Source organism: Esox lucius, chromosome 15 (assembly GCF_011004845.1).
Source record: "Esox lucius isolate fEsoLuc1 chromosome 15, fEsoLuc1.pri, whole genome shotgun sequence".
NCBI classification, from domain to species: Eukaryota; Metazoa; Chordata; class Actinopteri; order Esociformes; family Esocidae; genus Esox; species Esox lucius.
The window spans coordinates 22,373,071-22,445,159 of NC_047583.1; the positions used below are offsets into that span (position 1 = coordinate 22,373,071).

General features: G+C 40.6%; 1 protein-coding gene and 1 long non-coding RNA gene across 2 annotated transcripts; one reads left to right on the forward strand and one right to left on the reverse strand.

Annotated features, from left to right (window-relative positions):
- Window positions 1-16,130: 16,130 nt before the first annotated feature.
- On the reverse strand, window positions 16,131-25,487 carry LOC109616660. Its single transcript, XR_002197894.2, has 3 exons — window positions 25,403-25,487; window positions 19,976-20,103; window positions 16,131-16,209 (listed from the first exon to the last, which is right to left on the reverse strand). It is a non-coding gene; the product is annotated as an uncharacterized LOC109616660 (long non-coding RNA).
- Window positions 25,488-33,277: 7,790 nt separating this feature from the next.
- gsc (goosecoid) lies at window positions 33,278-42,252 on the forward strand. Its single transcript, XM_010878754.3, has 5 exons — window positions 33,278-33,321; window positions 37,497-37,621; window positions 39,840-40,440; window positions 40,911-41,170; window positions 41,488-42,252. Exons 3-5 carry the CDS (start codon window positions 40,125-40,127, stop codon window positions 41,635-41,637), a joined length of 726 nt encoding a protein of 241 aa, XP_010877056.1. The 5' UTR covers window positions 33,278-33,321; window positions 37,497-37,621; window positions 39,840-40,124; the 3' UTR covers window positions 41,638-42,252.
- Window positions 42,253-72,089: the final 29,837 nt, after the last annotated feature.

Consider the following 72,089-nt stretch of genomic DNA (forward strand, 5'->3'; position numbering starts at 1 on the left):
GTGTCTGTTTGTCAGCCAGACACAGATACACAGTGAAGTACCCTCAGCGGGAGAGCCTAACACGACATATGCATTATTTGAAAGAAAAATAAGCCTGTGTATAAAATTACAGTATTATTAGGTCCATTTTCCCTACTGTCGAGCGTTCAACGTTGGCTCACAACACACTAAAACATTGGATTGATTTGCTGTGGGTGGGTGGTTGCAGTTGCTGTATGAGGACTCGGACTGTTGCTATGCACTTCACATTATATCATCCCTAGGAATTTGTTCCGTTCTTTCTGCCCATTTGATGAATCAAGGTAGAGTGCAGAACTACTACATCCTCAGATGAGAAGAGCAGAAATGTTTAGGGACAATAATTATACAGAATGTTAGGGATTGAAAATCTCTGTGCTGAGTTTGAATTTGAAATAGATATTGTGCACTTCACAGAACTATAGCAAAAAGAAAAAACGGGATACATTTAGAATATTTCTTTTCTTAAGACCTTGCATTTTTTTTTGCCAAATTTAATGTTTCAATTCTCTGAGCATAAACCAGGTTTGGGTTTTTAAAACAGCTGGCCTCGGTTCGCCTTTTTGTTGTAGCTTTTTCCCACTCTGCACTTTTTCTTTTATGCGGGATATCAAGACAAATTGTGTCAGACAAAGTAATCCCTCTAAACTCCCAATTGGTTGTTTATACAATACTCCTAAACTGCATCAAAGCTTACTCGGCTGACCGCGGTTCTCCGACAACAGTGTAAGCTGAGACGGCACAGCCTGATCATCAGGCACAAACAGGCCAAATCAGACCCACTTTCAACGAATTCACTCACCCCTCTCCGCTCCAGGCTCTTGGGCCTCCTCTCCCCCGCCTGGCTCATGACTTCAACCGTTTAATGCCTCCTTGGAGCGGCCAGAGTGAAGTTGGTGTGGGGGGGGGGGGGGGGGGGTCAGCGGCGACATGGCTTATGGAGACCTTAATGAAGTGTTTTCAGATGGAGTGACTTTGCCGTCCTGAAACTTCACGGCTGCCCTACAACACTCTCAGTGAACACCCCTAACGCACTCCGCCTGTGTGACCCAAGTGATGCCCTGTGCCTGTCGTAGTACGCCACGTTCAACCAGGAAACCGCAGGGAATAGAAATCCATTTGGGAGGCACGACGACGCTAACGAAACCCCCACCTGGACTGCACTGCTGTTCCCCTATAGAAGAAGAGCGCTAACTAATCCCCGAGGCACAAACACACTTTCCTTCCTGCATCTGGATGTCTCATTGATTACTTTACAATGCCAAGGAGGACAAGTCTAGCGTACAGTTAATGTAGCAGACAGTGTTGTCCTCCGCCACGTTTTACCCAAATGATGCAGGGATATATTTATGACGGGCCTCATCCCAGGCTAATCTCACCCCTGATAATAGCTCCCGTGTGTTAAGCTCAGAAACTGTTTTGTTAAACATGCGAGAAACCCACAGGTCCCTGGCTCTGTACATACTACTGAGTAACCTAATTTGCACTTGCTGTATGTAATGTATACTTCTAAATGGAGGGGGGGGGGGGGTGTAGCTCTCTCAGGATTAGCATTGAGGTTCATGTTGTGTTGGGAGAGGTCACCGTACAGGAGATGGGTGTCCTGTGTTCGCGTCTTGGCATTTTAAGGGGAAGGGGTGGGGGTGGGGGGGGTTACCTGAGGTAGCCCAGAGGTGTTGCTGGAGTCAGCTTGTCGAATTACATCAGTGCTCTTGAGAGCCATCATAAACACAAATAAAACTGAACTTTTCTCCCGACTGTTGTGCTAGGGGAAAACAATAACTCATCGGAAGCCACATGAAACTGCATAAATAACGCTCTTTCTTACCCCCGCTGTAATGTACCATTGGCAGAGACATGGGAAATGTCAGCATTTTTATCATTGCCATGCAATCCCAAGTAGTTTAGCCGTTTTTGCCTTTTCATCCCAAACTAGTAATTGAACTACAACAACCTATGGTCTTTGTTGGAGTGTATAAAACACATTTGTATCTGAGTTGGGGACTCGAATGATGCTTTAGAAGGCTTGGTTCAAGCAAGAACGGGGTACTTACTGCCAATGGTGGACCTTTCACACCTGGGCTGTCACTAACGATTGAGGGAACATGAGAGGAGAGAGAAAGAGAGAGAGAGGGAGTGAAAGAGAGAAGGAGGGGGGCATACTCTGTTGGGAGTCCTGAGGCATGAGATTCTGCAGAAAAGGCTCTGTGAATTGTTGATGCCAGCTCAGGCACACTGTTTATTTTCACCATTTCACACAAGAATTTTAATTTATTTCTTCGTCCTTTCATTTTTCTGGGAGGCTTTAACTGTTGTTTAGGGATACCTGCTTCTTCCACCCGTGTGTATAGCCCGGGGCCAATTACCTTGTCAGGGAGCTAGAGCTTAAACATCTGTTGCTAGACGCTGAGCTGAGCCGAAGCACAGTGATTTAGCTCCATCTTGAAAGATTTTTGCTTTGAGAGAGTTGTGTGTGTCTGGCTCTGTGTCACCCGAGCAAGGTCATCTCTCATCATGTCAGGACAGGAACAGATAGGGGACACTTTGGGGATTTTTGTTATAACTTATTACTTATTTTTTTTTAAATGTTAATACCTATTGAATGAAGTTCATTCGTTGCTTTCTTATGTGGGTAGTTGTCATTAAATCAACTAACATGCTTTTGATTTTACTACACAAATGCTCTGCTCCAATTGCATTGTCAGGCAAGTCTTTTGTGTGCTTAAGATCAAAAGAAAAGTACCCATTTCATATTCAATGGCAAATAACATTCACATGTCAAAGGGAAACATCTCAAAAATCATATTCGTTCTTTTACACTTAGTTCTCAAAATCAAAACAGAAAATTTTTCATTAGCTTTTATCTTTTAAAAGCCCGTCTCTGAAAGTGTTCCACCAGGGATTGGGCCTGTTTAAGACCGTGGGACTGTGGGACTGTGTTAAGGATTAGGATTGTGAGCAGAGGAATACCTTTCTGTTGCTCTTACACAGTGACAATATCAGAGGCTATGCCTTTGGAGTATGTCTTTGTTTAAGCTGTGGGCCCTTTCCTATAAGTCCCGAGTTAGCTGAATGCGCATGGGCAGTGTCAGCTATAACTAACAGTGACAGGGGCATTTAGTGGTTGTAATTCAAATCTAATTCAGAACATCTTAACCCTGAAGTCTGTCAGGGCTCTGAAACAGACACCGTTGCTGGAATACTCATGGTCCCAATCAGGTCCTCACCGTGGCAGCACGCTGATGTGTCAACAAGCGTGGTTGCAAAAACAGCTCTACCTCATCCGGAGCAAACGGATTTTACAGCACATCGTCGGCCTGAGAGAGACTGAGAGACCGAGGAGTGACCGGACTGGGGATGCCAGGCGCAGCGCCGTTCCGTACCGGGGAATGCGCATGGAGCTTGTAATTGGTCTGATGCTGTTTAAAGTCACAAAGTAACATAACGTAAATAAGTGGAAATCTGCTTCACATTTTGCCCTTGCCACCATGATTACCTTTAATGTAGGATCCCCTCGTAGCTTTGTACTTGGCCGGGCCACCTTTTGAACTGCTTTCCAATAGAAATAACATCACCTAAAACTGTGGCTGTGCATGGCGAGGGGAAAGAAAACACACAGAGAGCAGTTCAACAAAGAGCCAAAGGTAAGCAGTGGCTGAGTTCCAAATTGCTTCATATCCCCCTATGTAGTTAATGACATTTTCCTTGGGCCCATATTGCTCTGGTCATAAGTAGTGCACTACTTAGGGAATATGGTGCAAGTTGGGACACTCAGATGGGACCACCATCGGCCCTTGTCTTGGGCATGGATGACAGCAGAGTTTAAACCTTGAACAGCTACAATTCTCATAATCCCTTGAACTGCGAACCATTTACTTTCACGCCTTTTCCCAGATATGTACTTTCCTTCTGAATATGATCAGCCTAGGGAATATCTGTGTTTAGAAATGGCTATTGAGGCAATGTCCTATTTTAGGAATACATCAAAATATGACTGATGACTGGCTTTAATTTTCAGAAGAATTGAATCTCAACCACTACGCTTCAGAAGTAGCCTGTTTTTTATTCATATCAATTTAATAAAAGATACAGGTCCTTTTTGAAGTGGCTAACAAAACTACCTGTCAGAAATCTGAACTTGAAACAAGTTACTTGTTTCAAGTTCTATAATGTTTGAATTGTTTTATTGAGATGAGTCAGTAAGAACCAATTAGCATTTCCAATAATGACCTGGCTAAAGGCATGCAGTTGTTGGAGGACAGGAACACAAACAGAACCACATCCATAATGCTATACTGTATATGTTACATTATATAAATTGCTTGAGAACACATTCTCATTTATAGCAATGACCTGGGGAATAGTTACAGGGGGAGATGGATGAGCCAACAGGAAGCTATGGATGATGAGGTAGCCATTATTGTATACAAATACAAAAGAGGCACTAGCTATGTACAAGGAAAATAACATAGATCAAATTACACTGAATACAGCACACACAGAGAGCAGGTGCTTTGGTCAGACAGGAACTTGGGTAGTTTTTGCTTATGAAATATTTTTGTTATCTCTATTCATCCTCACTACAGTAACAGTGTCAAGTTAAAATGTATATTTAAAGTGTACAACAAAATTAGAAGTATTGTTTGTTTAATCTAATCTGATTTATTTTGACAAGAGGGGTTGTGGGGAGTAAACTCAAGATGACTGCGTACCATTCTATTTTTACATTTAACCCACTGTGTCTGGAATTTTTCTTAAGGTATAGAAAGCTTTACCTTTTATTATTCATACTTTTTCTTTTACCATGACAGACACTTTACTTACTTTAATTTTTTTTTTAACCACTACGACACTCCTCTTGCCTAATCACGATCCGAGCTACAAGAACCACCATAAATCAGACTTTTTCCTCCTTTTGAAATGTCCTTTTCAATTACATCTGTCAGAGAACTAGCATAATAGCTGTTGTGCTTATATGCCAATAATATCCTTCATGTCTGTCTGGACAAATGATGTACCAGAAGACTACTTGTAATTGTCTTTACAGTGAAAACAGTAAGCTGGGATTCAAAGCCAGGGGAAACCAGCTGTCCAACTGCATCCATTTAAATGTGAGCGTATTTTCATTACTCACATAATATAACACTTCTGTTAAGTGACACATGATTGATGATGGGGAGTGGAGTGGCTTTTCTAACCCTGTAAGTGCACTGAAAACAAATTAAAGCTTTCATCATGGTAACATGTCTATTACAAGATGTGCTAATAGCCCCTCGTTGTATGAAATTATTTGTGTGTCTAAATAATTTTGAAAAATTAAACTATTAATCATTCGGGAGAGAGACTGACAAAAGATTGTGCGTTAAGGCTGTCGGAACGTGCTGGGGCTCGTTCACAATACACTTAGAGGTGCTTATAGCTTATTCTGTGAAATGGTCGTAATTGCTTAATTGCTGTTCTGCTAGCTGGTGGTTCTAGTGTTTCTAGGTGAAAAGTTATCCTGGACTTTGGTTACATCCAAATTATCAAAAGTATAACCAAATGTTCCCTTTTGGTATTATTATTGGTTAGTAATTAGCAAGCATTTAATACTTTCTTTTCCACAGTTGAAATGGGCTAAAAACAACTGAATAAAACATAGTGATGAAAAATAAACAAAAGCACAATCGCAAACTCTAAATTGAAATCATTTTTTATTTAAAAGAAGAAAGGTCAACAATTCTTCTAAGCAGATGCTAATGCTATGTGTGTTTTATGAAGCTCAGATGTTCAGTCTCTGGAACATGCTTTATCCAGGCAACTCCATATTATCATAAGGGAGGTTTTCACTGGTGCACACATCACACCCAGTGAAACGGCCGACCCGACTCGTGTTAAAACGGAAAAGAAAAGGAGTTCACACATGGCGCTAAGTGAAGGTGTCAGTGCACTGTGCTGTGGAGACTCTCTGAGTTGTTCATGGGTAGAGAGATCTCCCTCCCGCCCAGCCGCCCTCATGCCCAACCTGCTCTTTGTTATTAAGCAGGTCCAACTGAAACACAAAGGATACTGTGTTTTTTATATGAGTAATGCATTAACCTGCTGGGGAAAAGTTCATGTTAAAAGTATGGGCTCGGACAGCACAAGATTTATGGCGATGGCTTCAGAAATTATGCTTCTTTCCCCCATAGGCACTTTAATTATGTAATTACAGCCAGCTGCTTTTCATTTGCGGTCTTCTTTAATTAGGGACAGGGGTCTGCGGTTCAAGTGCTCGGACTCTGCTCTGTGATAAGTCGAGGATTGTCCGGGGGGCTGCAGCCGAGGCGGGCCGGGCCCAGCCGGGATGATTAGCCAAATCCAAGGCAAAACTCATTTGTTATTCAGGCTTTACCCAGGAGCCTCGCTCCAGCCTCCCACTGGGTCTAGGGGAATGAGGGTAAGAGCTGGGAGTGGAGGCACATTTCCTCCCCAGTGCTCCCCTTATCTCCCCTTCCTCATCAGCAGCAATTGTCCTTAAATAAGAAGCAGCGATATTTGTGTTTGCTTTCCCTATTAGGTCCAAATGCAAGGTAAACAGATAGGAGGAAAGGGCCCGAGCACCTGATAATCTAAATTAATCTCCTCATCTCAGGTAATGGAGAACTCCTTCCTCCGAACAGCAGGGGGACGAAGGGAAGGAGGGAGGGAGAAGGGATGGAGGGATTTAGGGGGACGGACAGAGGGAGGGCCCCCGAATGTGGATCTGCGTTCCCCTAATTGTTGGATTGATATTCAAGTCAAGGGTGCGGTGCTCTCTGCTGTCCAGCTCCAGACATGTTGGATGTCATTTTCGGGGTAATAGCGTCTACATGTCTGGGACGAAGCCACGCCATACTGTCACAACATAGGATGTTTGGAAAGCAAACCCTCCAAATCAATCAGAATAACGGATATCTTCTACAATTCCTGATAAAATCCTGGCTTGTGTGTCTGCGCACAGCTACGTAACCCAAAAGGTGTGTTAACTTGGACATCACACTAGATATGTCAGCAGACTGAGAGTGTCTGGGATAAGAACATCGCGTTATTTGTGTATTAGGCTTTGTCAGTCATTCCGGGCCTAGTCATTTGGTTTCTCTGCAATGCTTCTCGAGGATCACAAGCAGCAGAACTGCACGCATGCATCATGTCTGTCAACAAAGATTATGAATCCAGGGATGTTTTGGTCTGGTGGAAACAGACAAAACATCTGGAGAAAAAGATATTAAAAAAGAAACAATGCATTTCTATATATGAATAGCTGTCTTTTTTTCCTGTTGTTAAATAACTTGTCATCATATAAAGCTACCACAACTTCCTCCTAGATTCATCTGGTTATGGTCAACATGCTGGTTTAAATCCTTCTACACATACAAAGATTTATAGATTGTACACAGATATTGATTGTATTTAAAATGGTGCCTTATTCCCTATATGGAGACCAACTTGTGAGGTTCTTTGGATACACTTTTTCATTTGTTTGGCATAAAAAACTGGAAAAGTGTATTGTTTTTATTCTGTTGATAATGGAAATAACAGAATTTACAAATTATTCATGAATAGCTTATTCTCAGTGTTGCAGTTTGAGACTTTCAGGAATTATAATGATGTACTGATGGGGGCATTCATGTATTTCTGGCCCTTGTGTTTAACATATATTATTTTAATGGTTGTGACGCAGTCTTTACATAATAATAATAACACACCAAAAAATGAATGCTTACAGGAAACAAAAAAATAAATAATATAAGGAGATAAGAACTAATATCAGAGTCAGTCATTCAGCCTTTTCTTACCAAACGCTTTTGGATGAATGCCTAAATGTACCTATTCACTACTGCCTGCTCTCCTTTGAACCGGAGTTTAATAAGCCCTTGTTAGATGCTCTTCACTATGCAGAGAAGTAGGGCGACATTTAGAACACAGCCTTTACTACTCCGCCATCAGACACCTGTGAAGTGTGGCAACTGCAAACCAAATGACTTGCAGTGAATCTAAGAGCTGCCATTTCCCTTGTCGCCTCAGCTAGCCGGGGCGAGGTGAAATACACCTGGCACTGAGTGAAGACATGCCCACTGTGCATCCTACTGCTCACTTGATGTGTTGCAGATGTGAGTAGTAGAACGCTGTCTTTCTTCCCCCCTCGAGACCGACATCCTGTCCATGTTTGCAGCTAGGGGCTGCTGCGCTTACCAAAGGAAACTTCTAGAATACTTCGAAACATGGGCGACTCTCAGCGCATCCACCACGATTTATGTGTGTGTGTGTGAATGCCTACATAATATATGCTAGTGTGTGTGTGTGTTTGTGTGTATAGGTTGACAGGTCTGACAGGGGCTTGATATTTTTACTCATGGAAATTATCCCTTAGGTCCCCATCAGTGTCACACTATCTCCCCGTATGTCAGTCACAAACCCTGCTTTCACCAGCGTTTCCTGCTGAGAGGGGAAAAAACAGCATTTTGTGAAAGGGATGTTTTCAAGTTTTGAAGGGGCCAAGCGGTTGATTGGGCTGTCTGTCACCGAGGAGGTGCTAAGAGCCTAGATGTCAGGCTGGCCTGTGATTCCATTTGCATTAGAGACGATCATGAGGGCCTAGATGTCAGGCTGGCCTGTGATTCCATATGCATTAGAGATGATCATGAGGGCCTAGCTACATGCATTCTACTGGAGAATCACTGGGAAAGGTGCCACCACTGCTGTGTCAAACAAACGCCATCCAGCTCCACTGGCGTAAAATGTATTAAAGTGGGTGACACAGTGATGTTTACGCTCCGGTTAGGTGCTATTCATTTTTCTACGATGATTGGGTTAATGGTTGTAAACTGTAAACGGTGTCTAGTGCAATTAACCTTTCGCTAGACTATACCACTCATTAAAATCCATGCCCTCTAGCTTCTAGCTGACAAAGATAGGCATCCATCAAACACGTTGTTTTTGTTTTTACTGTACTGTAATTACTGGGTGACACAATGAACGTAGTGCAAGTCAGTGCAATACTGGTGGAGGTGTGGGAATCAGCTGTACGCAGGCGTTAGATGGATTCCTTCTCGTTGAGCTGTGGATCGACTCACCACTTATGCTCAGTCTCTGTAATATCGTTGATCGCAACTCAACACTTTTGGCACCCAGTTGCAAGTAAAAAAAAAAATTGATAATGAAAAGAACTGCAGGAGTCATGAAACAGTCCTGTGATGGAAAAACAGGTATTAAACCTTTGCATGAAAAATAACTAGAATGTCTGTTTTACAACTGTTATTGGATATCCCTCTCTGGGCTTTGTCTATCCACTTAACGGTAAAGCTTTACAACAAGCTAAAGCTATTGCTAATGGTCAGTATATCATACACATGTCTGAGTTCCAAATCACACCCTATTCCCTTTATAGTGTGTTACTTTTGATCCAAGGCCCTTTGGTCAAAAGAAGTGTACTAGGTAGAGGATAGGGTGTGCTTTGGGATGCATTCCATGCATTGTTGTTTGTTGAACCTGAGCTTTGGAGCGGAAAAATCATTAACCTCCTGCATTAATCAAATCAATGTTGACATGTTCTTGATGGCTGTTTCCAAATACCTCATCAAGATTCTTGGTTTCTAGAATAATTTTCACATGTGTTTTTCTAATTATTTTCATTGCAACTTGTGAGGTAAATTTTCCTCTAAATCCACTACTTTTGTCCCTTTTTGATACACTTAAAATAAGTAGTACTATATGTAAAATGAGCAATATGTCAGGTTAATGATTAAAAAAAAAACGGTTAAAGTGTGTGCGCTTGTGTGTTTGCACATATGTCCGTGCATATACGTGTGTGCATGTTATACTGCACTTTAGATAACATCTTCAACAATGGAAATGTGACCTCGGGACATTTCAGTGGTCCTCATGAGTAATTTCTTTTTTTTATTTAGTTGCTTTATTGCTACAATTGGGATTCTGATTGTATGTTGAGTTAGGTTTAGGGTTAAGGTTAAGTGGTTTGGTGGTTTGTGTATGTGTTTGTGTCTGTGTGAGAGAGTGTGAAGTCTGAATCACATTTTTTATTTTTACCCTATTTCTACTTGATTCCGTAAATCTTCCAAATGGGATATCTGAAAAACCTGGGAATTTGAGGAGATTTAGGCCCACTAGATTTTTAGAGCCCTGGACAGACCTGAGGCTGTAGTGTTTCTCATCAATATGTTTCTCTACCAGCCCCAGTGGTCAGGTCATCAGTGTATCCCTCTCAGAAAAATACTTAGTCATTCACTCACTTCCCTCCGCTCCCCTCCATGTGCTGAGCGAGCCTTGCCTTGCTCTGCCATCACTCACATGAAAAGTACCATTGTTGGAAATGTATGTTAAAAAAAGCATGAAAAAAAGAGAACGAAAAAGCTATAGTAGACGGTAACAACTTTTACATTTTTACAAAATCCAGGCCCCATAGCTGAAAGTTGGAGTTGGGAGAAATACCCTTGATACTTCATTTTATGAGGTTTCGAAGTCCCTTGCCGTATAATATATAATACCTGCCTCAGTCGTCTGCTCTGGAGCCGCGGCCATGACCCACGCAATTACAGACAGGCATCAGCAGAGCCTCCCTTTAAGTCGGGTCCTGTCTGAATTCCCCTGACAGAGCATATTACTCTGCTGTCAGGCCATAGCGACCACTGGTATGGGGGCCAAAGCCTATGACTTGCTAATGCTTGGCTCTTTCGGAAACTGCAGAACCTTATAAATCGAATCTGTAGAAACGCGGCTGCTATAAAATGGTGGCATGTCGCTTCACACACACAGCGTCACGTCACATACACATACTGGGCCGACGTTCATTTAAGACTGATTCAGGGGATGAGGTCAAAATGGCACCCCATTGGGATTTGGTCAAAAGTAGTGCACTATGTAGGGAATAGGTTATCATAGGGGAGACCAGCAAGATTAGGGCAGGAGGTAGAAACCAGGGGTGTCAACACTGGAAATGTGACTGAGGTCATTCAGTTTGTTTGTACTGTCTGCGTGTTTCTCGTTTAGTGTTTCAGTTAGTTAATTCAGCTAACACTCACACAAAGCATTCATTTTAATTGATTTTGTTTTACTGACAAAGGTGTTTGCCAAACTGGATGGTTTTAGTATTTGGGTCTGACTTTCAAAAAGTAGCTGGTTAAATCCTTTATATGTCATGTTTTCCAAATGGCACCTTATTCCCTAGTAGCAGTGCCCTAGTTATACAAGTGCACTAATAGGACCTGGTCCAAAGTAGTACACTACAGGGAGCAGGTTGTAATTTGGGGCAAAAACATATACTTACTCTCTGATGGAAACACTTATTTTCAGACCAGGGGTCAGGGGCCCTTCTGAGAAGCCACAGTCAGCTTCTCTGTGTGGTCAGTAGGCACTGTGTTCAAGTCTCTGCTCACCCACCGAATAACCAGAAAAGATGGAGGACACAGCCTATTCAATCTGACAGTAAATGTATGATCCCTTTTTTTTCTTCAACTCTAATCCTTTCAGATTTATCCGCGCCGTCTCCTTGTTCATCTGCTGGGTTGCTTCACTCCCATTCTCCTGTTGGTTCACCCTGACTGCGCAGGAACTCGTAACGGTTTTACGGCGGTTCAACAGCTGTTTATTGGCCTCAGCTGCCAGGCTCCGTATACTTTTATGACATAGTCAGGATCTTCATCCTCTCCTAGAACAGGTTCCTCACTGCAGCAGAAGTGCCTGAGTGTTTCCTAAATTGATCCCTACTCCCTTTATAATGTATTGCTTTAGACCATTGCCCTATGCGACCCGGTCAAAAGTAGTGGAATACAAAGGGAATAGGGTGTCATTTGGGAAACGGACCGGTCGCTGTCTGCTTTAGGTTATGTACGAGCTAAGGAGGGCACACTTATAAGACACTTGTCATGCTGTCTTTATTCAACCTCTGACCTGGAACACTGAAGCCGTCCACTGGAATATGATGAAGGGACCTAATGCAGGGGGCTTGTGAGGTGTGTCTTCTGTTGTGCTCCTCGGTCTGAAACATAGTTTTCACCTTTACATTTCAGTTATTTAGTGGAAACTCCTATCCAGTGCCACTTACAGGAGCATTTAGGGTTAAGTGCCTTGTTCAAGGGCACAACAACAGATGTTTTAGGTTGACAGCTTAGGGATTCAAACCAGTGGCTCAATGCTCTAACCTAGGATGTCTGTGCAGTGTAGGAATGAGTGGTACAGTTGTTATTGTAATTCAATCATAATAACTACAACCTCAAATGTGACCATGCAGAGATAACCCAAGTATATGCCTTATTTATGTATATTTACTTTCAAAGTGTGTTTTTAATAATCCATGATAAATAATGCTAAATAAATACAATACAGTGTAAAATATAACATCCAAATGTATCAATTAATATAAAGGTGATTTTTTTTCTGGCAATTTCTGCAGTATTTAACAGGAAAGTAGTGAGTGTTTCCTTTGTCTAAAAGAGCAGTTGGATTAAAACCCACACTGCAGCAGTGATTTACACAGCTTGACCACACTAGTCCGCCGGTATTAATCAAGTGAATTCATTTGTGTCATTTTATTATCCGCGGCTAGTTGTTCTTATTCGTGTTATGCAGCACATTCAGTCATTTGATTGTGTATTTATGTATCTCTGCATCCTGTGTATTACATCACACTGCAGCGTTCCCCACAAGAGCATTGACAGGGCCCTGGGCAGCCGGCCTGCAGTAATGACCTGTGAGAGCTAGGTCCTGCTTTATGACTCTGCGGCTCATGGCAAACCTAGTTTGACTTTGGGTGTCTGTTAGGGGGTGTCTGTGTTTACGCTGAACTCAAACAAGTGGTTCTGCTCCTGGAGTGAGTGCTCCGGTCTCCCAGTGACAGCACCGAGGTCATCACCTACACACTACCCTGGGCGGAGTGGGTAAGGAACTGCGTCTCAAATGACCACCTATTCCCTATGTAGCGCGCTACTTTTTGACTAGGGCCCCTTAATAGGAATCTGACTAGGGTATCACGTGGGATGCACTTGAATAGGGTGTTAATGTATTGCACGGAGTAGGTGAGACGGGAGTAGCCCGTACAGCAGAGCTATATGCATGTTTTTATTCCGAGCTTTAAACGTTTGGGTAATCGTGACCCTGTATCGATGATTAGGGGCAATTACGTCTACATCTTCAGTACACCAAGGCTAATGGCTAATGCTACATAGGGGTCTATTGAAAAGGAATGTCGATTATGCCAAACCACCAGTTTAGACCTCCACCTTCTAAATGCACTGCATCAACCCACCCCATCCTTCCCTCTGAAGTAATTCAAATCAAGTGCTCCATTTTCAGCCTTTATTCGTCCCCTCCCAATCCCATCCTACTGATTTGTAAGTAAATCATGGCTGTCAGTATAGTAGCAACCCTGATTAAAGTTCAGGGGTTTAATAGATCATTTTAAATAACCCCAAATTACTCCCCTCTCCCCGATCCACCTGGACCTCTGCCCTGGGTGCATGGCAGTTTTCAACCGACACAGGCCGAGCCAAGTCCAGGCTCGTGGTTCCTGTCTATTCCCAGAGGATGGCGCGCTGCGGGCCTAGACCAACATTCTCAGCTGTACTTAATCTGCTCTGAGACAAGCTGGCTATGAGAAAATGCAAAGGGAAAAGGCACACTCGCATATAAACACGCACCATCCACACACACATCCACACACACATATATATTTATATATTTACGTATATACAGGCGGATGGAGAAATGGAAAATCCTGGACAGTTGGTGTGCTTTGTTCACTTGGTCGTGGAGTTGGAGTGTGTCCAGAAAATGGGGCCCCCAGGTTCCCCTGGCGATAGGAGTCTGTTCCAATTAATCGTGTTTAACCATTCTAATCACACTTTAGCACATTAATCCTATTTTAAACCCAAAACACATCTGAGATGACCGGCATGTGGGCCCAGGATCTTTTCCTTTGTTTTTTTCTTTATTGCCACCGCAAATCAGATGAAACCCAGAGACTGTACTGGGCCCCCAGTTTAGCCTGCACTCTCACTGAACTTGGACTTCATTAAACACGGTCAACCCTTTACTTGCTTTTAACCTGCTACTCTCACTTTGTCGTTCATACATAGAATTTATAGCACAAAGCCAAAGCATTGTGTTTTTGTATTCTTTATTCTCCTCCTTCTGATGATGTTTCACTATTACATATTAAAGGGATATCTTTTCCATTTCACAGTGTCTTATCAGTTTGACATCCTAAGTCACCACGACAGCACCAGTCTGAGAGCTCAATTCATCTGTTACTGGAGTATTCCCGGAGGCAGGCCGTGATATCCATGTTCTCATAAGGTCTTGGAATCCATCTGAACTATATCCTCCATTTAACTACCCATTGTCCCAGGAGGAAGAGTTATCAAGGAAAGAGGGAGGTTGTCCTTCTCTGGAATTACATCTCCCCAGCACAGAAACCTAAAGACTCCCGTTTCTTGGGGAGTTGTGTGTTGGCTGGAGGGAAGTGTCAAAGCCCCCCAAGGCTTCTCTTGGAATACTCCAGAAAATTACAGCGCTAACCTCCAGGAGCTCTTAAAGTGCTCTCCTATAAAGTGTGCCGGTGTATTGTTAATTAAGGCTTTCCAAAGCAAACAGCATCCAAAACGCCTCTTTTACTGCCACTTAGCAGTCACTTTTAGAGGGAGCAATTCTCTCAATTCCAGAAAAATAAAAACGGCATTAAAAAACTAATTGAAAGTAAAGAGATGGAAAACAATAAGGAGAGTGATATTTGCAATTCGGCAAACAAACAAAATAATGACTCATAAGAAAACAAATCTGGGCAAGGCCAATTCTGTTTTTATCTTGCGGTTTAGTGAGAGGGGCAGGCCTTCTAATGACGTAATGTTTGGGAGTTGGAGTAGCAAGCCTGGCAGTGGCTTTTTCACCTCAAGCTAGCCCCTGGAACACGTTCAAGCAGCATTTCTTTAATTAATCATGTGTTCATTAGCTTGGAAAAACTTTAGCAGTTAACTAAGGCTATTAAGCGTATGAAAACAGTGATGCTGTTGTAACAGGGAGGGACAGGGCTGCTGTATGGGGTGGTACTTAGCATAATGGTGAGCAAACACACATTAATCCCTCCTTCAGTTAGTGGGAAGACGGACGGAGAGGGTGGAGCTCTTTGCATAATCTCCTTTGAGCTAGCACCGGCCCCCTCTTCAGTCAGTTCCTCTCCAGACCAACATAAACACACAGTACTTGAACTCTGAATCACAGGTCCTGGCCAGAGACTCTGTCTCTCTTGCGTAATATAGCTGTCGGCGAAGGCTATTTCGCTGTACAGTAGATATCAGAGAGAACGAGGTCAGCTCGGCTAATTTTCTCTGTCCATTTCTTTCCCACATTAGGACTGCTGAAAACTTTTTCTGGCACAACTCTGAACTCCTTGAATGTCCAAGTTAGCAGTCTATTCTCTACAGCTCTGGTCACAAGTAATGCTCTCTCAAGGGGGCCACATAGAGTGTCATTTAGGATGTAGCCTGCTAGATTTCCCCAGCTCAACTGTAGGGAAAAGAATGGGGCGGGACGACATCCCATCCCCGGAGCTGGAGTGGTTTTCTCTCTTCTTTTCCAGGGTGTTTCCTCTGGGAAAGTGCCAAGGTGTGTGGCAGCGGAGGAATGCTGTAGTGACCCGTCTCCACTTGAGCTTTGACATATTATGTGACATCAAACTAGGGACTTTGTTAGCCTGGAATTTGACATGTTCCAGCTGCTAGATGAGGAAGTCCTACCAAAAACACAGACACACAGATGTTTACTAAGACATCTAAATGGGGACACCAAAGTTGATTGCCCTTAAACAAAATAATATTTTTAATTTAATCATAATCATAATCCTTACCCTAACTTCAACCTCAGTAAGATAACTTTTATGCGTAATTTTAACCTTACCCTAAACTTAACCCGTAATGCCTACTCCAAATTGTAACTCAAACCCCAATTGTAACTTTTTTCTCTAAACCTAACATCTAAATAAAAGCGTATTTCAGGATGGAGACAAGAATAATAAGGTGTTTGGTAAAGCTACCAGTATAACTCCCTGATGTAAACTAAATGACATTCACATATGTCCAATTATAAACAGATCTGATTACCTTTATTTGGTCTTTCAAGGTTTGCCGAGAATCACTTAGGGGGATGATGGAAAGCCATAGCCTCTTTTATGAGTTGCTTGGACTAAGACCAATAAATACAATTCAAAACATTAAAAAATATAATATAAACAATGAATATATCCATATTTTACGATTGGTCTTTTCTATTTCAGATCAAAAAAAGTAATTTAGGTCTCGTATATTTTACTGAGAAATGACTGCTTACCTCAATGTCGTCAGATCTTTTTAAACCGATAATGTAGTGCGTAGTGCGTCTGCACTTTCTCAGTTCTGACCTAACGGAATATGTGTTAGCTGAAAGTATTCCTCCCCACTCTACCCCGTCCGGGACATTATGAAAAAATCTAGATTAACTTTACACATGGTTTGAGAATGACTCTTTGTTTCCCATTTTTTCCACATCCACCACTAAAAATGTGAAAAAATAAATATACTGGCAACAACGAAACATAGCAAGCAAGACGGAGCAAGAGAATGTGTGCTATGGATGCGAGCCATGGTTTGGTCGTCGATGTGTTTGTAAGTAGGCCACAAGTGTGAGCAATCACTGGAAATTATACGCTTTTTGAGGGATTTGATATAACGTATTAAGCTCGTCCGGGATGTTTGGCAGCTCAAATCACTGAGAATTACATTCAGGGACATGATGTGCACCACAAACGAAGCTTTTGACGGCTCCGTTGTATTGCATATTTTCCGACTTTTTGTAAGGAGTGTATGAACAGGATTCTGGTATATTGCTGTAATAGGATAAATACAGACATGGAGTGGGCTCTGGCCAGGCACCACATGGTAGGTGGGATGGAAACTCTATTCTTCAGGACAGCTCCCTGACTCTCTGTCTTTCTGTAGGTCAGCTGTCCCAGTTCCTCTGGTGAAGCTCTCAAGTTAGAATGCTAGTCAAGCAATGAGACAAGAGCCCTTTCTGAGAGAAATGGGGGTAGTTGGAGACCATAGACTGGCTGCATTCTAAATTGTACCCTATGTTCCTCTAAGAATATCCATTATAGAACAGGCCAGTTCAATATCCATTATAGGACAGACTTGGACAATATCTATCGTAAGACAGCTTAGGACAATACAAGTCAGTACAATATCTATTAGGACAGGCTTGGACAATATCTATCATAGGACAGCTTAGGACAATATCCATTATAGAACTGGCCAGTACAATATCTATCATAGGATAGGCCAGGAAAATATCAATTTTAAGACTGGCCAGGAAAATATCGATCATAGGACAGGCCAGGACAATATTCATTATAGGGCAGGGTTGGACAATATCCCTTATAGGACAGGCCAGGACAATATCTATTACAGGACAGGCGAGGACAATAAAGACCCCTTTAGTCTATAGCAGAGCTCTGCGCCCAAAATCATGCATCCCAAAATCAACATTATATGGTAGTAGAGCCCCTGATAAACACTGCAAAACAATCTTCCTAGTTAAAGAGTTAGAAGAAAAAAACCTGGATCAAGTAACAGATCTGCCAATGGGGTGGAAAATGTTGCTTGTAACCAGACAGAAAGTTGAAAACCACTTGATTCTTTGAATAAGACAATATGATTCCCAAGAGTCTAAAAACCAAATATCAGGCTTGTTCAGATTTGTCGTTGTGTCTAAACTGGATTATGTAGCACTTTATCAGGCTTTTCTATCTTTTTACAAACAACATTTTCTCCATTGTCTGCCATTTGGCAGATTTCTTTCCTTAATACAATATTTTTTCTTCTCCTTTTAATTTGACTTGTGAGGAAAGATGTTTTGCAATGTTGAACGCTTGATGATAATTTGACATGTTGAATCAGATGTGCTTAGCCGGGGGCTGCAGCATAAATGTGTTGGGTCTATTCAATGACTGAAGTTGGGAAACAAGGATGTTGGGTTCCTGATCGAAAATAGTACACTATGTACAAATAGTGTGCCTTTTGTGGCCTGTGGCGAGTAGATGAAGAATCTCAATGATGTATCCTGTGTTTAGCATGAGAGAGGGATGGTACCATTGGTTCAGTCTACCATCAACTCAACAGTGAGGAGAAATTGCAGCCATCGGGTACTCTGCCAGGCAATCAGGTCCGAATATCAAGCCTGGTTTGCACCAACGTCTGACAAAATTTGTCCAAGTACACAGAGATGGTAACAGATATGAAGACATTATGATGACGGAATTGCCTTTATCGGGTTGTATTGTGGCCCTGGTGGAATCCTGCTGATGAGAACAAGCATGTAGTTCATTACTTCTGAGGAGAGTCCTGTGTACACTTGCTAGGGGAGTAGGTTGCAATAAGGAACACAGTCCTGTAGTAAGGTGAGGTCATAGTTGTGATCTAGCTTTGGCTGGATTCAGAGGTGGAAATGGAGATGGTTAACCTGAGCTCGGAAATCTCATAGGCCCTTTTTCCATGGGTCTTGATTTCTACCACCCACTGACATATTTGGATTTATTAAACATATACCAATCAGCCTGTTGAGTCGGTCATCCTTAATTTCTCCTGTTCAGGTTTTCCCGAAACTAAAATCAAGCTATAGAGAATCACCATACAGTTGTCCACTATGTCACTTTAGTTTAAACAGTCTTATCTATTGTACTGTTCATAGTAATTATGTTGCACTTATTACAAATATTATAGTTCAGCATACAGTATCTACAGGGCCCAGCATACACTATATAGCATATTGTAGTAACTTTTTAGCGTGGAACTATTTTTAAACTGTTTCCTGTTCACTTACCAGTTGTTCTGTTTGATTTTAAGTATCTAGTGTCATTATTATGAAATGCTATGCACAAATTTCTTCAATCTCAAAATGAAATGATTCTTGACAAAACAGGGCCTAAAGCTTCATGGCATGCTTGTAGATTTCATTCTGGTCTAATAGAAGGTTCCGTGGCACAGAGTATTAACAGACAGTGCAAAAGCAGCTTAACCAAGAACACATGCAATGAATGAGTATGAAACAAATTAGGTTTTATGGCAGGAGGACCTAATGCAGTTTATATCTTCAATACATCTTCTCTTTCCTTTATCGATATAATCTAATCTGAGCCAGGCCAAGCCAAGAATAATATTCACAAATGAGAGAATTGCATGTTTCAACGGACAACCGTATTCACGAGGTACACAGAGAATGAATGAATTCATTTGGAAGGATTGTATTTTTTTTAATCACTGACAAGCGGTTATTAAATGAGTATGTTTGTAACGGGAGCCCATGACATGGGACAAAAGCTTCCATGGCATTTGTGTGTGGGATGCACAAGTGTTATGCTGCTCCTTCTTAAAACCCATACATATAACTGATACCTTGAACTTTCATTCATCTGTGGGAAAAAAAGGTTTTCCAAATATCCAAGGTGGATAATAAATTCTTTATTGCTTGGTTTAACATATAGATGTGTAAAAATTGCTTGCCATTTTGTCATTGCCCTTCTCTGTCTCGGTTTTTTACTATTAAAAACAATTACAGTCTGTTACTCCCATGCAGTTTGGATTGGGATGTAATTGTGAAATAAAAAACAATCTGGTTATTTAGCCAACTTTTGTATGTATTTTGTTTGTTAATGATTTAAACAATTTTTCATTACAAATGTAATATTCCCAGCCAATAACCAAGCCTGCTTTGTAAAGCAAGAATGTATAAAATCGCACTGACAATCCATTTCCTGAAACAAATCAAATGTTCCTTACACTAATCCAGAACATCTTGTCTTACGCATAAAAAGTGTTTTACATAATATCAAGCATAATCCATCCAACTTAGATAAAACAGAGTACGCTCAAAGGAAGGAAAAAATGAATATTAATATTTTCTATTGATTATGTATTACCACTTGTCCACGTTTCTCTCCTCATCAAAGTCAGACATGTCATTCTGCTCCCTTAATTACTTTCGTATGGACCAGGAGGGCTGTTGGTGGACAGGATTCGTCGATGAGGCTAGTCTGTCTGTCAGGCTCTGGAAGACAAATGGGGGTGTTGTTCATATTCATGTACATGTATGCCTGTGTCGTAGCAACACATGCATTAGGGCCACCTGGGTTCACTGCAAGGTGAACCTTAACTTCCTGCACCCCCAGATCACATTCACCTCTTTGATTTAGCATTGTAATGGAGTCAGCCATGTGGTGAAAAACGTGTCAAAACCATTTAGGGTTTAGGATTAAGTTATGCTGGTTTAGTTTGCTTTCAATAGCTTTTTAGTTAATTTCATTGCTTTGCCCTCCTACGTGCTCCGTATGAGATTTCATTTGTGCGGCGTGGGCAACTTGAAGACATATCTTCACCCTACATCCTGTGAAGAAAGTGAACGAGTCTTCCAATCAAGCAGAAAAGAGAAAACGCTTAGCTGGATTTTAAAGGGGGAAAATTCATAGTTCATAACCACACATATATTCCCTTTCCCGTTCAAAATAATTCCAAGCATTCTTCGGAGCAGCCTACAGTTGATACCCCCAAACTGTGTGGAGAAGATATCCAGATCTGCGAGCCTGAGGTAAAAGAGTGGAGAGCAGAGACCACCCGTTAAGATCAGATAAGAGTAGAGTGTGTGGCAAGCCTGGCCCGAATCAGCATGGCACTAGAAATTACACTGATGTTTGCAGCAGGAGAGAAGAGAGGGGGTAGAATATAACGTTCCTTTTGCTCTCCTCTCTCTCCCTACCATAACCACACTGTTCCCAGTAATAGATTTCAGCAGTTTTTTTGGCTCTCGTCGGCGCTTGTTTATTATTGTTCCAAATGACAGAGTGCAGAGATGGAGGGGGGGCAGTGGGGGTGGGGGGGCATTGAAAACAATCATCGTCAAAATCAAGTACGCTGACTGTCACTCTGTGGAGGAGCCTGCCCGGGGAGTGGCGGAGCAGCTCCTGAGATTTACGGTGTCTTAAAAGCCACATTTCCCAAAGCCGCCAGTCGACCGCCATCCGCCATCCGTTCGTCTGTCTTCAGCCCTGTTGCCATGGCGCGGTATCCTGAGTGCAGTTTTAAAACATCTTCCTTGGTTCAAACACAGCCAGGATGTTAAGAGTAGGTTTGCTTATTTGTGACAAGCGGTGAGAGAGGTCTATGTATGTCCAACGATTATGGTCGAAGGGCGGATGGCAAAAGGCCCGACCACAAATCTTTGCCCTCACTCTTTCTGCCTCGCTCCTTACGTTACACTGTCATCACACCCTCAGGACCCGCTCTCTTCATCCACGATCGGCATGTTTTTCATTACGAATCCGAATCAGCTTCACTCTGGAGGTATTTTTACAGACACGGTTATTCCAAATGTTAGAAGGTGGAATGACGCTGGTGCTAGTAGACAACATACACAGAGAGAATGCACAAAATCTAAGACGACAAACAGATACACAAAAAGGTTGGTGCGCATATAAGATAACAGCACAAGATGATCACTGAATATGTATACAACGCATAATACGAATATGTTTCTACATATTCACGGTATCAGTACAGTAGATCCAGATGCAGTGACATGAGCAGAATGTAGGTGCAAGATTAATTAATTAATACATACATCAATTCAAGTTAAAATATGCCATTGTTTTGTGATCTTGCATAGACCATTTTATATTTTGACAGATTTGTAGGAACCATGTATCTTCCCAGAAAAAAAAAATCTAGAAAATTATTTGTATGACAAAAAAGTACATTCAGTGATATTGTTCATAAAAGCAGATTGTTTTTGTTTTCTATAAATTCTGGGGAAAAAGCGAACATTTTGTTTAACTATATACTGCTCTGCCTGTTGTGCTTCCAAAAGATGGAAAAATAAGTCATTTGTATTTTATTTTATTGGTTTGGGGGAAAGTATTTGGTCATGATTCACTTGTAATCAATGCCTGGCCTAATTTTAGGAAAAGTGGGTGACCGGTCTGGGAGGGGTCAGTGATGATCTAAATTGCACGCTAGAGTTATGGAGGACCTTGGTGAAGGTGGATAAACCTTTCTTTAGAATACAGTGTGCATCAGTTTTTCTTCCTATGGGCAGAGAATGCCCCAAACCAGATGGTGAGTGGTACTCAAGTGACTTGTAAGTCTGTATGAGGATTAAATGTGATATACAGATATATTTTAAGCTGTGCCTTCTTGTCGATTAGAGTGATGTTGACCTTTGACCAGATGTTGTGGAGTTAATGTCCACCAATAATTGTAATGATTCAGCTAAACTAACTGCTGAATCCTCAATCTCAAGGGGAGACTGTTTCCTGAAGTCAACCACCACATCTGCAATTATCTCTTAAAGGGGCCATATCTAGTCTAAGTACTGTATTAACATAAATACAAGCATAAATTACCAAAAGACAGCAGTTCATGTATATAGGTTTTAAGTTTCTAATATTGTTTTGAGTGGATGAGATATTCTCCATTTGAACTTTCTTGCCGGTCTGTCAGTTTTCAGTACAGTACCCCGACCCTAACCCACCCTGGACTGGTTTTTACTATTCCACTGTCATTCTGGCAAAGGAAAGGGAGGAGGAGAAAAATGGTGTCATTGTTTAAAATGCAGTTTTGTAAACGTTAGAGGCGGGATTCTACACAGCACTCTTTTAAGTCCCAGGTTATTTTGGACTGCACCAGACCACCAGCTGGTCAATCTCTCATGGTACATGGACTCATCGTTATGTAATGACACTAACCAGTGAGGTGTCATCTACAAACTTGAGTTGCTTGACAGAAGCATTATTAGAGGTATAATCCTTGGCATAGCAGAGCCCCCCTATCCATTACCCTGGTACCTGTTAATATTTATTATTATTGTTGTTACTATTGTGACAAACAACAGATGTATTAGTTTACCAGGAAACAAACAGCAGCCAATCAGAGACAGCTAACAATTTACATTCAGACAAAACAACTGTGCCATTCCAGACAAAATTAACCTCTTTCGTGTTCCATGTTTTGTGCTTTCACATTTTCTTTAATTCATAGACTTATTAAAGATGATTGATGTTAATGTTTAATGAAGACTTTAACAAGACCGATTTATAACGCTGCAGAGAAAAGTTGCAGCGGTGTCTCAGCTGAGATCAGGCCGACTGTTGATCAGCTTGTCAGTGGCAGGTGTCTGATTGTAGAATATTGTTTATGTTTTATTCTATAGGCTAATTTGTGTTCATACTGTATGCTTTGGCAACGTTGTATTGCAGTCATGTCAACAAAGAAACTTGTATTGAATAGTGGCTGATAAGTGCGGTCGCCCATTATCCTGCCCATTTCTATTTGTCAGACGATATTTATAGTCATGAGTGCTACAAATAATGCATGGAGGAAGATTTCATCCGATATTCGGCTACCATGTCAGTCACTTTAACTTGTTGGTTATACAAAAGTTCTGAACGTTTTGTTATGCCAGCAACTGCACGTTTGTCCACAAGAAAAGCTTAGTTAAATTTTTTTTCTTTATTTTCATTTTTTAACAAAAAATAAGATAAAAAAATAAATAAACAAATTAATAATTAATAAGAAAATAAATCAATCAATCAGTAATAAATAAATAAAATAATAATAATAATGAAAATAATAATAATGAAAACAATAATAATAAGAAGAAGAAGAATTACATTTCTCTAGTCAGCAACTATATGTGGTTTCCTCAGTCTTCAATATCTGCTGTATTCAGATTCAAATGTCTGTATTAACAGTTCTTTAACCTTTAACCTTCTTCTGAACATGAATTGTCCCGAACATGAATGGAACATTGAAGAACATGAACTGTTCTTCTGAACATGGCTTCTCTTGCTACTGCCTGTGTCAACCATTATTAGCAGGTATCGTTTACCTTGTTGTAGTTGTTGTTCATGTTTTGCACCTCATTTGTCTGAAAGCTAGAAGCTACTAGACAATGAGCTAATGTTACATACATGCAGTAAACTACAACCTAATGTAGACGGTTAGCTACTGAAAGCTAAATGTAATTAAGATTAATTAATGCAATTCTCCTTACCGGTAAGTGTTATGAAAACTACAAACATTAACTCCCACAAGTTTTTACTTTATTTACATGAGATTAATAAGAGAAAACGACTATTGCTTATATTATAGCTTATCAGTGTCCGTAACGTTACCTGCCTTCGCAGGTTGTAGGCAAAGTTGTCGACAGAGCATTCTCCTCCTGCAAGCAGACTGACGCTGATTCACCTTCTCCATCACAACAAAAAATTTAACAGCACCGTTTGCAGTTCCAACTCGATTTCGTCCAGTGTTTTGAAATGTAGCGCGGAAGAGAAGGCGAAACATTTTCACTGACTCAAGCACGCAATGACGTGTACTTGCTAGCCTGTTCCATTGTACGTGTTCTCCGAATGCTCAGGAGGAGCCTGGCCTAGCCTCTGAAGGACCTGACTTGGAAGGACTAGTCCTACCAAGGAAGGATCCTTGACATTGAGAAACGGCTGCCCGGCCGATGTCCCGCCCCCGAGAGCCATATATCCCACCATGATTGGTAGGTTCGTTCAGCTCCGCACAAAACATTGTAAAGTGCCATACATATCAAACTCACGGGCCGCACGGCGGGGGCCACAAACTATCGTCCTACGGGCTGCAATTGGCCCGCGGGCCGCAAGTTTGAGACCCCTGGTGTAGAGCAATGTATTTGCCAGCGTTTAGTTCTTTTTAGTCATTACAATTATAATGATGTAGGCCATACTTTTCATTTGAATTAATTCTTATATTCTCATATTAATTAATGCTTTTTGGATGAGATTAGATAATCTAATCTTTACATAGATTATTTATAAATTGACCCTTTCCGCTTTGATTAACGCACACGTTTTGGCGCACGAGTAGGAAAAATTCAGCCCATGCAACACCCCAAACGCGATGCATCCGCAAAGGGTACACAGTCTGATTTCCACCAGATACTGTACTTCAAAACAGGTGCTGGTGATTCATTTTCAGAGCAGAATGTTTCGCCTTGTACAGTTTTATACAATGCTAGCTAAGAACAACAGTGAGCTAGCCTACCTACTTAATTTGTTTTTGAGTTAGTTAGGTGGGCTACTGTAGGCACTTGAATTATTTTATTTAGCAGATAATCTAATTTAGCTTGAACAATGTAGATTTGACATTGTAATTAATATAACGTTTGATAAACCTGCCATTTTTTTATTAGTTGGCTATGGCCATGCTATGTGCCACTCATTGCCACTTCTTTCATTGGGAACTTGAACTTCCGTTGCAACATTGCAACAGTAAAACCATGCGTTACATCAAACGCACCGCAATGCAACTTCGCATTAAAAACGTACCTTTTTGGATTGCTCCATTGACAATGAATGACTCCACGGCGCAATGCAACGAGTTTGACTTATCTGGTGGACATCAGGCGTAAGTCTTTGCATCATAACACACTTGTTCATTGGAAATTAATTTCCGTTGTTAAGCATATGCATGGCGGATTTGGTCTGGCCAAGGCGTAACGATACACCGTCTCGTCCAGTCGCAGTGGAGTAAAATGGCAGGTTTTAATGTTGCAGAAGACAGTTTTTTACAAGTAGTTGACACTTTAAACTTGTGCTGTTGTGAATCTTCGGTGTAAACTAGCCTTAAAAGAAAAACTCAATGCTCCCCATTTCCAAAATATTGCTTCCAGCACTCCCCATCGTCCTCTGAACGACCCTGGGGGGCCCTATTGAGAACTAGCGTAGAGTGATTAGAGAAAGGTTGAGGGCACACACAATCAGTGCTCTAGTGCAAAGATATAGTCTGAAATTGTGCTTACCCATCTTTATGTTTTATGTCTTCAGGACGCCACACCACAAACTAATGTCCACCAACAGTATCCATGCACACGTCTTTGGGTTGTTGGGATGTTGGAGGATGTAGTGGAGGCCCGTGTTATTGGAACCGTCTAAAGAACTGTTGGCTCTGTAGGCAAAATGCAGTTAGTGGAGGGAGGCTCCAGTGCTGGTTTTGAGATGTGCAGGACAATTTGCTCAAATGCTTTAATTATAGCTAAGGGGAACAGTTCCGGTCTCTAGTTGTTTAAGCAGACACCTTCATTTTCTTCTGGACTGGAACAATGATCGAGGAGTGACCACAAGCTGTCCTTGTACCTTGCCCTCTGGCAACAGACAGACCCATCTGGCAACAGACAAATTAAGAGCATTTTAACACTGTTAGTTTTACTTAGATGTACAAGACTTTTTGCCACTGGAGATACATTTGCGTCTGAGATAAATTGTTTCATAGTGTAAATGAGTGAAAAAGTAACATTTTGGGGCGTCACCTTCCAAAGTAACATGGGATATTTTTTGACAGATATTCACCTAGGTTACTGAGGTCTAAATATATGTGCTTCTTACCTCATTCCATTTAAGATGTGTACTTCTTACCTCATTCCACTAAAGATGTGTACTTCTTACCTCATTCCACTCGCAATGTGTATTAGAGTGGAATGAGGTAAGAAGTTGGTGATGTAGGTCCATCCACAAAATGTACATTTTGTCAATGGGAAGCAACTAAAATATCTCTCCGCGGCACCAAAACAATTCTACTATCACCGGCAACAGCACCTGTTTGACAGAGAGTGTCCAATTAAGTTACCAGTTAAACGAAATTGTCAGTGAGTTTATACGCCTCCCAGGTCAGTAGACTGCCCAGAGCGTTACACATGCATGTGTTTCGAATTACGGCGCAGCAAGAGTTTCTTGTTACTAGTGTGAATAGAAAATTGTATTTGCATATTATGTTAATGTTATTTAAATGAAACTGTTGACACGACAATTGATGTAGTCTAAATAGGCTCTTAGTGTTTAAAGACGTTTGTTTGCCAGCTCCTTCCATTGTCAGATTAATTACCCAGACTCTTTAGCCTTTTCTAATTGATAGGAGATTACAGATTAGGGATCTCCATGGGGATTAGTTCCATAGAAAGCCCTGAGGGTCTTACAAATGTAAACTGTGGGGACAGAATTATCATTGGTCTCTACTGCTGCTCAGGTTTTACTAACCAACTGTTGGGCCGAGCTCAATTCAAACTATTTTAACAGAAGGAAAAATAACAGTTGGCCTACCCTTGTTTGTGGAATGTCTCTATGGGGTATTAGCTTAATCTGAATAGTGAAATCTCTATTAGCTATTGAATGTCAGCATCAATGTACCTAGGTCTAATTTCAAGACATATTTATCTCATACTTGTCGATGTCTTACAAATCTATCATGTATGTCAATGTAGCAATAGAACAATGGATTTTTTGAACAAAGCATAACATTGAGTATGCATTTTTTACTGGAGTTAGTGTTTCAAATTCATACTCAGTTGAATAACTTAAGACTAATTTATTTCTGGTCTGAATAGAAAGGAAACCTGAGATGCTGACTTCTGTAACAACTGCATTTAAAAAAAAACAGCTTTACTCCATTTACTGCCATAAAGTACTAGATACAGACTTTTTTAAGCTATACACCTGAAACATAATCCTCAAACGCCCCTCCGTAGCCCTATAGCCCGGATGGGCCAAGTAGTTGAATTTCACTGCTTATTTCATTGAAATGAAACGGGATGGATTTGGGGATATTTCATTAATCTTCTTTTCCTTTCAGTGCAGAGGAAATTAAACTGAAATCGAGTTCAAAACATTCCTCCTCTAGTGATTGTTGCTGGGGTCTTGTGCTGCCAGTGGCCATTCTCTCTCTGGCAAGTTAGATGCCAATTAGTCACACAAATACCTCCCTGTCAGGGCCCTGATCCACTTGCAGAACATTATAGGCTCCTGGTCTGGCTGCATGTGTATTCCACCTTATTGAGATGGGTCCTGCTGCTTCAGGTGCAGAGAACACCACAGCAGCTGATCGACTTAGAACAACGAAATGCTCCTAAGTGCCCCGCTGTACCTCTTATAGTCCTATGAGCCCTGGTCAATAATAGTACACCATGTGGCCTAGGGTGATTCAGAGGTGTATGCGCTTTCTCTGTTTTACTGCTGAAAGCATGGTTTGAATCTGGTCCACTGCTCTTTTAGCAAGAAACTACAAATAAATATTTGCCCTACTATCTCTATCCTTGAAGCATAAAAATTCCTGAAAATGCATATATTTTTTAAAGGGGGAGTGCATCTTTCTGAAGAAAAGTGGTATTTGGTTTGCGATCATAGGGATACGTCCAGGCTGTATTGTATATACAGTATAGTATTACAACCATATCCAGGGCTTTTAGAGCTAGTCTAGAGCCTTACCTGAAACAATGAAGGACATTTACAATATACACAAGGTTAACTATGACTAATCTAAGTACATCTTTGGCTGTAAGTACAACATTTACTGATGATATCACTGATGAAAAAAATCTGATGATATTTGCACAGCACATTTTTGTTTAATTTTACATTTAAAAGCATTAAGGTTGCTTTTGTAGTTTTTTGGAAGGGCTCAACAAGACTTTCTGAAACACACTATAAATTACAAGGTAATAAAACAATACTGTACACTAACTATGCTTGTGCCCTTTTTTCTCCTTTCCCCAATTTCTGCAACTCCGAAAGGATTCTGAGAGTTGAAGATCACAGCAAGCCTTCTTGTTAGGCATGCATGCCATGCCAAGAGGCATTCTGCTTTTCTTCACACTGCACATCGAAACAAAGTCTGTCAGATCAGCGTGTGATGACCTCATGCTGAGTGCAATGAGACCAGAAAATCCCTGCTAATGATGGAAAAAGCACTACACGTGAGGCTTCTTAGACACTTATCAACTTGAATCTTGGATTGTGGTGGTCAACTTGATGCTTGGAAATACTTTTTGGGAAAAAATAAGAGTTTGAGCAGAATGTATTTTGAGTGACAATTATCATTATTTGAGTCACAATAATATTTATCATAAAATGAAGTCATTATGCAATTTGTCTCTACTTTTTCTACTAAGTAAGGGTGGCATGCATATTATTAATATTATTCTTCCTATTGCCAATGTTAGTTCTGTGTGTCTTTAAATGCAATGTGTGCAACGCTATTTTCAGCCAGCTGCAGCTTTCTTTAGATCTATCCATACCACTGGACACTGAATGTTCTCAATGAGGTCACTGGTTTCAGGTGCAAACATGTACAATTTGGAATCATGAATGTAAATGTTTATTCTAGTTTATTTTTAGGTCAAATTAGAACCTGGAAAAATAGTGGAGAGTAAAAGACCAAGGCAACTGCCCTGAGGGTTACCTACAGTGGGGAGAACAAGTATTTGACACACTGCCGATTTTGCAGGTGTTCCTACTTACAAAGCATGTAGAGGTCTGTAATTTTTATCATAGGTACACTTCAAAAATCCAGAAAATCACATTGTATGATTTTAAAATAATTAATTTGCATTATATTGCATGACATAAGTATTTGATCACCTACCAACCAGTAAGAATTCCGGCTCTCACAGACCTGTTAGTTTTTCTTTAAGAAGCCTCCTGTTCTCCACTCCACGTTACCTGTATAAAAGACACCTGTCCACACACTCAATTAAACAGACACCAACCTCTCCACAATGGCCAAGACCAGAGAGCTGTGTAAGGACATCAGGGATAAAATTATAGACCTGCGCAAGGCTGGGATGGGCTACAGGACAATAGGCAAGCAGCTTGGTGAGAAGGCAACAACTGTTTTTGCAATTATTAGAAAATGGAAGAAGTTCAAGATGACGGTCAATCTCCCTCGGTCTGGGGCACCATGCAAGATCTCACCTCGTGGGCCATCAATGATCATGAGGAAGGTGAGTGATCAGCCCAGAACTACACGGCAGGACCTGGTCAATGACCTGAAAAGAGCAGGGACCACAGTCTCTAAGAAAACCATTAATAACACACTACGCCGTCATGGATTAAAATCCTGCAGTGCATGCAAGGTCCCCCTGCTCAAGCCAGCGCATGTCCAGGCCCGTCTGAAGTTTGCCAATGACCATCTGGATGATCCAGAGGAGGAATGGGAGAAGGTCATGTGGTCTGATGAGACAAAAATAGAGCTTTTTGGTCTAAACTCCACTCGCCGTGTTTGGAGGAAGAAGAAGGATGAATACAACCCCAAGAACACCATCCCAACCGTGAAGCATGGAGGTGGAAACATCTTTCTTTTGGGATGCTTTTCTGCAAAGGGGACAGGACGACTGCACCGTATTGAGGGGAGGATGGATGGGGCCATGTATCGCGAGATCTTGGCCAACAACCTCCTTCCCTCAGTAAGAGCATTGAAGATGGGTTGTGGCTGGGTCTTCCAGCATGACAACGACCCCAAACACACAGCCAGGGCAACTAAAGTGTGGCTCATTAAGAAGCATCTCAAGGTCTGTATGGAGGAGTGGGCCAAAATCCCTGCTGCAGTGTGTGCAAGCCTGGTCAAGAACTACAGGAAACATATGATCTCTGTAATTGCAAACAAAGGTTTTTGTACCAAATATTAAGTTCTGCTTTTCTGATGTATCAAATACTTATGTTATGCAATAAAATGAAAATTATTTAACTAAAAATCATATAAATGTGATTTTCTGGAGAGTCCCTATGATAAAAATTACAGAATTCTACATGCTTTGTAAGTGGGAAAACCTGCTAAATGGCAGTGTATCAAATACTTGTTCTCTCCACTGTAATTGTACATTGCTGGCATTCGAGACATTTTATTGGATTAGTAAATTTCTCACCATGTGACGGCAGGTGATTTCAAGCCAAAGCAAGTTATATTTGTACACATTTTTTATCAGTAACACCAAAGGCTCCAACTATCATCTTATTATCTATAGATTTCCAGTTAGTCATCAGTCATCTGAGACAGCTCAGTAAAACTCCAAAAAATAATCCCTCAATTGGTTTATAGAGTTGGTAACAAACTAAGGCAGTTGTTGGAGCCAGCAATAGGTGCTTTACCAGTATGGAAAAGTGCTTATTACCGTTTTGGAATATTGCTAGCTTCCTGTGTAACCTGTGGACACAAACAGTCTTAGGATTCGGTTAAAAACTGTATGGCAAACAAATGTGACAATACAGTCTTTTACCATTCTTTAATTTCCCAAAAAGGTTTTCTATACAAGGTGACATCATAATTCATGATCAACCAATATGTTTTTATTTCCCACTCTAAATTGTCCAAATTCATCACAGCAGTTATTTTATATTTTTTCTTCCACCTTAACAGTGAAATTGGGATTGAAATTACTAGCAAATCATAAAAATGACCCAACAATTTAAATGGACAACACAAGACAATCCATATGACAATAAAATAGGACATTCTTACTTCCTTGCTTCTGTAAATCTATACATTTCCCATTGCATTCGCTGAAATTAACCATGGAACACCAAATCATTATAAGCATACGGCTATGCCTAAAATGCTGCAGTTCTTATTGAATTACCCCACTGGAGATAACATCTAGAGCTTTTTAGTGCCAATAACAACATACTGAGAGTGGTCTAATGTGATAGGTTGTACCATGGGTTGACTAAAGGTTTAAAGCATTACCATGCATTGTTTATTACGACAGTTATGCTTGCCATAATTGAATGTTCTGTTTATTTTAGGCATGAACTGACTTTATCAAGTAAATACGGTCCAGTGAGTTCCATCCATTAGAAAACAGTTGATTGATAGTATAATGGCAAATGTCCATAGACTAAACATGAGTAAATAAATACATATCCCCAGCACTGTAGTTTCTGATGCTTTTTCATGTCAAGAACAACATTTGTCTTACTGATTATAATACATCACAGTGATTATTTGAATGATTTTAGTACAAACTCAGTAACTCAATTTTACACAGATTCCTTTCAGTGAAAGAAAAGGTTTTCCTTCTCTCAAAGTGTGGTTTAGAGAAAGAGGGGAAATTACGCAACTTGACCCCCTAAAACTCCAGGGAAACCAAAGGGCTTAATATCTTATAAACGTTCAGTGCGCCGGAGGCCAAAACATTGACAGTTTAGAGCTAAGGGGAATGTTAATATGTATTTGCCGGATTATTAAATTATGTATATGACAAACTTCCCTAAGAATGTACAGTAGGTTTTTAGCAGAAGAAGGGGTTATAAGCAAATCCGTCCCTTAGCTCTGTACTCCAGTTACGGCTAACGATGGTAATTATGACATAGCTTAACTGTAATACTGGATTGATTTTCAAGCTCCCGAATAACCCCTCTCACTGGCACGTTGCATCGCTACACCCCGCGGCTCAACAAAAGGTGCGCTGATCTGAGTTTGTGTAGGATACACAGACCAAGCGCTTTTTGGCACCAGAGCCTCGGCGAGGGGATGCGAGGAGAAAGAGAAAGTGTCGTGGCTGGCAGAAGCAGGCAAGCAGCAGAGCTGTGGGTGTTTCAGTAGGGTTAATACTGCAAGGCCATATAAAGACCGGATTAAGGCCTAGGCTTACACAACCGGGAAGAAAATTGAATGTTTGTTAGAAAATATGCAGCTAATTCCATTCTGTCATCAGTGGATATTAAAGATTATTACCTGGCATGTCAAATTATTTGTAAATCACAAAGGCGGCACTGTTAAAATTGTCTTCTAATTTCCAGAGGCTAGAAGTGACCGTGGACTTGAGTGGGGTATCGTCTTATAGTAGGTCAAGGTTTTTACGGATTTGTATCCCTTTGTTGAAGAAAAGAAATACCACATTTACTTTTTTAACCTGACTTCTTAATTGAAATTCGTAAGATTTTACCAGGATGTGCTGTGACACACACGGAAAACGAGACAGATAATGTCTCAGTGAGTAAGAACCCAGACTCTGTCAACAGAAGCTTTCTTGCTCCATGAGGTGGTGGAGAACACCTAGCACACCTAACATTCTGGGGTTGTCCTACAGACTCATAATTTATGCACCCCATGAAAAGAAAAAGGGGGCCAAGTAGTGGACAAAGAGGTTGTCCTCTGCAGCTCTCAGGCTAGGGTACAGGCAGGGCAGGGAAGGGCAGGATATTTGGCACCTGTACTGGATTAATGCAGACCACCAGTAGCAGACAGAGTTAAGCTGGAAGATTGAGTTACGAGGGGAGAGCAGAGAGGAGAGGGCAGACCAACCAACTGGGCCCAGGTGCTCAGCTCAGGGTAATACCTCCCGGATCACAACAATATGGTTCTGTTTTAGAACTCCCTCTCTTTACGCTCCCTTTCCCCCTCCTACCTTCGTCCTGAGCCAAAGGACTTGGTCTGCTGCCACTACACGGGCTGACCTGAGGGTGGCAGTTTCTGCCTCAAGGTTTGTCTGTCTGTCTATCTTTACTGTTTGTCTTTACAGTCTGTTCTGCCTGTCTTTACTTTGTTTGTGTCAGTCATTACTTGCTATGCTGTGTCTGTTTTTATTGTCTTTTAATCTCTAAATTGTCTATATTGTTTCACTGTGTTTACTATGTGACAATTTTTTTACTGTCCAATTTATTCTTTGTGTCTGTCAATATGGTCTGTCTTGACTTAATACACTGTTTGACTCTGTCCATACTGTCTGTGTGTTTTTACTGTCCATCTATACTGTCTGTGTGTTTTTACTGTCCATCTATACTGTCTGTGTGTTTTTACTGTCTGTCTATACTGTGTGTGTTTTACTGTCATTCTATACTGTCTGTGTTTTTACTGTCAGTCTATACTGTCTGTGTGTTTTTACTGTCCATCTATACTGTCTGTGTGTTTTTACTGTCCGTCTATACTGTTTGTGTGTTTTTACATTCCGTCTATACTTTCTGTGTGTTTTTACTGTCCATCTATACTGTCTGTGTGTTTTACTGTCCGTCTATACTGTCTGTGTGTTTTTACTGTCTGTCTATACTGTCTGTGTGTTTTTACTGTCCATCTATACTGTCTGTGTATTTTTACTGTCCATCTATACTGTCTGTGTGTTTTTACTGTCCGTCTATACTGTCTGTGTGTTTTTACTGTCAGTCTATACTGTCTGTGTGTTTTTACTGCCAGTCTATACTGTTTGTGTGTTTTTACTGTCCGTCTATACTGTCTGTGTCTTTTTACTGTCAGTCTATACTGTCTGTGTATTTTTACTGTCAGTCTATACTGTCTGTGTGTTTTTACTGTCAGTCTATACTGTCTGGGTATTTTTACTGTCCATCTATACTGTCTGTGTGTTTTTACTGTCCGTCTATACTGTCAGTCTTTACTTTCAATTGTTCCTAACTAGTGTTGGTTCAACAAGACAATTTCTGTATCTGAAATTGCACCCAATTTTCAGATTAGTGTTTGATTAATCTGCTCTATTCATTTGCTGTAATAATGTACCACATTAATGTCCTCGATTGAAGTGCTGTATTTCCTTAGCTTTTCAAAACTTTCCCAGCTCTTACTCTGTGTAAATTTTTGCGTTTGTGTATGTACAGTATGTATTTATGTAACGCATGTGTGTGCACACATTGCCCCTCTGGACTGATTAGTGTTTCCATGTTGTGTAGTTAGACATTGCTTGAGTCCTCTAGCACCCTCCCATGGCTAACAGACAGGCCTGTTGAACGGTTGTCTCTGTTGCTGTCCATGGTATTTTCCATGGTGTTAAACCCAAATTAGTGAACCACATGTTGAGCGTGGAGGGATGGAGACAAGCGAAGACAGCACTTTTTGTAACATATTTCCATTTACAAAACTCATACCCAACTCTATTATATGCACAGTATTTATTCACACCTATGAATACAAAATGGAAACATAATTGTAGACATGGTTGGTCTCATTGAAATTATCGAGAAAGACATTTCTGTGTAGGAATGTAAAGACATAGCCTCTCTGTGTTTAATGTAAACCTTTTTGAATTTTTCTACATTTAAATGAAAATGACAGGAAAATCAAAGTGTATTTCAGTGTGGCGTTAAGGTGGTTGGGTTAAAGTTTTAATATGCTATATTAAATTCCTCCCTGTCACGTCTGCTCCCAGAGGGCTGTTTTGATAGAATAATTCTAGGTTCTGTTATAATTCTGCCATGGCTTTTAGAACTGCTTAGAAATTCTTGCAATTCTAAAGCATGTTAAGTAGCACCTTTCTGCCCAGGCAGTGAGGGCATCCAGGCACAGCTGAAAGAAGAGGGAGGCAGGGAGGGGAGCACATTGCTAACCATCCCCCTGCTGCCTGCTCCAAAGTGTAGCCTAAATGCCTTTCTGACTCCTGACATGACAGATTGGCAGCATCCCAAATGACAACCTCTACTTTTTTTTTCTGCACTACCTTTAACCAGGGCGCACATCACTCTGGTCAATATTAGTGCACTATGATGGGGGTAGGGTGCCCTTCGGGCCTGGTGAACTGACAAGCACGCTGGCAGGGCTGTATCCTTGTGTGCTTTGCATTCCAGTCTTAGTGCTGCCATCACACCGCAGCACGTCATGGCATTCATGATGGAGCTGCTTTTAATCAGTAATTACCAGGATTGGCTGGTGGATTCACCCAATAATGAATGATTGATAACCTCTAAAATAAAGAGTGGACCCATTCTGGCTTCTGACAGGTCCTTTGGGCAAATTTGATGTTAGTAGTGAACGAAACCGTTTAAGTCAAAAAATGACTGCTGGACACAGGATGGAATAGCTTGTCCACTCAATACGTGTCTACCATTTTGAAGAGGAACAGGCAGGAGGTGCTGTCTTTGATGTAGGGCATATATGCCAGCACAGTCACATGGAGCCTTTTTGTTCTCAGACTCTGAATTAGTCTATTTGCCACAAATAAAATGCAACAAATATGTCTTCATATGACTGGTTTGTATGTGAAAATATTGTAAAAGATGGATTGAAATCAGGGCAGATTTTAAATTGTATCAAATTATATATTAATTTGTAGTTACTCAAAAAAATTAGATTGTGTGTTGCTTACATTTTACAATTACCGCCAGTGACTTTAATAACACATATTACTATTGGATATTTAATTTCTTATTACATTCTACTTACAGAAAATATAGGCTGATGTTATTTTGAATTCTCTGTATCAATAGAAAATAAATCTGTATCAACTTCTGCATCAAGTGAATATAAGTTATATCAATCTTTAGACCTGTCAGTTGAACGTAAATTGTTTCAATAAATTGTCAGCACCAGCCTATTTACTGTACACTCAAGGGCTTTTTTGAATATAAGGCAGCTTTTACACTATAGGATTTTGAGGTTATTACATTTGCAACTTAGTTGAACTCCATGTGTGAGGAACATGCTTGTGGACAATAAGTAGATTTTATGACAGGGGAATGTATGATGTTTGCGGTGTATTTTACATCTGCGCAGGCCTGGTTGAAGCGCTTGCGGTTTGTTCCATACCCAGACGCTTTCGGGGTGTCCTTGAACTGTTTCTGGGCTCCCACATACACATGGGTTTCATATGGTTCCACGGCCGGTGACGCGACCCTCAGTGATCCAACAAAAGGCACACTGTAACTCCGCAGTGCATGGCACACTGCATATGACAGCTCTGACATGTACAATAAATATGGACTTCTCCATGGCTGTATGTATAAAATGATAGATATGATTTGGAGAGAGCTTTGTTAATCCTGTGCCTAGTCTGTCCTGTGGCAGTTGTCCCTGTGTTCACACACACACACACACACACACACACACACACACACACACACACACACACGCGCACACACACACACACACGCGAGAAATACCCTTGCTGAAATACACAGGAAATAAACATACAGTACAGACTGGTCTGGCACCAACACTCACCCAAGCTGTGTACAGTGTATGGCTCTGTCTGTCTGTCTGTGTATGTCTAGCACTCCATACACACTCACAGTACACCTACACACTCCTGTAGATATACAGACTACACAGTCCACAAACACACAGACAGACACACACACTTACAGTACACCCACACAGTCCTGTAGATATACAGACTACACAGTCCACAAACACACAGACACACATACACTTCCCCTATCAAATCCACATTTGGGACAATAGACATCTAAGTTGTCTCCAAGCAATCAATCCAACTTGACCAGACGAGTACACATTTAGCATTGAGTCTGGCACTGCACATATGGCTGTGTATGGCTCTGTAAATACATGGGTACTTGGGAACACAACAGAAGCCCCCAGTATAACCTTCAGTTTTATCTGATTATGCTGGGCGACTTTGGTGCATTTCTCTGCCTGTTAATTTGACTATAAGTCTTGACTTTGCATTGTCAATGACTACTGGTTCGCTCACTTATTCTTAGCAGTACATATCTATTTATCAATATTTTTGTTCTAGTAGGTGTTTGTCGCTTACAATGGCATGTCATCCGGCTACTGACATGACGTTGACATGTGCGCTTAAAATGCTGTGATTCAAACTCAAAAGCTGAGAGCCCCGCTGTACTATTCGTTTTATTCATCCCAGCTTGAATGCGGTTGCATTACAAAACCCCTTTTTGATTTGCTGTATTTAAACAGGTTTTAGAGATCAGGCCCCTGATATATAAAGATGCCTACGGAGAGCGGATCCCATTGTATACGGCTCTCTCCGCTGTCCACAGGGCCACCATTTACCGTCGTGATTGACGCCATCTATTCATATAGTAAGTGGCGCCTTCATACCTCTTTCGCAGCTTTTAATTTCAAATGGCCGTTTCGTTTTAGCAATCCTTTTGACTGCCACTTGGAAGTTGAAATGTAAAAATTCGAGAAAATAATAAGGCCATATGCCATTTTTTTCTTGTTTGAATTACAGTGTGACTGCAATGCAGAGCCTAAAGTGCAAGTGCCTTTTCATAACGCATAAAAGGCTGACATGTTTACATATCAAAGGGCTACAGGCCAATTTCTGTCAAAATAATACATGAAGTTAAGCAGTACAAGCATTTGATTTAAACACTAGTCGTCGGAGAAAAATTCTAGATCACATGAGCTTTTAGCATTTTCTTTCACGTAAAATAGGTTACATGTTAAATCATTACAATAGCTACGCAACCATTTAGGCTATTCATTAATGTAAAGCCGCTTATCAGTGAAAAAAAGAACCAGTCAGAGAAACCATCATTGTCAGTGATGTTGCATCTTATTTATAAGCACACATTTAAGTTAATTACTTCAAGATAAACAGGCAAAACACAATTCTTACCTGATGCTCTGAAGTCCAACAATTCATCGACAAAACTAAGATAGGCTAATTAGGAGGAAAAACCTGACACCCGTTTCTATAAACATGGACGAATGAAATATTACTGTATTTTAAAATTGTCTTTATTTTGGCCATAGGGGATTTTGTTCGCTTTTGTTTTTGAGTGTATTTTATGGAACAAGGTTTAAGCAATTTAATTAATATATTAATATTTTACTGAAGGTTTAGGCAATAAAACTCCTAACATTTGCCCAGAATAAAATATGAACGAGGGGGTTTGATATGATATTATACCTGAATGCATTATGTGCTACGTCCTGAATAAATATCAGTCTGCACATTTTAGGATGGTAGGTAACATCAATTACAGTCAACTTATAATATTTGCGTTTTCATACACTAGTTGTGTTATTACATTAACATCAATATCAAGATATTCATTGCAAATACCCATAGCCTAGCTAAATTTGTAATTTGATGATTATATTTAACTGAAAGTTTTTACATGAAGCGTATTTTATTGTTTTTATACATGTTGAAATGTAATCAATATGCTAGGTATATTTCCTATTGCTTTAAAATGCTTATATGGAAGAATTATACGAATTTCGAATGAAGAAAGCGACACTTAATAAAATTAGGATTTTATTTAAATGAATTGGGTACATTTCTACATAGCAAAAACCCTACTTCAGTGTACACTTTTCATAACTGTATTCGTATTCTAGCTGAATCGTGTTCGCACCACTCCATAAGTCTATCACTGATAGAACGCAATCAACACGCTCGTGAATGTAAAAACCCAAAGGCGTGAGTTCAATTACCGAAGTGGGTACCAGGGAATAGCCTCCTTACCACCTACTCAGTCCATTCTCACTAGCGCACTGAAGCAACAGCGAATTTTCCCATCTGCGAATTTCATTTGATTAGCCGCGTAATTCTAATAACTTTTCTCTAACTCTAAGAATAGAAGCAGTAATAGTCGTTATCTTATCACAGCGAGAGTAATATGTTCATTGAGCGAGTAGTTAGCCGAGGTGTTTAAAGTTAACACGCACGATTTCCTTCCCACTGAGATAGCCCGGCTGATGGTGTAAACAGAGATAATCTCCTCACGACCATCTCCTGTGGTGAGTTCTGTGACGGTCGTGTCAGACCGACTATTTCCCAAATAACATACAGCTAAATAGACTCGGACACGGATCCTCAAACGTAATGTAATACTTATTTAAATGTTGTGAGTCTACTTATTTTTATTCATTTAATGTGTAGAATGAGAGTTGGGCCCCTATTGTGGTTTTATTTTTTGTGGCTATTTTAGAATTTGGTGACAGAATATATAGACCTAAATGCTTAAATGAATTGATATAGTCTAGATAAAACTTGACAGCTACACTGATTAGTAGATAGATTTGTCAGGAAGCATGTAGTATCTGATTCTTTACTAATAGCCTAATGATTTCAGAGAGAATTTATTTACCAATCTTTTTGCGGACAATGAAATTAACCTGATTAGCCTACCTTGTAGAATTTGCCCTCAACTGCACTGACTTGGGTGGTTTGTTTCAAAATTCTGCAAACAGTACGGATTAACTTAATTGAATTAATTCTCAATACACAGATCTGTGCCTTTCACACCGTTGTTAAACCTAAAACCAGCCTATCTCTGCTCTCAGTTCGTCATCCGCTTCTCCAGCACAGGCTCATCTGGTTGGTGACGTCAGCGGAGTATATAAGGGGGCTGGAGTTCAAGTGGACCACGAAAACAAGACCTGTTTGTGAATCCTCAGTCTTAACGCGCCCACCGGACACCGGAGTCCGTCTAACACGAGAAAACACGCCAAAGTAAACAATCTTGATGTTAGAACGCAGATTGAGGAACTTTCTACATACTTTCTCCTGACCGAAATCGTATTTTTAAAAGCGACGTGTTTTTTTATCTCTACTTTCGCATATTGGTGATGCCCGCTGGTATGTTTAGCATCGACAGTATTCTGGCAGGGAGACCCACTGGCAAGGATTCGGTGCTTCTCCATCGGAATGCTCCGGTGGTGTTTTCGAACCTCGCGGATTCCATCTACACCGCTGCTGATTATAATGGACTGTATTCGCACACAACCGGACCTTCGCCCCCGGGAATTCAGGCGGTGAACGGGACTAGAATAGGATATAATAACTATTATTACGGACAACTGCATGTGCAGGGCCCTACTGGCCCTGCGTGCTGTGGCGCTATCCCTACTCTCGGCTCGCAACAGTGCCCGTGTATTCCAACAGGTATGAAGTTAAAAACTCTGCATGTTCCTTGATGGAAAATACCATGCTACCTGTAATATCTGTAATGTTACTTAGCGGATGGTGGATAGGCCTACTATAAATTGATTGGTGTTAACTATGAATGCACCCAATCCGTTGGCTATATACACCTTTTGGTGCCAAATAACCTTTCTTACAAGTCGGTCAGCGGTAAAGGTTGTACATTTAGGCCTACGCATAACTGAAATATCTGTATACTGACCTTTGTAGTCACGACTATTGGACGAGTATGGTGTTACCTCTGTGTACATTTAAAAACAAATCCTAATAATTTCGTATGTGTCTATATTTGATATTTGTTAATTAATTAGTAATGTTGTGACCAATTCGGTCTGGTGATTAATGAAATAATAAAATGTAGGCTAATTTTAATGTAGCAATTGTTTATATTATATATAGGCTATTCACTTACTGTTCATTTCTCCTGGCAGGTTATGACAGCACAGGATCCGTACTCATCTCTCCCGTCCCGCACCAGATGATGTCCTATATGAACGTGGGCACCTTGTCTCGGACGGAGTTACAACTCCTAAACCAGCTCCACTGCCGACGCAAGAGAAGACATCGGACCATCTTTACCGACGAGCAGCTCGAGGCCCTGGAAAACCTCTTTCAAGAAACCAAGTACCCAGATGTGGGCACGCGGGAACAGCTCGCGCGGAAAGTGCACCTACGGGAGGAGAAGGTCGAGGTGAGTTGCTGAACGTGTATATTTTAATAAAATATATGTGGTGGTGGACCTATCCGTATTTTAAGTCAAATTAGTATTTAGGTATGAATACTCTATATTCGTTCCGCTTTTTTTTTTTCTTTTTTTTTTTTTAAATACGCACATAGCCTTAATGGAATGGACATAATTTAGTCAAGCGTTAACGTACATCGCTTACATCTCTCTAAAGCCAATATTAGTAGTCTATGAAGTCCAAATTACTTTACAGTTACTCTACAACAGGGTCTGACAAATATTCTGTACTAAGTACAAGTATTTTATCTTTTATTTTCGCATAGGTGTGGTTCAAAAACAGACGAGCGAAATGGAGAAGACAGAAAAGGTCGTCCTCCGAAGAGTCTGAAAATTCACAGAAATGGAACAAATCTACGAAAACGCCCACAGAGAAAACTGAGGAAAACAAAAGTGACGTGGATTCTGACAGCTGATATTGGTTTAACACAACTAAGACAAAATACATGCATAATCGCGAATGTTGTTTGGACTTGTACATAGTGTAAATGTCACGTGGACTGAAGTAATGATATGTGTTGCCACGATGTTGCACAGTTGTATAGTAAATCTTAGTTTTGTTATTGCTATGGGGTAGGCTATTTATATTTAATTTAAAGTGTAATATTACTTATACAGTCCTGAAAATGTGATGCCTGGATACATTTTCTGGCGTCTCAGTATTTCGCGATCTGTCGACTTTTCATATGGAAATTACTAAATGTTATAAATATGATATAATTTTATTTTACTCTAGTGGTTCCTCACCACGATTTACCGCAAATAATTTTCTGAAATGGCATCCATGGGATAATATATTTTAGAGTTGCAGTCACAAACGTACATGGAACTTTAGCCTAGACGCTGGCAACCTTCAAAAAAGGCCTAGGGCCTACCTAAAAATAAAAACAAGTGCATTTGTCAACTCTTTTAACATAGCCTACCTACAGACGTGTTTGGGGATTTGACTGAAACGTAATGTCTATATGTTGCAATTATTGATAATTACACTAACAATGAATATACATTAAATCATATATGAATCATCTCTATTTCGTTTGTCTCTTTTCAATTTAATTGTTTTTCTATTTCTAATAATATTATGGGCGTTCATAATAGGAAATTAATGCTTAGCCTGTATGTACCAATCAGTGTTTTTATTTATTTATTATTAGAATCAATTCATTTGAAAAAGACGCAATTTAAAAGGCACATTTGCTGGATATGGACCTGCAATATGCTTTCGATAACAGGGATGTTGAGCTTCTAGTCTTTTTTTAAATGTTCTACAGTGTTTCGAATCCGTAGGCCTACAACATATAGGCTATGCAGTTATTTTCGATTCAGACGCATTAATACAACGTGAGATGTGGAAAAGATTAAGAAAACATACTTTTTAAATGACTAAATGAGTTCCCAAGCTGTTCCCTTCATTTATATGAATGCAAAATATATTAGCTCGTAAAAAAGCCTAACCAATTTTTGTTTACTACAGATAACGGAATCCATCAATTGTTAACGTATTTAAAGTAGCATGTATTCATAACCCATTTTAATAATTATACAAACGATTGTGTTTGTCGCTTGATGACAAGTGTAGTTATATTTCAGTGAAGCACTCTACGGAATGATCTATTATCTCTTTCACAGTCAATGGTTTACTGTAGGTCTTTAATAACTGTCGAGAATTAATCCCCTAACACCCAGTTTATATTTACTTCCGATTGTATATCCTTATATCTCACTAAAAGTCAAAATGACTAACAGTTTTATGCAATATATTGATCAAGAGAAGAGTCAGTTGCTTAAGTAAAAAAATCTCACACAGGATACGGCAGATACTGTGCAATTGGGTACAGATCTATTGCAATACTCACAGCGCTAGCACATGATAAGACTACTTTATATTTAAATTTATGTTCAAGCGCTTATTTTACAGAAAATAATAGGCTACACCGTAATATGTGCAAACAGTATTATGTTTGTTATTACAAAAAAGTGATTACATTCAAATAGTTTTTCATAATGCACACAATAATGATTTTCACAGCTGATCAGGTGTATGTCACACAAAATCCATCTTATTTCGCCCATGCTTCCACCTACCCAAATATCTATTTAAAAGAGAACATGGATATGCGTAGCGTTTACAATGTCGTATTACACTGTTTTATGCTGCCAGTCCTTTTTTCATTTGTGTATTTCCAAGTGTTAAATGTGCTATAGTATATCTATATAGTTAAAGAAGTGGAGTGCCTGCATGCTTCCACAAAATAAAAATAAATGTTGCAGATGTTCAGTTTACGTTTCCATCCCATAGGGCAGTGTAACAGGAATGATCAGTATAACTTCAATTTTTGATATTCACAGTTTCCATCTTCCAAGTTAAGAGAATTTAAATGAGCCTAAAGCACTGACAAAAAAACACAAATAAAACAGGCATTTTCCTTTCAAATCAATGTGAATTATGTGTGAATTCAGTAATTAGTTACCTTAGTGTTAGGTACACTATCCCTACTCCAATTCATATTCCTTGATGATAGCAGTCCTTCTGTGGCATTTATATTTTGCTTGTGAAGCATAAATGTAATAGAAGTTGACTTTCTAAACCAACAGTTGTTCTGTTAGTGAACCACAAGGTTAAGCCCTAACCTCTCACCAGAGCATGCCTACCAGAAGTGGAATAAACAGGCCACATAGTTAACCATTCTTGTAGATAGCATAGCATCTACAATATTGGCCAATTTGAAAAGTCATGTCCTGTGTGCAGAGTTTACAAAAACACTGGCTAAGTAATGTACTCTTTCACTTTCAGTACTGAACATGTCATGTTTGCTATGGGTTGTTTTGTTGGATACTCTTAGAATTAGTTTGGGGACCCCTGGAGATTCTCAAAAAAACCCTAGAGTTTTTCAAGGAACCATGGCTAGTCAATGGGTCATATTTGCACATTTGTTAGTTCTTAAAGGGACCTTCAATTAGTGATATAGGAACGGGTTGTTGGGTTGTTGGAGGAAGTTTGGGCTGAAGGCGTGGCCAAGTAGGGGAACGGCTATTTATTCTTTGGATGCCCAGTTAATTGAAATGCAATTTGGTTTTATCTGTTCTGTTGTAATGCCATCATCTAAAGATTGAACACTGACAGTTTTTAGTTTCAATGAGGGTTGGATGAGTTCATAAAGAACCTATGTCGTAAGTATGTAATAGCTAATGTACATTTTATTCATATTTACTACAATATTAAATATGAATATATATTAAATGAAACAAAAACAGAGATTACGTAAATGGGAGCAGTGGCCAAAATATTATCTGAAAGCCTCACTTCTTATAAACCACACCTTTAATATGATATGCTGCCACCTTTTTCAACATATTATTCAAAAGCTTCAAAATGTAACCTCTCCCATCTCCAAAATGTTTTGGTTCAAACCTTTACACAATGATTCCTAAGATACCCTTTTTAAAGTGTTTCCTCAAAGAACCCTTTGCTCAAGTAAGTTTCAGGCATCGAGACAATTTTAGAATGGTAAAAGTTTAATCCAGGCACCTTTACTTTTAAGAGGGCATGCTGTTATTTGAACTTGTTGTCAATTAAATAAGACAGCTCGATTTGAGAAACAGAGACATGACGGCAACTGTAACAAATCAATTGGTTAATTACATGCAGGAAAAACTACATGAATTGACCTTGAATATTCCTGTGCCTATGTAATGTTGCAGCTAAGTTATTTTATACATTTTGGCAATGAACTGGAATATGAGTTTCAAGAAATGATTTCAAAAGTAATTCATTTTGGCATAAAATCTGTTTTATGTCACAACTTATGTCATATCGAAGGGATAACATTTTAACTTTTTCAAAAAATAATTTATTTTGTCAAATACTTTGCCATTGGAATACAAAAGAGGGTTCTGTGGGGACCACACACCAAATATATATTTGACAAACACTTTACCCAGCGGTCATATTGCCTTAGGCTACGTTGAAAAAACAACTTTTCTTGACATTTCAAAAAACAACTTTTCTTGACAAAGGGTTTACATTAGTATCATCATATGAGGAACTCTTTACTGTAGTTCCTCTCATGCTTACTTGTTGCTAACACATTAAAGTGTCCATAATAGCATATTATTTGGGGGTTTTCGACAACGTATTTTAGGTTTTCGGCAACAACCCCCAAACCCACCCAAATTAATATAACCCCATCATTTAATCAAAATGATTTAAAAAAAAATCATGAAAAAATCCTCGATTTACCCATGATCTGGTTTGACATCTTTTGAAATCCAGTGACTTCTCTTCGAAGGGCCAGTCCGGGATTTGATATGAAGGTAATGTAAAGGGGTTCCCGTGCTGTGTGCCCATCAACATCAAGCTTTGTTGTCTGTAGAGGAATTATTAGAAGTAGCAGATATACAGACATAAAGTAGGAACATTATTTGGTATAAAGACAGATGGATTGTTATCAGTGTGGATCAAAAGTGTCTATATAAACCTGACCATAACCCAGCTACCCAGTTTTGATACAATCACTTAAAATTGCTGATGGCAACTGGTGCACATCAAAAATAACCATTACGGCAGGTACTTGTGAAATTAGACTACATTGTAGTTGCAATCAACATGCAAGGGGTTGTAAGGGAGAGTTTAGATTTCCTCTAGCTTCATCAGATTGGTACAATCCTCTGTATAATTGTAATATTTTTTTGGTAGGTACCATTGGAATTACATTTAATTCTGTGATAGATGATCTGATTGAGTATTTCCAGAGAGGGATTTAATATGGGGAACATAACCAGACAGTCTTTCTAAAGTGACTGTTTGAAAGCGATTAGAGGAGGACCAGAACAGGTACTTAAAGATTTGGCCATAATACAGACCATGAAACCAAACACATATTCCTAATAATCCCTTATATGCTTAGCTGTGATTTATAAAGTGTTGCAGTGTGGAGCGCCAGTGAGATGTACAAAGCACTGCCAGCCACAGTCATTAATCTCTTCTTTTTTTATGGGCAGTAATTTTCTATTTTACAAATTTAATGCAAACTTTTTTTTTTTTTTTTTGCAACTGTTATTTCTTTGACCCATTTCATGCATCGTTCCCAGCACTTGGGAAAACATAGGACGAGTCCAATAAAAATTTGGTATTGAGTTAACTCTCAGAGAAGATAAATCTCTGCTTCTTTGCAAGTATTTAGAGAAACCTCTTGTTCTTTATTTTCTCCCTTTTCGTAGTGTCTCTGTGTTTTGCAGTGACAGCTATAGTCTGTCCTCCGGCACGGCCATTCTGTGGCCGTGTTTCGCTTACATAAGCCTGTCTTTCTCCCCTGTAATGCTTATGGCTGATGTATTTGCCCTCCATATCATACAGTATCAGACCTGAAGGCTCCCATCTCCAAATAAATTATTAGTACATGGGGCCTGGAGAGTCTTAGTGCTGGGGGATTTGGCCGCTGAACTGACAGCTCTTGGGTGGATTCCCCGGTTGGTCTAAAGATAGACAAGGGTGTGGGCCTACTCTGTGGTCCACTTCCAGAAACATATAAAATGGCCTCTTCATGGCAGGCACTACCTCTGAATGAAAGTTAAGACGAATAATGCATATTTTTACAAACGTAAACTTCCTCCTATATTATTACCATATTTCACTGGGATGACATGTGGTTTAGCGTTTGTTTTCCTGCCGGACCGTCTTTCACTCTCTCACTCTCACTCTCTCTCTCTCACTCTCTCTCTCTCTCTCTCTTCATTTCTATCTCTCCCACTCTGCCGGCCAAAGAAGGCCTGTTCCTTTTAGAATCGCCTGTGCCTTATCGGTAGAATAGATCCTAGCGTATATACTTGCGCACAGGCAAGCATACGCACACACGCACACACGCACACACGCACACACGCACACACGCACACCCGCACACACGCACAATAATGCACATGTACACAAGTACACACATACACCCGTTTTAGTCAACCAACGCCACAACTGGAAATGATAAACAAATTCTTAAGTGTAAGGATCCTTTTGTAGCCGAGTTTAGCGACCGAAAGCCCTTAACTACTGTAATGTTCTGTCTGGCTGGCCGTGTAATTACATTGCCTGTCACCACACACATCGCAGCACACCAGTCATCTACTGACTTCAATTAGCAAGCACCCCCCCCCCCCCCCTCGGCCCCCACCCCCCTACCAAACCGCTAAGGAGCTTTAAATCTGGGAGTCAGTGGGTCGAGGCCAACCGCTGCCAGCGTTCACTTATCTCAAAGGTGAACGAGGTGCTCGTAAAGTCTGAGACAACTTGTCTCAAAGTCAGCAAGGACCATGAACCGTAAGGTTTTTCCGTGGGCAAGACCTGAGAGAGAAAGAGAGAAAGGGGGGGTTTAGGTGAGAGACACACAGGGAGCAATAGATGAGAGAAAAAACCAAGAGGGTAGAGGGAGAGAGAGGGTATAATGTCTTGTTACATCCAACACACGCCAAAGCAAACACACATGAGTAATACGGATCGGGTATACCTAGGCCTAAAGTGTGCTGGTAATTCTGAATGCTGGGTAATTGGGGTGTGTGGGGCCCAGACAGGCAGACAGGAGATCTGGAAGGGTCTGGTATACACAACTAGAGGTCCAGGGAGGAACATAAGGAAGGTTTTGGTGTATTCTGCTAGGGGCCGAAAGGAGGGATTTGAGAAGGGTTTAGTATGCACAACTAGGGGCCGAGGGATATAAGAAGGGTTTGGTGTACACCTACTCAGTGGTCTTGCAGGTAGGGTGTCCCCTCACAGATCAGAAGGTCGGGAGTTTCATCCCTGGCCAAGTCACACCACAGGCAGGAAAATGTGATGTCTCTGCAGGGCATTACAGAGGTAGATTGGGGTTCAGGCCCTGTGATGCACTGGCATCGTGTACAGAGGGTGGATTTGCACATCAAGCTGCCTGACGCTATAGAAACAGTCTCCTGCTCCTACTAGACAAGGCTGGTCCATAGACAATACAAGGTTAGGGAAAGAGGGATTCTAATATCTGATCGTACTCTGCGCTGCAATTTGACAATGGGCCAGTTTCCGCATTCGATATGACTGGGAGTGAATGGTAAGCAGCAAAAAAAAATCACCATCATTAGTGAAAAATAAACACAATCGTAATGGATGTCAGAAAACTACTGCATTAAAACATAGCATCACCGCTGTACTGTGAGTCTGTCCCAGTACAACAGATTTAAGAATCAAGTTTAATTACTTTATCTACAGCCAGTTATATCTCAACATACCAAACAGTGTTCACGTTCATTTTCAAACACTTCAGTGTGGAATCTCTTGTCGTCCTAACATTGTATTGTTGAGCCAAGGCAAAGGCTGCTTCTTTTATTCTACACAGGGCCTAAGGGAGGAACTAGAGCAGGGGAGGTCAGTGGGGGAGAGATGGAGGGATGTGGGAGGGAGTGGAAGGAGATGGATTAGAGAGGAGTGTGTGTGTGGGGAGAAAGGGTTAGTGGGGCGTAGTGGTGGAGGGAGAGAGAGCAGTAGAGTTTGGAGGTGTGTGTTGGGGAGTTTAGGGAGGGAAAGAGAGGGATGGAAATGTGTGTGTGTGTATGTGTTTGTGTGTGTGTGTGTATGGGGGTTGCCAGGCTCAACTTTAGAGGGTGTTGTAGGTGTACATGCCCTATTGACCTGCTGTAGAACACTCACCTTAAGTTCAAACCCGCCCCCGAGGGATTGGAGGGGCTCCCTGAGCATGCAGCGTAGCAGTGGCCGGCATCAGGCACAGGACCGGCTGGCTACAAACAGGACAACTCCACCGGGCCGTCGACTTAGACCCCGCGGGCTGTGGGTGTGAGGCCTGCAACATTATCCAGACAGAGAACCATTAATTCCACACAACTCACTGCTATGTAGGGACGTCTGAGTAGTGCTTAGGAGCCGGCATATTTATGTCACGCAACTCAACCCCCCCGCCCCTATCTCTCTCGCTCCCCCCATCAACGAGCTCTACTAAAGGCCTGACAGTAGAATGGTTGTTTTTGACCTCCTAACGCCCCCCCCCCCCCGCCCCCCCTCTCCTCATGGGCGCTGAGTGAGCTAAGAGTAAATAAAACAATGTGTGGATTAATGATCAAGTGATTTGAGCGGTCTGTGTTCTGTTCTTCCAGGAACAAGGTCAAATCACTCGCTATTTACTCAGAGAATAAATCAAAATTATGCTCTGTATCAACAACAGAACTATGGTCCGGGGGAAAATTATGAAGGATAAATCACGACTGAAACAGAAAGACTTCTCTTCTCCCTGTCTGACCACATGCATGCACAAATGTACACTTGCGCACATACACGCACACACAAGCATGCATGTACATGCACGCTGATGCACACATACACAAACACATGCACGCACACACACACACACACACACGTCCCCAAACTTATTAGCCTGTCTGTTATCAGATAATGGCCGCTCCTGGACGAAAATGTGGTAGAACCTAATAAACATGTCCACTTCTGATTAATCTGTGTTTTTACTCGAAAATCTATTAAGCCTATTCATATACTCAAGGACAATTTAACTTGTGGTTTACATCAAATGTTGGGAAAACGGGAAACAAATGATTGCATGAATACTTTTTTCCCGACAGAAAACGAAAAAATGTAAAAATGCTTTTTTTGGCTGGTAAATTACATGGTGCACATAGTTCATATGTAGCGGATTTCAAAACTAAACAGTACTTTGAGTTTTTACATCGAAAGACTAACTTTACATGGAGACACATGCGTATATTAAAACATAAGTTTATGTATCCTAGTATGTTAAAAGGCTGTACTGTAATTTTCTATGTTTAGTTTTCCAAGCCTCAAAAATATGTCAAAAATATCTGTTCCCATGGACATAAGGAAAATTGTGGATTCTTAAAAAATTCAAAATATTTTCCAAATCTACAAATATAATAATATATACTATGTATTTATATAATTCTCAACTCTCAAAAAAATATGAATTTACTAAATATTTTATGATAAATCCTGAATAATCACATAAGGAACGGTTTACAGCATTCAACATCTCTATCTTTCACCACTTCTTGCCATTGGCTTCCTTTGGAGATATAGCCAGATAGAGACCGTCCATTCCCCCCAGTAACAGCTATGCTGGGTTGGATCGACATGCAGGGAGCAGATTACAATTGACTGTTGCGTTAGATTTGCATACCTCCCCTAGATTTTTTAGTTCACAGGACTAAACTAACCTACAGAAAATCGAATTAGAATGGCGCTGGTCATTGTATGATACACTTTATACAGTTTTCTCAGAGTTACTATACTTTGGGCTGTGGTATTTTCGGGACACTCTGGGACAGAACAGGGAATTTCTTCAGCAAATGTAAACATTTGAGTAATTTAACAGACGCATGTATCCGGAGTGACTTTTTGGTCCTGGTCCTCCAGTGGGAATAAACCCCACAACCCTGGCGTTGAAAGCACCTCCACTAACTGAGCTACACAGCCCCCTAAAATTAAACCATGGTCATGTAGTCACAGAGTAAGGAAACATTCTCTGGGAATGAACACTTTGTGCCTCAAATGGCCCACTATTCCTTATGTAGTGCACTTACAAACAATGCAAAACAACTGCCCCCCCCCCCCCCCGATAATACTTATTTTTTTATTTTTTGTATTTCATTGTCTTTACTTAAATTAAAAAAAAAAAGTGTTAAAGACCCAGTAAGTAAGCATTTTACTGTTAATATTTGAATTCTAGCAGATAATGCTCAGTATATAACTGAGTTGGTGCTGTCCTCTTGTGGGCCACAGATGTAATAACATGGGGAAAGATTAATGTTGATTTGGTCAACTTTTTTGTCACTTTTTAAAACTCACAGTACAAAACTTATAACGTCTTTTAAAAGACAGTTGTTTAGAACATACAAAAATCCTAATCACATTTTTATGAAAAGTAATATATTTTCCAGCTAGAAATAAGTTTCCCATTCCAATACATGTTCATATGAAGTAATGTCCTTTAACAATGTAATGATTATATTAATTCTATTCTTTGTTGTTAAAATATATTTCATTATCATAATCTGACTACACTTCATTTTAAATGGGTTGGTATGCTACCACCTCTGAGAATGCTAATGAAGTAGCAACGTCTAACACACTGTAATGTACTATTGAGAGGATGACAATTATTATTTCAGTTCACAGCAATGATACTGACAAGATCCGTGATCAGTGGCGAAATGGACTGAGACAAATGCATTCTAAAATTAAGTTGCTAGGGTCTTATTTATGCTTTAGTAAAATTGCATTGGCCAATACATTACAGTGATATTGTAATACATCCCATTTTGGTAGCAGACATGTTATTCCTAAATGATGGCACTGAGTCCACAGGTGCTATATTTGACCCCAGCAGGATTTGAACCCAAAACTCTGGTTTCAGTAATTCCATACTCTAAGAAATGAAGATACACAGGATTGTTGAACTACAATACAGCTGGACAATGTATGATCCCTATGTAAAAAAATAAGTTTGCCAAGTGCATGAACAACGAATACATTACTGTATTGTCATTGACATGCAGTAGGCTCCAAACAGGTTTTAAGCAAACTAGTGCCTGCTCAGCACTCTGTTTATTGTTTGTTCTATTTGATTGAAGTACACATTTATATTAAATTTCAGTAATTTACCAAACACCTGTGTTGTAATATCAGTCATCAAACTTTACAATTCCAGACATTTACAATTCTTTGCATCAAAGATCATCTGTAATTACACTTTGGATCAAATACCAAACCATAATTCTGGATATTCGAAGTTCGGTCAATATGTTTATTTTCCTTCTTCCAATTTCTTGGGATATTCAATTTCTCAATTGTGAACTGTAAAGACTTTCTTCATCGCAGTAACTCCTCAGCAGGTTTTGAAGATCGCAGAGTCAAATGTCCTCCGATGCACATCGCAACAAGACGCTCTGCTCCCAGTCACACTGCTCGCTAAACCAGGAAGTAAACGCCGGTACAAATGAAGCTCTTGGAAGAGAGCACAGCATCTGACCAACTACCACAACTGAGCATGCGGATGCCCAATCTACCGCAGTGAGTCGCTTGCGGTAGGACACAAGACAAGGCAGACCTGTGGAACTCCATCCATCCCGAATGCTGAGTCAGTTCGCCTCCGCAGGCCCGCTGGGCCCTGTCGATACAGCTGTTCAGTTTGAATGAGAGGTGCAGCGGTTAACTGATGTGACAACTGTGCAATGCACTGTAACGTTACAGTACTGGTTCATATTACCATATTTATTTAAAAAAAATAAAACTTTGTGCAATGTGATTAACTGGTTGTTAAAACAAGCTAAACTGAGATGTTATTAAATTGTGTTTTGATGTTTAAACCAATCGACTCCTTGTTTCACCGTGAACAGGTAATTTTATTCAATGCTGAGGTGAAAGATGTCCACAAATAACATGGGCATTGTAAGGTCTTTCAGATCTGACACGCTGCGACGGTTCACAGGCGACAGTATGGAATTTGGTGACCTGTTTGCTGCTCGAGCTATCCCCGCAAAATGTCTCTGGTTATACCAAAGAAATAATATTTCAATCATTTGTACTGGACTAGTATTTCTAAATGTAATGTATTATTGTCCCAGAATCTCCCAGAATGGACAGGATACATTTTTTTCAAACCACCCCTATTCCCCACAGTGGTTTGCAATTGTTTATCTAACAGGGTTTCACAATAATCTTCACTGACATATTTGTTACTGTTTAATTTAATTGGCAGAAAATGTTCTAGTCTATAAAAAACACTCAATTCACTTTTACTTTGCTTCATGCATACATCTCTCAAATCAGTTATTGTTCTCCTGCTTGAACTGAGAACAGCACCTTTCAAACTTTTTGTCTCCACACTGCAATACTCCAAGGGTGTTCTTTGACAATCTGACATGAGTTGTGGGTAAAGGGGGATTTCCACAAGTTCCATTTAAATAATCTAGAGGCTTGAATATTCTTTAATACCTAACAGAAAATCTATTGTAGTGTAAGGCCCTCACAGGTTTGAAAATTCACCTCATACTTGTGAGAATGTGTACCAAAGTGATGAAACACTTATGCCTTAAAAAGACACTACAGAAACAACAGATGCATCTTAAATCAATCAGATTGTTTAGAAGTTATTTACCATTGATAAAAGTGATCATAAAAATATATTGCTCTGCATGTTCAAAAATACTTCTCGGTTTTCAAAACATAGGAACAGTAAAATCAAATATTTCATTAGTTCTTTGGATCAGGGCCTATAAAGCTGCTAAAAGCACTATTTAGAGGATCCGGTGTCATTGGGACACAATCATTCTCTTAATGAATATCCTGTGTCGTGATATCTACAGTATCTAATGCCTCGCAGCCCTCTTCTTCAACTCTTCTCCACAGAACCAAAACGGTAACAACCTAAACGACACTCTGGGCACCCTAGCCCTGGTTTGAATGGAGAGCACTATGTAGGGAATAGGGCACCATTTGGTACACATGCCATTTGGTACACTATATGAAGTCAGAGCGGCAGTAATCAGCCAGGCAGCGTCTCTCCGAGTCTGTCCAGTGGAGAGTGGATGCTGGCTGAAGGGAGAGCGAAGCGGCACATCATAACAGCCGTCAACCAGGTCCAATGACAGACAGCTAGTTTACAAGACCTGTCAGGCATTAACAGATTTGATCCCTTTTGGAACAAGGCCGCTTTGGACGGCTCTGGAAGCGTAAGGGTTGGGAATATCAGACAGGAACGCCGGGGAGTTTGAGAGTCGACGAGGATATCAGGTGTGTGTGTGTGTGTGTGTGTGTGTGTGTGTGTGTGTGTGTATGCGTGAGCCGAGGGGGGAGATCACATGTGGGTGGCAGGAGTTTCACGCCAGGACCTCTCTGTGATTTGTGATTCATGGCCAGGGGAGGTTTCACACTCCAACATCTGCTGACTTAGGGCCACCGCTGTGTGTGTGTGTGTGTGTGTGTGTGTGCACGGGTTCATACGTTTTGTGGGTCAGATTTGACACACACACACGCACACAAACAGAAAATCAAGAGCTGTGACGGCTTTAAGCAGGAAAGGGAAACATTCATTAAAGAAGCCTGTGTGATGTTCCCTGAACTATGAAATTCCCTTTAGACGTAATGGGAGAAAATGTTGAAGTAAATATTTGTGGATGTTTTCAGGCAAGTTGAGTAGGAGGGCAGTGAGGGCTCCGGGATATAGATGGATCCATGGATAAGCAGAGGAGGATGGAGGGAGCAAAACAGGGCTAGAAAGTGATACCGCGCCAGCGCCTGAACTTGTCTGATTGCAGTGATTCCAGCAGAAAAGCCACAGTGTTGGCAGCCACCTCCAACTAATCTCCCGTTGCTAAGTGAGTAATTGAAAGTGAGCTCTTATGTATTCTTGTAATGAGCTGACAGCATATTTCCACTCCCTGCCCAAAAGGTTACCCCAAACAACACGGTCACGCCGTTTCTTTCTTCATGACAGCTGGCCGGGTATAGGGCTACGAGACAGCGCCGCACCACGACACGCTGTCTTCCTACGCACACATCAGGACTGAGGGGTCGGTCTGTTTGTCCGTTCTCGGGCAAAATGAAGGGATCGGGGGGATGGGTGGAGGGGGTGGGTGAGAGCACAGGACCTCCAGCGCGGAATCAACGTCATTTCTCGACCTTGGTTTGGAAACGGAGCTGTAAAAATAATTCCCCGTCCCTCTGCACAATGGGTAATTGTTGCGACGATGGGATGACGGGCGCGTGGGTGGCGAGGGCGTGTGTGATCGACCGCCCGCCGTGCTGCCCTCCAGCGTCCCCTCCACTGGTAGTGACAGTAATGCCAGAGGGTGGTTATTGCTTGTGGGATTACGCATGCTAAAACTCAAACATTTGCGGTTCGAAAGGTAAAAAAGGCCAAGTGATATAAGAGGCGATCCTGTCGTTTTAATCTGTAACTTAACCTGATGGTCTGCGTGGGAAATCAGCCACGGTCCTGGGACCTGCTTGGATTATCTACCCCTCTCTCGCTTCCTCTGGGCAGGCCAAGACCACAGAGGTCTCCCCTCTCGTTAAACACTCAGAAACAGAGGCATCTGGGGGATCATTCTAGATTGCGTACGGAGGTGTTCCATTTAGAATGCCAAAACAATTTCACCGAGAGGTTCTGAGGTTCTGTTTGGAACCTTTCGAAGCCACTCTGCCCACAACGCATTCCAGACCTGTGACACGGTTCAGAGGCAGCCTGAACCTGTGGTAACCTGTGTGGGGTCATTGGATTGGCCGGGGCCCATGAGGACCTCAACCACTCAGCCTTGCACTCCGTTCATCAGAGAGCTCCACCGACTTACGAACCTTCTCCCTGGGAAACCAGGCAATTATAATCACTCCACAGTGCTCCACCTCTCCTCTCCACGCGTCCTTGAAGGAAATCGGCCTTCCGTTTTCAAAGATCTCTCCCTGTAGCTCCTCGCTTATATATATATTACATTCCGTCCATCTGCGGAGCGCCAATCAATGCGCTGCCGTACGTAATATAATCAAAGTCTACGGTATGTTTTATACAACCAATCAGGAACAATCAATCGTGAGGAACAGGCAGCACGGAGTGTAGGGCTGTAGCCAGTGGTGTGTGTCACTCATCAGTCTCCGGGCTCTCTCTGTTTGGATAAACCGGATTGGTTTGCACTTAACCCTGTAATATATGCAAAACAATCCTCCTGATAATACCACCCTGCTTCGCCGGTCACCACCCCGGCGGCAACTGGAAAGGCCTTCGCCCCGGAGAAATGGCAGGCAATGAGTCGGGATGCGAACAAGCCGAGTGTTGCCCAGGCAATCCTGACTCACCCCTTGTCACCCTGACGTCCCCTTCCCCCCCGTCTCACTCTTTCTCACATCCCTCTCGACTCACCCCTTCTCCCGTCTCGACCCCCCTGCCCTGTTCCCCACGCCGCCCCACTCCTCGCCCTCTTCGTCCAGCGGTCAGGAAATGAAATGTGGCACGTGGATTCAGTGAGCCCATAGGGCTCTGGTGAAAAACCAGTGCCTGGTATAGATGATGGGGCACCATTCTGGGGTGCAGTTACAGAGGGCACGCTGATTTGGGTCAGAGGGTCGGGGGCGTTGCTAGGGGGAAGTGAGTGGAGCCTGAGTCCTCATAAAGGGCTGTGTTAAATAAACACACTGACTGCGGCGTGTAGACCTCTGTACGGTGATTTACCATTTGTGGGACACTATCACACTAACACACTTGGGCTCCGGGGTATGACAGATAGGCGGCAGGGAAGAGAGAACCATTTAGTCTAAGCTGTGATTTACAGCCTTTAGGTTAATGAATGCATACTTGAGAAATGACTCCATATTTGTCTTTGAGGATCTCCATTCGTGCTTTTGGGGGCTTATGCCAGCTAGCCCACTGTGTCTGACTGACATATCCACTGCATCAGTATCAATCCCATTCGTCAGACCAAGCCTGTCATTACAAACAGTGAAACATGTGCATGGTAAATGAGGAGCCCCATTGTGTTATCCTGGGGTGGATTGCCTGCTATGCTGCATTGGAGAGCCTAATGTAATGTGTTATCGTAACCAAGCATCAGATGTGCTCTCCCCCATGTAATAAGTAGCTTTTGTGGTTTTCGTAAGTTCATAGTCCAGTGCTATGCACCAATATGGGCCTCCCCAGCAGTCTCCTGCCAGATTGTCTTGATGAAACCTAATAAGAACTGTGTGTGTGTGTGTGTCTCTCTGTGTAAATATATATGTGTGCGTGTATGTGTGTAGTACTGCAGGCATTATTCAAATTAAGTCATAATCAAATCCGTCGGTTTCAGTTCAACCATACCCTGAAGGTACCTCTTTCTATAGGAACATTTAATTGAAAAGGGGCAATCTGGAGTTACTACATACATTCCTGGATCCATAGATTATTATGATTTTTTGGGGTGGAAATATAACTTAGAAATGTACTGTTCTACCCAATCAGAGCCTTTAGAATTAGCTTGTTTTCTAAAATTCTAGTAATTTAAAATTCTACAATGTTTGAAAAAAAATAAATAAACATAAACACTCTTCAGCCTTTAAACACGCTTTAACTGTACATTTATATGGACATGGATGGTCAGTCTTTACATCCATAGCCCTGCCCATGACTTTCAGGGAGGTTACATTTCTTCTGCACCATCCCTCAGCTTTTTACACAACTTTTAGTTTTGTATAGTCTGCTGCTGGTTGTTCTATATGATAACCACTAGGTGGCAGTGATTTGTGACAGAACATAAGTAAAGATGATTAAACTGTCTTGATAATTTACAATTCAAAAGTTTCTGTAAACAAAGATTTTTGATCAATGCCAAGAAATTACTTATTCTCTAAGTTGTTTCTGTCATTTTTTTCATGCTCTTTCTCATGCTCTCTCTCTTGCTCTCTTGCTAATACAAACTGTTAACAGTTACAGAAAAAAGCTCACCCAAGATTCACCTGCCACAAGCACTTTGCTGTATGAGCTGTCACAGAAACATGACTTATGTCAGCTGAAAGAGTCAGAGTAAATGGAAACAAACACAACCATCCCCTACATTGTCAAAAAGGAAAACTAGAGCCTTCACAAATCCATGGGAAGTAGTGAAGAAATGGGTTTACTAACATCTTGAGGGGAACCTTAAATATAACTCTAGAAACGGCTGATGTCATAGATCACCAATACACAAGAATGAAGAATTTGTCAGCCATCTTACCTGGGACCTGTTCTAGCAACAGAAGAAACACATTTCACAAGTGGCATGAAAATCATTCAGAACATTTCTATTTCCTGAATATGATGTAAACAATTGCAATTATACATACTGTAGCATAATGTGCAAAATATATGTATTCACACCCATATTTGATTTTAATTATGAGCTGTATGTGTTATTTTGTGGAGGGATCCTGGACATGGCATAGAATATAACTTCCTCATAACCCCTCACCAAGTGATCTCTTCCAAAGTGCAGAGCAGAGACATGATCAAGTCAATGAGCTAAGCAGACAATACCACCTCCTTAAATAGACCATAACAAGAGGAGTACGCTATATTCACAGAATGAGGTAGTGTTCTTGCAGAAGGTATGTATAGAGTTTTGATGAAGTTACGTAGCCTATTGATTTTGTCCTTTTCGATCAAATTAAAATGTCATGTTGTTTCTCTAACAGATAGCAAGTGGATTTTATGAAGTTTGCTTTAGCTGACGTCCATTAATGACCACCACCCACACTCATAATGAGCCATTTCATGCCAGGAAGCCATTTCAGGGCTTGAGCTTGGTAAGGCATGAATGCTGGCATATACAGTGCCTTGCGAAAGTATTCGGCCCCCTTTAACTTTTCGACCTTTTGCCACATTTCAGGCTTCAAACATAAAGATATAAAACTGTAATTTTTGGTGAACAATGAACAACAAGTGGGACACAATCATGAAGTGGAACGAAATTTATTGGATATTTCAAACCTTTCTAACAAATAAAAAACTGAAAAATTGGGCGTGGAAAATTATTCAGCCCCTTTACTTTCAGTGCAGCAAACTCTCTCCAGAAGTTCAGTGAGGATCTCTGAATGATTCAATGTTGACCTAAATGACTAATGATGATAAATAGAATCCACCTGTGTGTAATCAAGTCTCCGTATAAATGCACCTGCTCTGTGATAGTCTCAGAGGTCCGTTTAAAGTGCAGAGAGCATCATGAAGAACAGGGAACACACCAGGCAGGTCTGAGATACTGTTGTCGAGAAGTTTTATATCTTTATGTTTGAGGCCTGAAATGTGGGAAAAGGTCGAAAAGTTCAAGGGGGCCGAATACTTTCGCAAGGCACTGTACGAATAATTTCTTTCAAACTTATATCCATGTTTCTTGTTAAAACTAGGTATTCTGAGATACATTGTGCTTGATAACAGCTGTTAGTCATGGCACTGGACAATTGCCACACCCCCATGCCAGTGTGGAAGTTGAGCTAAACTCCAAAGGCATAACATTTCTTTAAGAATCAATGTCCATTATTATTGTTAATAATAATTTTAAAAAGCAGTTAAAGAGGTATGCTTAGTTGAACTATGCAGTAATATTTACACAATCATGATCAGTAGGGTGGAAAATGCTATTTCAGGTGTTTGAAAAAAGTTTTTTTGGGGTGCATGACCCCAAGACTTGAAAGACACTCAAGACTAAAAGTACCACATCGATTAAATACCCGACTAACGTTGGCCAGTAGCTAGCTAAAACAGGCCATTGGGCCTGTAACTCAATATTAGTTAGCCGCAGTGTACTGATTTCTAGCAATACTGTGAGTGAACCAAAAGCTATCCAACAGCTTTTGGTATCATATTGCCTGTCTACAATATTACTGATGTATGAACAGTGATTCCAGTATGTCTTGTTTATTTGTTATTTTATGCAAGGTGCTGCAGCACAAAGGAACATGACATGGTGTATGGGGTTTCAGAGCTGGTCCCAGATAAGTTGGGCAACCTATCTGAAAGTATACTATACTTCAGATACATAATACCAATCTCCTGTCTTATATGTATGGAGTAGACACTCACACAGATAGACGAGTAAGCTGTCAACCTGGCGATGGGCAAATTATCGAAAATTGGGAGAGGAAAACACAGTGGCTAGCAGTAGATAATGCATTAGAAATAGCTTACCTCTCCAGTCTAGAGGACTGTAGAGGACAGGAGATGAGACAGAGAGCTCCGACTGCCTCTGATCCCTTTCTGGGTCCCCTGTGAGAATATAACTTACTGCAAAAAGAACAGTGTGTGGTAGAAATGATGAACACCATTCTCAATGCCCCCACAGAGAATGAGACATGGAGGCCATAGGTTGTCTCAAATATCATGCTTTTCCATTTGCTGTATATTTCACTACTTTTGAAATAGCAAGGGAGTGATGTCATATAAAAGCATCAGCCCATAGCAACCAGCAATAATAAGCAATCAAATGAAAGTGAATCTGTTCATGTCTGTGTAACCAAATTACTGTAGAGATTGAGCAAATTTTATTTCCAAAAAATTATAAAATGACTTTTCAAATCAAAAGCAGAAAGGAATATTCATATTCCACTATAATAAGTCTGGGATATAAAATAAGAGAAAATCAGGCATTCCTCATATAATAACATATCCATTGTGTTTTAATTAATAATTTTGATTTTGGTAAGTTGTCTTAGAACACATGATCATTTACCGCAATGACCTGAGGAGCAATTGTGATTAAATGCCTTGCTGAAAGACAGAAATATGTTGATTTAAAAAGTATTTAACCCCATTGCTGTTGAAGCTCTCAGCTGACACAGAGGACAAAAATGTTGCTAATGAAGACACAGTAAACTTACAATTAGCTCCCCCCTATGAACCATTAATGTAACTGTCACATTTTAAATAAAAAAAAAAACATGGTGAAAAGATGATTTGTCAGACTGTCAACGGAAAATTAAGACCAAAGTTAATTTTACCGAAGTAAGCGTTAAGGTAATACAAATGCATGAATAAGGAAAGGGGTACAATAATATCCAAGAGTTTAGATATTGCAGTGAGCACAGTTAGATCAATAATTAGGAAACACCCTGGTGCTACCAACCAAAGCCTGTCCCTCCAGACCCAGCTCAAACAAGACTGGTGAGAGAAGCCACACCAAGGTTAAACATCAAGGAGCTGCAGACTGGCTGGACCCTTTACGGTGCATCTGTGTTAGTGGTTTAGAATACATTATACCATTTCTAGTGAAATGTCTGTGTAACGTTTGTAATTAATTGAAATTAATTAATTAATCAGTTTGGGGTTTTAATACCTTTGCAAGGAATTGTATGTTCTAAGTATGAGAGTGAGAGACAACATAAATAAGCCTAAAAATATATTATTCACAGACATAGTGGCATTCATTAAAAATCATCTGACAGTGTGTTGAAAAGAGGCTGGGAGAGGAAAACGAATCCAGGTGTGATGGGGTCCCTGGAGACCAGGTATTAAGGCTGATGATCTGAGATTCCTGTGAGTGCTGTCAAAAACTATCAGTCACTAGAAGCCCGAGCCGAACAAAATAAAATACCGGAAGGCTCTTAGAATATACACAAATAACTCCAGAGTAAGTAGTGTCATGAAATTGGATTCAAGATTAAAACCTAAACGGTTAATAAATAAATCAGCTAAATTCATTGTAATTCATAGTAATTTTTACATATAGTTTCATAGTCATTTTATTCCTTTTAGATGATACGCAAGCGTGTCAAGGATCACCCATAGTGCTACGTGGGTTTTTTCCCGTATCCCTTATTACCAGTGCTATTTCAATGGGAGTCTTACTGCTGACAGACATGGAATATAATGCATCCATTGTTTTGTAGGATAACATTTCAGGCATGTTATGCTTTATTGGAAAAAGAGAGCGGATATGCAGGATAACATATTGGCAGAAAGAGCAGTGGGCTGGATTCAAGCCCATTGTGTAAAAGTGGTCACCAGAGTTGCACATCCAAATAACAAGTAAACAGGAAACAATCAAAATGCTTGGCCATTTTCTGATGAAATATTGCAGTTACAGTGGGGAGAACAAGTATTTGATACACTGCCAATTTTGCAGGTTTTCCCATTTTCAAAGCATGTAGAAGTCTGTAATTTTTATCATAGGTTCTCTTCCGCTGTGAGTGACGGAATCTAAAACAAAAATCCAGAAAATCACTTTGTGATCAGAAAAGCAGAACTTAATATTTGGTACAGAAACCTTTGTTTGCAATTACAGAGATCATACGTTTCCTGTAGTTCTTGGCCAGGTTTGCACACACTGCAGCAGGGATTTTGGCCCACTCCTCCATACAGACCTTCTCCAGATCCTTCAGGTTTCGGGGCTGTCGCTGGGCAATATGGACTTTCAGCTCCCTCCAAAGATTTTCTATTGGGTTCAGGTCTGGAGACTGGCTAGGCCACGTTGTCATGCTGGAAGACCCAGCCACGACCCATCTTCAATGCACTTAGTGAGGGAAGGAGGTTGTTGGCCAAGATCTTGCGATACATGGCCCCATTCATCCTCCCCTCAATACGGTGCAGTCGTCCTGTCCCCTTTACAGAAAAGCATCCCCAAAGAATGATGTTTCCACCTCCATGCTTCACGGTTGGGATTGTGTTCTTGGGGTTGTACTCGTCCTTCTTCCTCCAAACATGGCGAGTGGAGTTTAGATCAAAAAGCTCTATTTTTGTCTCATCAGATCTCATGACCTTCTCCCATTCCTCCTCTGGATCATCCAGATGGTCATTGGCAAACTTCAGATGGGCCTGGACATGCGCTGGCTTGAACAGGGGGACCTTGCGTGCGCTGCAGGATTTTAATCCATGACAGCGTAGTGTGTTACTAATGGTTTTCTTTGAGACTGTGGTCCCAGTACCAGATCCTGCCGTGTAGTTCTGGGCTGATCCCTCACTTTCCTCATGATCATTGATGGCCCACGAGGTGAGATCTTGCATGGAACCCCAGACCTTTTATACAGGTAACAAGTTCAAACAGGTGCAGTTAATACAGGTAATGAGTGGAGAACAGGAGGGCTTCTTAAAGAAAAACTAACAGGTCTGTGAGAGCCGGAATTCTTACTGGTTGGTAGGTGATCAAATACTTATGTCATGCAATAAAATGCAAATTAATTATTTAAAAATCATACAATGTGATTTTCTGGATTTTTGTTTTAGATTCCGTCTCTCACAGTTGAAGTGTACCTTTGATAAATATTACAGACCTCTACATGCTTTGTAAGTAGGAAAACCTGTAGCTGCAATATTTCTTCAGAAAATGGCCAAGCATTTTGATTGTTTCCTGTTTACTAGTTATTTGGATGTGCAACTCTGGTGACCAGTGTTTTAAATCGGCAGTCTATCAAATACTTGTTCTCCCCACTGTACATCAGGCTTCTGTCCTGTCTGGATCTAAAACCTGAGCGTACTTCCCTGACCATATTTGTAACTCACACCAATTTGTGGCACTACAAAAGGCTTATATTTGGTGTCTCCTCTGCTCCAAAGATCTATCAGAACATCATTCATCAAGTCTTAAAAGGCATTAAGGGAGTTAGCAACATTTTTGATCATAGTGCTCGGGAAAGACACGACAGAACATGACGAACGACTACACTGAGTCTTAAAAGGACTACAGGAAAGGGGGATTATACTCAACAGTGACAAGTGTGAGTTCCAACTTACTGACATGCAGTTCATGTGGCACGTACTCTCGGGTAATGGCATCTGAGTGGCACAGTCAAAGGTGGAAGCAGAGCAGAACATGATCAAACCGACAAATGCTGCTGAAGTAAGGAGTTTCTTAGAACTACTCAACTATTGTGGCAGATTTATCAACATTCTGACAACCAAGTCAGAATCGCTGAGAATACTCACATAAACTTCATGCAAATGGGAAGGGTAAGGTGAACAGGAGTCAACGTCTTACATGCCTTGGCCAGTTCACACAATATGGCCTACTTCAATCAAGATGCTGAGGTGCCTGTGACTGTGGATGCTTGTTCATTGGGGCTAGGATGAGACCAAAACAAAAAGACGGCTGGTGTACTAGCCCTGCTTTCACAGGTATGGAATGAAGTTGCCATAGAGGCAGCTGCCATATTCTGGGCGTGCAAGGATTTTCATGTGATTCTCTATGGCAAAGATTTTGTGATGAAAGCAGATCACAGGCCATTAGAGACCAGTTACTCCCCAACATCCAAACCACCTACGAGGATTCAGAATACTGAAAAGACACTGAAGAGGCAGCCTGGCAATCCTGGGACACACAACACAGCCCATTTTTTGTCACGGTGGACTTTGAACAACCTGGCATTTCCACACTACGAAGACAAACAACGTTCTATGTTTTTCTATGTTGCCAAACTTGCAGCGCCGTGTGCATGGTACAACACGAGAACAGGAAGACATGTCAGCAAAGCTACTCTACAAGCAAGCCTCAGACAAGGCGAATGGAGGCTGTGCAACTACGTGTGCCGATGCATTCGATGAAAACTTTGCCCCGAGCATCTCAGAAACAGACATCAATGTTAACACGCAAAAAATGTCAGGTGATAGTTAGAGCAAAGCAGCGGCCGTGCACAAACGTGTGACCTGACATGCATGAAGAGGCCTTACTTCTCATGAAGGCTTGTCAAGTCAATGGCAAATCCCCAAAGCAGGTTCCCACAATCAGAACACAGCTACCAGCGAGACCATGGCAGATACCAGTCATTTACACGCGTGGGCCGTTTCCGACAGGACAACCCCTATTTGTGACAGCAGGTTACTCCTCCAGGTGGGCTGATGTGAGTATCCTAAACCGCATTTACAGACGATCCTCATGGGCTTCAGTGGGTACGCCGCACTCAGTCACCGGCCACAGTTCAGCACCCAATCAGAACCACATTGCCTGCAGCTGGGAGCTGAGCCACATGACAACGCTGACAGGAAGAAGAAGGCTGTCTGATTTTGGAGGGCAAGTAAAAGCAGAGTCCAGCAACGGGACATGGTTTTGCTGCAGAAAGCTAAGCGGAACAAATTGTCAGCTACTTTTGAATGAGAGCCATACATTGTGGCGGACAGGAAGGGGAACTCTGTTCTGATGGCAAGAGGACCATTCGACAGGTTTTGGATTGTGAATCTGTGGGTACAACCACAGTCATGACTATGGACTAGAGGCACTGAATGGGCAGACCCAGAGGCACAGCTTAGGAGCGGGCTTGTAGCTGACGGTGCCATGCAGCCACAGCCTCGACCCCAGAGACTGAGAAAACAGGCTGTGCATGTGAAGGACAATGTTAGAGATGTTGCCATTGATGCAACCCCTAGCCATCAAATGTAATAAATAAAACATTCCCGACAGATGAGACCATGTCGCATAAATGTGACGAAGGAGTTGAGCCATGTAACCAGTGTTATGTTTGATTGTCGATAGAAAGTCAAAGTAGATGTCACAGTGTGTTGTGAGCAATTAAAAATACTGTACAGGAGACATACTTTGTTTTGAGTGTAAGATAATTTTTTGCTACATTATTAATGCACATGTTTGCGCATGTTATTAATCATAGGTGTGTTGGCCTCTGGCCTGCATTTGATTTGTAAGCTTAAACCTTGAGTGAAGGATTTGTTAAAGAAAGTACTATTTATAAAATACATTTAAAAATTGAAACAAAAATTGAGGTGTGGGTGTGATTAATAAAAGAATATCGCACCCAAAAGTCCCACATGAAATGTCCATAGAAGGAGCATCAGGAAAACGTCTATTTTCCTGATCCACTTTTGTTTGAGATATTTCAAAAGAGGCGTGCACTTGCTAGCATGCTAACAGTTCTGAGCTTCGAAATACTCCAAAAAATGACCGTGGGCTGACTTTTGCCGAACCCTGGCTAAGTCTGTTATGGCGAACTGTGTCCCTGGTCTCCGTTTGTTTCCTCTGAATTGATGAAAGCTCTGTTTAAAAAAATCAGCATTACAACTGTCACAAACCTAAAAATATACAAGTTTTACTGACCAGTAGGATGTCAGAGTCAATCAGAGGTAAATGTAGGTATAATTTCTAACCAATACGGGATCTATTTCATTTTATATTGTTAAAGTCACATAATAATCCATATTGATTTGGTAGCCTAAGTTCTTTGTCAGCTTTGGCCTATTTGTCATACAACTTGAATTGATGTGTGCTGTTTTAGCACGTCTTAATCTCGGCTACTTGTTTCTCCCGCCTTCAAACCACAATACATTTCAGGAAAATGTCATAACATGATGCAAAAATACTTGCATTGTAATGAAATACAATAACTTGTTAAATTCTCTTGCATTTTATTGCAATACATTAAGTTTTTGTAATCTTTTTTATTAACCCTTCCCTGCTTACAGAATCCTTTAAAACCTTTTATTTTTTATCAAGTTATTGTTTGGGGGCATGATTCAGTAGCACCTGTTTACAACTGGCATTAACATGCATCCTTTGTATTGATCTTGTCCATTTACACTTATAGGGTCTCATCACAATCAGATCACAATGTTGCTTTTATTTGTCAGCATATGTCTTAAATGTATCAGGGAATGTGGACGTTAACAGGACAAATGACACATATTATAACCATGCATAAATGGAGCCACTGTTAACAAAAGGACAGAACAAATTGTAATAAATTAATACCTGCAAATATCAGGTCAACCACTGGATGGCAGTAAGGTGTCAGGATTGCAATGCTCTTGAATCGTCTGATTCCTCCACTGTCCACCTCCTTGGTTTGTAAGGTTCCTCATCATTCCTGCCAGAAGGGACCTGCAGGCTGCAGGTAAAACTTTAATTAGTGTTTTCTCTCCAGCCTTGTCTCACAAAAAAATGGACAATTATTTGCATCGAGAAGACTGCCATTTCTGGGCAGTTCTCAGTTCAATGTGTATTATGGGTTGTCCTCAATATATATACGGAAATCAGTTACCTTTTCAAAAACCCCAGAACATAACTATTTTGGAGGTTACAGGAAAGTACATTGTGACTACATCTAAACTGTGTAATCTTGGATGAGTCCAAACTAGTTATTCCTACCCTTTAAATAATGAGAATGTAAGCTTACTGGTAAACTGACAAGTAGAACTAGGCTAATGAGATCACAATGCTAATGCCTTTCTTTCACCATCGGAACTATTCCAGCACGAACTTGCACAAACTTGGTGTGACTTTCCATTTCCATAGAAGTGAAATGTGTGAAAATTTCACTTCTAGTGAAAATTAACAAGGTACAGAATGCTCAGGTGATAGTAAATGTTAGCATGCTGTTTATGTTGTACTTGGGAAAGCTAAAAGAGTTGATAGGAATAAGACCCAACCTCAGTATTATTATTGGAGTATAATGTCTGATAAGCCAAGGAGATATATTTCTCTTGAATTGGTCAGAGGAACCAATACCTACTTTTTGGACAAGGCTATGGTTAAATCTATGTGACACTGATGGAAAAGCCATTTACTACATATTGTGGCAAAAGTTTACACCCTTGTAAAAGGCCAAATGTCTCCTCTATTGAAATATTAAACTTTCTGTCCCCTAAATGAACTGTATCTGGGAAAGAGAGGGGAGTTACTAGTCTGTTTTCTTCTTTAATATAAGAATAGGATTGTATCCAGTACACATGTTAAAACTGTCCTTGACATTTTTTGGAGACTTTCCAATGTTTGCAAGTTGTTTTGAGAATAAAGACAATCTGCGTTTTCGGCAGATTAGTGATCTTAATTTCCATGACAATATCGAACAGCTATTTATAGGAGTTGGTAATGGGAAGGGTTTAGTCAGACCACTAATATTCTCCTTACCTGATACATCACTTCCATCTACTTTGATCTCATGAAGTCGCTTCCTGAAAACTTGATGATTATTTGATTTCATTATTTTCCTGTCTTGCTGGTGAAGACTGTACTCAGTTACTTTATGGAATTTGTTTCCTTTCTTTTGATTGTGCTTTTGTCAATCATCAATTACTTCATCTAAAAAGCACCACAGAAATTAAAACAAAGCAGGCATTGTCAGAACTAGCCGCACTTAAGATCGACTACCTGCCAGCATTATCAATCAACTTTGTTTTGAGAAGACGTCAGATAAACATTTTGAAAGTGGTATTTTGGCAATGTTGCTTTCCTGGCCACAGTATGGTTGTTACTGCAATATATCAGCCATTTCAGAAAAGTCAAGTTGTCAAACAAAGTATGTTTCTACGGGTCAGTGTGTTGATTAAATTGTCTGAAAGAGTTGCAAAGTTCTTGAATTTGTCTTTGGGATTGTATTTTGACCATCCTTTACATTGGCAGGAATAACTCTGTGGAACCAACTGCACTTTTATATTCTACATGACACATCAGTTATTTGTCCCATTTTCTTAGTAGTAACATAAGCAAAAGCACTCCAGACTAAAGAAGCAAGACATACACTTCTCTTGTAATCACTAAATCACGAAAAGCAAAAAAAAAAAAAAAAGAAAACACCACACAAGCTGAAAAAGAAGTTTGGATTATTTCTAAATAGATACTTCAGTGAGACATCTCATTATTGAACTAATTGATTTTATTTTAATCTTCAAGCCCTTTGGGCATACTTATACACAAAAGCAACACACACACACACACACCAGGCAAGGGCATTCCTGCAGACTGAGGATGGTCTCGCCACACTCTGTCACTCCGTGGTACTAATCACAGTTTAGTGGAAGGGAAACAGCTCTACACCAAGAGAAAAACGAGGAGGAAATGGCAGAGAAACCGTTTGATACCGAGGGAATAGGAACATTCTCGGTCTTCATTGGTGGAAATAAAGCCTACTCAGACGATAAGGCAGAACTGAGGGCTGACGGATGATGTAGCGTTATCATCAACAGATTTTCCACCAGTGAATGATACCTCGTGTCAGCTGTACTGTATGTGGGGATTCAATGTCGGAGCATATTGCAGATATCAATCAAAGTGCTGATGCAAGAACGGTGTCAGAATTTAACTGGCGCTTGAAGAGAAGGATGAAGGACAGTAGATCTACTGTGACAAATAACAACCAATGGGGTCGGTCTGTTGATGATTGACCGCAGGTAATAATCTCAGCCATGTTGAGGGTCAGTGGCTGTCAATATATTACTGCTCTGTATTTGGCAGTTTATCATCATAACTAAACACATCACTAGAATTTATGTAACAAGAAAAAAGTTACAATATTGCGGATATAGAAAACCCACAACTGAACAACACAGTGAGAAGCCTTCCTTCCTCTGAGATTACTGCAGGCTGTCTAGCTGTTAGAGAACTGGGCCAGTAACCAAGAAGTTGCTGGGTTGCATCCCTGAGTCGACAAGGTGAAAAATGTGGCTAACACTGTGGCGTTCCTTGTAGCTCAGTTAGCAGAGCACAGGGCTTGCAACTTCAGAGTGGGTGTGGGTTTGATTCCGAGAGAGACCAGGATGAACCGAAATCACTCTGGATAAGAATGTCTGCTAAATAAAATGTATATGTAATCCAACATACAGAAACACAAATGATGAAACCTTGATTAATACGGTGAAAGGATATGTTCTGTGGGTGGGTGAAGTTTTCACCACGTGGTCCCTGTGTGATATCAGAACATTGTGTAGCATGAATCATGGCTAAACATTCTGGTCACTGGAGAAGGGCATTACACACATTATCACATTTTATAACATTTGGTCGATTTCTTCAATGTTCCCTTAGTACACAATTCCTTGATTTTTATTATCCTTTTTACTACCATGAGGCCAAGTAGCTGTCTTCTGTTTTCCCACATCTCCCTACTTTCTAGAGCAACCTAATTCATACAGATTTGAGCTAGAATTGAATCTTTTCCAAGTTAAACATTATACATTTTGTACTTCTAAATTCATAGTGTAGTTTGTTTGTTTTTACCATATAACTTCTTCACATGCTGATATTGGCTTTGGTATTAATTAGGGGCGAACGATATATTGTTTCAATACCGTTATCGCAATGTCACGTTGCGCAATATCACTTTGAAAACGACGCAGAATGTGATATTCTGTTTATATTGTTGAGAGATCCGTCTGTTGGCTGTGACCCATCACACTTTTAGTTGTGTTGGATTTAGAGCCCCCTTGAAAATACTATATAATGGTCATGTTTCATTGGCCAGTTGCCCTGTCACATGCAAGTGTCAGTGCATGGGTCCACTACACGGACATACCCTATGGAGCATACCACGTGACGTGTGTGCGTACTTCGACAGCGTGTGAGTGGGGAGTGAGATAGAGACAGCAAAACGAGTCAGAGTGGCGAAAGAAAAGTAAGGACAGAAAGAGAGAGAGCGAGTGAAGGGAGTCAGAGGAGAAACCAGGCAAGCCTAGTTCAGCCAGCCCGCAATAGAAAGTATTGGCCTCTTGAGATTGAACCATGGTCACCCATGTGAAGGGTTGTGTCGCTAACCACTACACTACAGAGCTGTAAGTCGAGTGGGGTGTCAGTATAGCCCCTTGTGTCTATCCTGGACAAATCCTCTTTTGCCACTGGCAGTTTTAACAGCTATTTGGCCATTCGTGAATGATATTGATACAGTTAAACTGACTAGAATAGTCATAGGAATTGAGCAATTGCTAGCGAGTCTGCCAAAGCTATTTCATTTCATGGCATAAGAACATACTTTTTTCTTTCATTTGTGAATGACATTGATACAATAACTATCAATTTAGGTGACGATAACTAACTTTTTCATCAAGTGAAACCACGAGAGAATCGTGGAAATAAAATGTATAAATGTTGTTGCTCTCAATAGTTTCAAAGTTAGGTCTTCCACGTGAGAGGCACTGTTTTTAACCACTATGCCACAGCATAACACATTTCACCAGTCACTAAACACCATTGAGCATTGTGTTAAACTGACTAACATTTCATATTAAGTTTATCTCCACCACAAATAGCATTTGTGAACTGTTAGCTTTTGCCACTGGCCGTTTGAACAGCTTATTATCCAGTAATAGGCTTACTAGTATCTACTAACTTCCTAGGAATAATCATAAGAATTGAGCAATTACTAGCGAGACCGAAGATTAACTTTTCCATGCCAGAAACAGTCACAATATAACCGTATACTGTTTTAGTTAAGGCTTACTATAACTTAACTACTGTATGTTGTAGCCAGCAAATGTGTTTGTCTATCCTGACCTAAAACGCATGCACGGAGGCGTACTTCCTCTGCTGTAGAGATTCACTTGGGGGAATATCCTAAGAAAAACTTCAGATTACATTAAACTTTATTGTCATTGAACCGTACAAGTACAGTACAATGTACTGTTAGCATCTAACCAGAAATGCAAATAGAAAAGGACTGAAAATGTACAAGTATTAAGTATGTACCAATGGGATGTATAAATGTGCAAAGATGGCAAATAAAGGTGCATGTGCAACTGAAATGCAGGGATACCAGCAATGAGGTTCCCTAGTTAGATGTGTACATGTAGCAACTGAAAAATGTTCTTTTCATACTTTGCAAAGCAATTTCAGGGTCAGGGATTTTTTTTTAAGTATTAAGTATAATGTATTTTACAAATGGGATGTATAAATGTGCAATGAAGGCAAATGCAAGTACAAATGGCAATCCTAAATGTGCAATGAAGGCAAAATGAAAGGTAGCATGTGCAACTGAAATACAGGGACAGCAGCAATGAGGTTCCTGAGGTAGCCATGTACATGTAACAACTGAAAAACGTCCTTATCAGACTTTTTAAAGAAGTGTCAGAGTCCATTCTTAAACATATTTTTGAAATGTATATTGTAATATTCATGATCAATATCACAATATCACATTTTGTCAATATCGTGCAATCCTAGTATTAATGTGTAGATATGTTTTCTAGCTTCGTAGCCACTGGGGTTTAAATTAACTTAGCTAGCCAGCCAGTCAAGAGAAGAGCATTGCATTGTGTATTTCTGTCGACTCAACAGATTTACAGTATTCATGGAATGTCACTTTGCTTTCTAATTCACTACGAATATGAATAGCAGAAAAAATGCATGACATATTGTTGTTATTTATTTGCATTATTGAACTCTGCAAAGTATATAATAGGAAGGTGTGGTTTTGGTCAGCAAATGATTATTGCTGGATACAATAACTAACATTTTACTAACAATTTTTAATGCTATGCGGTGTAGATGCAGCAGCGAAACAAACGGAGCAGCACAAATCTATGTTTGTCTCCAGAGCAGATGGTGACACAACAGCCTTTAATTTGTGTGTCGACAGGGCTGAGCAATCTGCAGAATCTCCAGGCAAAATAAAATGCAGCCTTGTTGACTAAAAGAAGTTGTTCTAATCTTTTTGAGGATGCAAGGGGTTCTC

Coding starts and splice junctions, on each gene's coding strand:
- gsc (XM_010878754.3), top strand. CDS start 40,125: ATGCCCGCTGGTATGTTTAGCATCGACAGTATTCTGGCAGGGAGACCC. Junction 40,441..40,910: donor GTGCCCGTGTATTCCAACAG/GTATGAAGTTAA, acceptor TTCTCCTGGCAG/GTTATGACAGCACAGGATCC. Junction 41,171..41,487: donor TACGGGAGGAGAAGGTCGAG/GTGAGTTGCTGA, acceptor ATTTTCGCATAG/GTGTGGTTCAAAAACAGACG.